Source organism: Lagopus leucura, unplaced genomic scaffold (genome assembly GCF_019238085.1).
Source record: "Lagopus leucura isolate 7727_CA_CO unplaced genomic scaffold, USGS_WTPT01 Super-Scaffold_100029, whole genome shotgun sequence".
NCBI classification, from domain to species: domain Eukaryota; kingdom Metazoa; phylum Chordata; class Aves; order Galliformes; family Phasianidae; genus Lagopus; species Lagopus leucura.
In genome coordinates this window covers 3267393-3331843 of record NW_024962280.1, presented here as the reverse complement: position 1 = coordinate 3331843, position 64451 = coordinate 3267393, and the positions used below count along the sequence as shown (strand labels likewise).

The window sequence follows — 64451 nt, the reverse complement described above, 5'->3', positions numbered from 1 at the left end:
CCAGGTTTTTAGACTTCAGCAAAGCTAAATCTGTTGCTGATCAAAAGGAGAGCTACGACAGTACCAGTAAAGTACTTTACATCAATAAATTTCCCAGCCACGGAGCTGCTTGGCCACTGAACTGATCTCAAACATAAACTAAGCTCACCTTTCAGCTGCTCCACTTCATTTTGCACTGCTACTTCTATGCTATATTCCAGCAGATGAGTAATATCAAATTTCTTTTCTCCTTGGCTTGCACTGGGGGAGAGTTCTGTCTTCAGCAGGAAGCATTATATGGTGCTGTTGCATCTTCAGGCAAACATCTTATTGCGCTTTCTTTTTCTACTTTGAAACCTTTTCAGACCCCTGAGTTTTTGCAGTCACATTGTGGAAGATCAGCAGTTGAGCTTCAACAGTATTCTTCCTTACTTTGCATGCTGCCTTCCTGTTGTGTAGATCTACTGAATGCAAAACAAAGCAGTAAGACTGTGCTTGCTCTACAGCTAGCAATACATGAAGCATTTCTTTCTACATCCAGAATATTCATAATGGTGCCACAAAAGATACAATTCAGTGTGTGACATTTAGTGTGTTATTGTGTGACACCAGATGATTAATGCTCACAGCAAAACACTGGATGGCTTAAGCAAACAAAATTAAATATTTCTTTATGATTATGTAAATTGTTAGATTGCTCAGGGAAAAAATCAGCTGCTACTCTCAAATGCTTCACATTTGTTGCCTTGTTTTTTAAATGCTTTGATTGTTCACTGGGTTTTCCTACCCACACACCCACTGACACTTTGGCCCAGAGAAGTGATTCAGTGAGTTGACTGATAGCTCTGGGCACAGCAGATAGCTGCATATTGGTCTCCTCCTTGCTTTATTGTCTGCAATTTACAGCATCATATCACTCCCATTTTCAGCCTCAGAAAGGTACAGTGAGAGTTAAAAAGGGCAAAGATCCTAACCCACATGCCAAACTAGCAGATTGCTCTTTCCCAGGCCCTAGGGCACTGGACCAACATCACTTGATGGTCATTTAGCATGGGGTTTATACTGTACTTCAGCAACATTATTTTCTGTGGAATAAGTCACTTAGGCTACAGTCAAGCAGAAGGGCCAAAGAATTGTTCTGAGTCCCATGTGTTCCCCAGCAGAGGACTGGAGCATCCAGTTATGCATTGCAGCAAAACTAAGTAATGCAAATCACACTGTATTTCCTTCCCCTGGAGGGCAGGGAAAAGGGCAGTCTAGTTCTTTGCATGCTTTCATCACATTCAAATCAGGTCCCCAGCCAAAAGGAGGAGGGGTCACAGGCACTACTTCTGCATCTTGGATCTTATCTGTAAAAGTGTTTTCCTGCACAACAGTCATGGGAAGCAAGTACATAACCCACAAAATTCTAGATAAATTCTGAGATGGGGAAAGGAGTGAAGAACGTGATCTTATGCTCCTCTACCATCAGTGTTAGGAAAAACTGAGTTCACAAACGTGCACAGTTAGGGTAACAGTTAGGATAACTCACCAGCAACACTTCTATCATATTTGCAACAGCACCACACACAAAAGCCTAACACTCATCAATTCTTCCCCTCTCTATTAGCATATGCTGTCTTCCATACATTTCCGTCAAATGTGAACACATGCAAAATGCATAACCTCCATGTTTCATTTTAAAAAAGTTTTGAAAAGCTAATTTAAATAAGCTCAGCTTCACAGCACTCAAGGAGGTACAGGAAGTAAAACATGCCCCCACTTGAAAACCTTTGTTTATTGAATCATCAGGACACATTACATGGAAGTAGCAGACTCTGATCTGTCTTTTCTTCAAATGCTTTTCAATTATGCCTGCAATGAAGGAGGGTGGAAAATGAGCTGCCAGATGGTTAATGGTCTTACTGAAAAATAGCCTTCTCTGCTGCTTTTTGAAGCCACTTGTCAGGGAACTGTCATAATGTAATCTCTATTCTTCCCATTCATGGAAGGAAGCATATTTCAATCAGGTGTTATCAAGGCTAAGAGAGCCCAAATTAACTTGTCTTAAAGTAGCTTCTCAGGGCACTACAAATAAATCCACTAACAAATTGATGTATCTAGAAAATGCAAGCCAAGTAATATTAAAGCATCATATGAAGGAGCTCCTCAGATGAAGGTTGTGACTCCTCTTCAGGGCTCCCTGTATTGACAGGACTAGGTGGCTGGTGAGTTTTGCTACTGCCCAAAATGCTGAACGCCAGTATCCCTTTACTTCCCAAGGACTCTCTGCTTTCATCTGTCTACTTAAATTTCAATTTTGAATCTACACAATGGCTCTTGGAAGAAGAATATAATGCCAAGAATCCCAAGACTAGAAACAATGGACTAAATCCAACAGTTATTAAAGAAGAAGGGAAGAGTTCAGAATAGTTGTTATACCTCCAATTATTAATCTCAGACACCTGTGTCCAATTATGTCCCCAAACATACAAACAATTCATGGTGTTTTTTTTTTTTTTTTTTTTTTTTTTTTTTTTTTTCCAAAACCTACATACAGCCAGCTCTTACTCAGGACACTCAGCTTCCCAATATTCCTCTAGGGTTACTGCCCTACAAGGAAGTACTTCGTGGCTTCTTAGGATAGAGTGACATCTTGTGGTTTCTTCCGTCCATCATTGAGGAATTAGCCATAAGAACGTTGACTAACTTTTTCTGGTATAGAACACTAAGATCTTGAGGAATATCATACTTCATCCAGTCCCATGAAAGACCAGTTTCACACCTGTGTATTTCTGTAACACTGCAGTAGGGTGAATCACATTCAAAATGCAAAACTTGGCTCTTACTGTAACAAAGTCTGCAGCTGAAAAGCACTTGCATCTAATAGAAAAAGATCACAGCTAGGAGCTGACTGCATCCAGTAAGTAGTACATGCATGAATGTCCTATGCAACAAGTTTGCCACTTTCAATAACATTCCAGTTTCTTCTGTGAACTGTAGTGGGTGGGTGCATTTTGGTTAACTACTTAAAAGCAAGCAAGTGCTCCAAATCAAGATTCTGAATAGACAGTGAAAATTTGCTCTTGGAAGAACACTGACATTCTATTGTGTAGAACACGTCAAGCTTTTGTTTGAATGAAGTTCTAATCCAGAAAAAACGTTTGCAGCTCAAGATCTTACACTTAAATAACCTTACCACTTTAGTTAACCAGCTTCAAGTCCCAGCATAGCTACAAAAATGATCGGCAAGGCAGTACTTTCTCCCATTGAAGCTCCCAAGAGCATTTCCAGCAGCACTCCAGGAGATGAATGCAAGACAGAGAGATGACAGCATCAGGGAACTTCATCTTGTGCTTGAACTGTCTGCATGACAGGGTTGCAGCAGACACTCACATCATGGGTCACTTACACAGCACAACCATAGACTTTAAGAATGTATTTTGATACAGCCCCAACACAAAATATATTTTTTTTTTAAAGACTACACACCTAAACTCACATACAGGACACTAACAAATCCCCCTTACCATAAAAACACTAAGACATAAAGAATCATTGATAGTTTTGTCTCAGAAGCAATAGTATCTCTGAAAAGAACATACAAAAATCTATCTAGACTAAATCTAGACTAAAAACACAATGGAAGATTATATGTCTCAAAGTGGTAACAACACTTAAGGTACCAATGAAAATCAGCATTGTTTGAGAGCTGTATTCTTTGTGCTATACAGCAAACAATTTGGTAATAAACCCATTCATATACCAGAAAACATTCATTTATCTTAAAAAAAAAAAAAAAAGGAAATAACTACTTTGTTAGAACTAGGCAAATATGAAATGAAATAGCTAGTGTTTGCACTTCTGTTACTGCCTGCTTTCTAATTTGCCCATTGAGGCAATTTGCAGACTCAGACTTGGCATAGGAGACTGCCTCATTCCAATTAGTACCTACATTCAGACTAACTGCTAGGGCTCTATGTGCACTTGCCTGATATCCTTCTGACTGGCAGTTGTCCTTCCATAATTCTACAGCTTTAGTTCAAGTCTATCTTCAAAGTCTTTTCCTCAGTAAGGAGCATCTACACTGCAAGAAACTGGTGTAAAGACAATGAAATTGGCCAGCAAGCACTTTCAGTGAACTAGGAATAAGCCCAACTGAGAGATACCTGCTTTTCTCTCATCTTTCTATAATAAATGCCTCTACAATAACAAGGTGCTTCAATAAGCATCTCAAAAACTGGCTAGAAAGTGTTTAACAGCATGAAACTTGGGTTCCTGAGAAGGTCAAAAACGTATCCTTGGCATAACAGTTACTTTTCAATGCATTAAATGGCTTTCTGTAAATCACCTTAACATGTACAACCAGCCCTCCTGCAACTGCATCAAAGGAGCTGCATTTACTTACTCTGAGGCCAGTCCTCCACTTTGCTAAAATCAGTCCTGCTCCTACTCCGGAGGCAAAAGGAATGCCAAACAAAAAATATATTTTTCTACCGTACAATATTAAGATCACAATTTAAATTTCAATACAAAACATCTCAGAACTAAGACTAATATATACTATGGGTAATAGGAATCAACGAAGTACCTGAAATACTGTTAAGGAGCTTCATTTCTCCTCTATGCTATAGCTCTAAACAGGTCAAGGAGGCAAGGCTTGATATGTGCTCAAATGCCCTTTCTCTGTGGCAGTTTAACCAGCCTCCATGGAGATCATTCATCACTTTGTAGCCTGTCCTGTAAGATTTGCACCAGCAGGATAAAAGAGTGAACAATGTGTCAAATCTGGCAAGTTCTCCTTGCATGAATAGCTTTGTTAGCAGTATCTAGTCTGTTTTGAACTGAATACAAACCAGAGAGCCCCTTTAGTAAGTTATGATTAGCCAATATATAAACTCCCATGATATGTAAAAGACAACACTGCTATTGACCAAAGTCCCACTTATCTAGAAGTCTGTATTTATGATCTGTTTCAAAAGAGCTCCTTTCACCCTTTTTTCCCCTATTCTCTTACCTTTTTAATAACTTCTGTTCATCTCATGGTTTGCACAGTGAGGGACAAAATTATATGCCTGCCTGGTGATAACTTGAAAATGGAAATCACAATTAGTTCACAAGGTAACATTTACTTGTGATGTAAGTCATTCTCCTGTCTGTCAACACTCAGTGAAAACTTAGGGAACAAAAGGATTATGTTGGTCCTTCAGACACTTATGAACTAAACATCTTCAGACACTTAAATTAGGAAAATAAACATTTTCTGTATTTTAAGATCATTCTAAATCACTGAAGTGAGATACTGTAAAGCCCAGGTTAAAGTATAACAACTGCTTTTGGGGAGAAAAATGTTCACACAGTGTGACTGTTCAACTATTTTAATTTGGACATACACAGCTGTTCTACACTGACTAGCTTGAAATATTCATGCGATCAAATTTTATTGGTATCAACACTTACGGAAGGTGAATCGCGGCGCTGCATGCAGGAGCATTCATGAAAGCAGCATTTTAAAGCCACATGTTGGAGTTTACACAGTCTATCACAGTTCTCAGATAGAATCCATTAGGTTTAGATTCTTCCATTAACTTTGAGACAGCACGCTGCAGTCTGTTTACTATTACAAGATTACATTTTCCAGATGTAGTTCAACTATAAATCAAGACGGTTTGCCATTTGATTACTCAGAGCTGAACACATTGTGCTCCTGTCTCATCGATCCACTGAGTCTTTGCACTGTAAACAATTCAGGAATTATGGATTTGCAAGACTTTTTGTTTTTACTTTACAATTCACTAAACAAGAAACAGTTGTTGACATATACACAATTTTATTTCAAGGACACAGCAATCACAATAACAAAAACAGAACCATTATTTTAATACTGTGAACTTCTCTGGAAACTGACTTGCACATAGATCTGAAAGCATTTTAAACAATATCTTGGGGGGGACACAGCAAACCTTAAATATATTAACTTCAAACTTGATGTGCTTTTTTTCCCTCATTTTATAGCTGGCAGTAGTTAAAGCTCTTCAAAGTCGTGGCCACTTGTATTCATTGCTTCAGGGTGCATCACCCTCCCCATGAATAACACAGTACCTGTGACAAAAGGGAGGAAGGGAAGATGTCAGCACAAAAAGCTGAAGTTAAATGATGATGAATACTGAGTTCTTGACCATGTGGTCAAGAATTTTGATAGGAATTTGTGTTAGAATTTGGTACCCATGAAACTGTATGGATCAATAACACTAGAGAATAAGGACTTCTTTGTATTCAGAAGTGATACAATACACAGACAAGAACAGCAGACACTGTCTGCATTTCAGTACCCTTCAGTTTATTCTAAAGCCTTGATTCAAAACCCACCACAAATCAAAACAGGTTCACTTTAAATTCCAACAGTTCTGATGAAGGCTCATGGAAATATTTCCACCGATGTAGTCAGAGCTCCCTAGACTGGAGGGGGTTCTAAGCATGCAGCTAACCTAGCTACAAGCAGACATTAAATGAACCAGACTTTCTCAACCACTTCACTCCCTCTCCAGCCTGAAATGGTGAATAACATTCCTCACAGAATTAAAAGTGAGCAAAAGCCACCATACTAAGACTTTTACTAGACATGGTTCATTATTTATTCCACATTGTGCAACTCACAATAAGAATTCTCTATACAAATACTTCTCAGCTATTTAATCACCACTTATAGCTTTCATGCTTATATATCTCTAAACCAGTTTAGAAGTAGTCACCAAGCACAAGCACTTCAGATATTCTGGTGAATAAGGGTAACCATTACAGTTTTCTTGCACTGTAGAACAGTTAAGATGCTCAAGCACAGACACATCTGACAGTTTGTGGCTGTATGTTTTGCATCCCCGCCACATCCACATCATTAAGATAAATATAAAACTAAGGAATTACTTAATCATTGCCCATTTTGCAAGTGCAGTTCTCATCTCTTGCCTGCCACAGAACACTTCAAGAGTGCAACAGAATTATAACTAATATCTGTCCATTATGCAAATCACTTGGTACTGGGAACACAGCTTATTGGTCTCAAACAAGTGCCAAGTGCTCATGGAGTACAATAATTGCAGTCATTCAGGGAGAACACTACAATTTGATGAAAAAGATTAGGTTTTCCTTCATAGTCTTTAATCACAGAATGAGTACTATTCAGGATTACATCAGATTTTGGTGTCTTCCTTGAAGAAACACTAGGGGGACACAGAAGAAGCCAGCCTTTCAATTTTTATTTCAAGACAAATCAAGGAAAGTTTATAAGCAAGAGCATTCATTAGAAATAGGCAATTTTCTTTCATACCCAACAAGGCACTGTGCAAAGTGTGGAGGAGTGAAAGTCTCACCTGTTCTTCTGTTTCTGACCAGGAAGAAAAAAGGATGATCAACTATAACTTGGGGATACAGTACTGCCATTCTGCTAATGGCAATCATACCTGAAGGATAAAGAACAAGAAACTTAAGAATTATTACACATTCTCTTCTGCTCTTAATGAAACATCATTGCAGCTCACGAACAGTGAAGTTCTGCACTCCAGCACTTAACATAACCAAGAAATAGCACAAATAATTTAACCAAAAATAAAGGAGACCTTCAGAGTAATGGCATGTTTATTTATCCTTTAAGAATAATTAAAAATAGAACTGAATTAGAAATGGAGTGATACAATTTCCCAGGCTGAGGAAGCAACTTCTAAAATGAAGAGACTTAAAAGGAATGATGAACTGTGCCTCCCTGTAAGAATAAGATGTACTGTGTTGGACAGTGCTACTGGCCTCTTTTAACAGCTTCAAGCTGATAATTGATAGAAAAGGTAACTTAACAGATACAGAGAATGCAACAATTAAATAGGCTGATGTAGCAGCTTTCAGCTTCGCTTCAATCTTCAAAAAAGCAGAGGGAAAGGGTGAAATTAAATAGGAGTCAGGGGGGGATTTGGCTTTTCATTATTTTTATTTGGCAAGACATGATTTCTCCAGGGCATTATTTCCCAGAGTTTCATTTAGTTTTACAGTTTCACTGCACTGACAATAAAAACTCATGCATGCAACAATCCCTGTCCATGTTAATGTTACAACCCAAGCTAGTTACAGGTATTTATGATCAAGGAAGTCATCTATCTTTTCCCCCAGCACAAACAGAAATCAGCTGATGATAGAAAACAACTTGATTTCAGGAAAAGCATGTGATAACCAGGTAAATAAACTACCCAGCCTCCTAACATCAGTACTGGCAACTTAGGTTTTCCCATTTATCACTTCCAATTTTGTTTCTTTAAATGAGCTTATTAAAATGCAACTGCAGCAACTCTGTCTTAACTGTTCTGGATCAAATGCTTTTGACCATTTTTAATTAGTACATCAAAATGAGAAGTGCTTAAGTTGTATGAAGAGCAAACAGTTCACACCTGCCTGACATTCAGAAGCAAAATATGGACGACTTTCCATAGGACCCTCTAAACCATGAAACACACCATATGTAAGTATTACAAAAAAGTTTTCCCTAATTCTGTTCTGAAAACCAGTGTAGTCGTGTTGCCTTGACACTACATACTGGTTAGCTTTCTGGTATTTCAGCAAAACAGTTAAAATACTAATTAACATAGAACAACATTTGATTTCATTCTGCTTTTCAGTCAGGTACCTGAGGCAGCAGCAGCTTCTGATCCTTCCTCGTTAACTTCTAGGAAAGCCTTATGAAATGCCTTTGCAAGGTAGAGTTCTTTATTATCTGGAGAGGAAAGAAAAAAAAATACCTATTTCAAGCAGTTCTACAGTAAGAGTGAAAAATTTACGAAAACAGCCAAACACCTTAGCACTATTAGCCACCTTCTATATCAAGCCAGAAAAATTAAGAGCTTTGTGCATAGCACTGGCACAAAGCATGTTCAGCCAATGCCTCTAACAGCAGTTACCACTTCAAGATTGTACTGCTCTTCTATATATACGCACACTATATGCATTAGAATGCCATGGCACTATCTAGAGCATCAGTACAGTAGCCGTTATCTACCTTCAGTTTCTTTTAAGTGCATTTACTTCAATAAAAATCACCACAGAACCGAGTTATTTTCAGTCTTGTTTTCCATTTTTCTTCCCCCGTTTTCTAATTTAGCTGCAATCCTACGCTTGTTTAAGTGAGCAAATGCTCCACTATTTTTCTTCATCATCTAAACGATCAGACCTTGATCAGACCTACTGGAGTAGTCAGCACCTTGCAGGAAGCAATACATAACATCACTTCATCAGTTGGACTAAGTTTCATCAGTAAGACGTAATGAGGATTAGACATACATTTATTGTACCTGCATAAAATCCACAGTAATGGCAGAGCACAACAGTTAGAGAGGAAGAAAAGCTCTCAACAGAAACTTACCCATGAAAATCTAATCTAACCACCCCACTGAGACAGCTATGCTTTTTTGCATTTCTGAACCTTAACAAACTGTTCAAAGCCAAATCTCCAGCTGAAGGCTGAGTAAGGAAGGAAAGCTTAGGATTTTTTTTTTTTTTTAAATTGTTATCCACAAGTGCAGCCAGCATTCTAACACTAACAAACCAAATCCACAAGAGACAGTAGTTTAAGATGCCTCTCCCCAGACCTCATTACTGCTACATGCACTCAGAACCAAACTAGATCTGTTAGTTCAAACTAGTTCCTCTGTTGACCTTAAATCTCACCAAAAGCCCTAAATGATCACCTTTGGAACCAACCAAAACAGACCGCTAAATACTAGAAATCCTAGGCATCAGAACCAAGCTTTCAGCAATGCTACTTTGAGAGCTAAGACAAAATTTCCACTGCTGCCTTTGAATGTGGGACACGCAGAATCCATCTTGAAAACTAAGCACAATTCCCCCCTCAGCTTTTGCATCCCTTGCAAAAATTAACAAAATGCCACCAGAAAACACAACAACATTAACAGCACTTTTAAACCTTGAGTGTTGTCTATTAAAAATAGCTGGATAAACAATAAGTGCTAAATGGTCATCCTGCAAAGCTCTCATTCTTACAAACACATTAAGGCTCATGTTTCCAAAAAGTGTTTTGCTACAAACCTAGGACATACCAGATCATTTACAGAAGTGATAGTGTACAGAAGATAACAGCAGCCAGAAAAGCTAATCCCAATTGCGTGCCTAGCATCACATGTGCTGACTTTGTAAACATGTCAGGTTACCAGGGTTCCTGGTAAGTTTATTGGTCAATTCAGCACATTTCTTTATTCTAGGGTAGCTGTGTTTTACTATTTTTGCTTGATAACATTTCAAAGCTCTACTGAGCACTTAAGTTAAATATGACATAACAGGAAAAAAAACAAGAACTCTGCAACCTTCACAGAAAAATGCTGTTTCAGAGCTTCTTTTCTTAAACACAATATTTAATAATAAAACTTTCCACTTACCCTAATCAGGCCCTTGAATCATGATTTTTTTTTAATCACAGTACTTCACCCTGTTCCTGTGACCTGTAATACTCACAGCAATATTCCCTATTTTAATCCTGTATGTTTGATTCTGCATAGCGTGGCATTATGTTACTCCAAAGTATATTTCTAACCAGAAGACTCAGCACTTTAACAGATCAGTCTCCATCTAATGAGCTTACTGACTATTATGAAATTGAGCCCTAACTCAGCCAACACAAATATTACTAACATTTACCATCAGCTATAAAAATGAGATAGGTTGTAAATGTACTCTGGTTCTAAGTATAGAAAATACATTGTTGACAAGAATGCAAGTAGTACATGGCTAGGGAACAGATGAAAAACCTCCAGTTACATTAATAGCGTTTATTCAGTACAAAATAAGTCTCACAGATGAAAACTACAGTGTAACTTACTCCCATGAGTAAAACATCCTCTCATTCAGCACATACCTTATGTCCTAAAACAAGTTTCTGATCCACAGAAGGTATAAGTAGTCTTCAGTCAATGTAGTGTGGACAGTTCATTGTGCTGAAGCCATTTTTTTCAATCTCAATCTCATAACCCCAAACCATATCCAAATATCTGTGGTTAAGTTTTCCATAAGAGTACCTTTATTTGGGTTCAATTCCTTGCCTTTCACTCTGATGGATATATTTGTCCTTGGATGGTGAAAATAGCAATTTCATATACCAGTTTCCTTCTTCTAGACTATTTGTCTCATACTGCTGCTATTACAGCCCTCCTCGAGTTCATTTCCACATGGGGAGCAGGGACAACACTAGGTGAAAACCTCTTTGCTGTGTTTTGCCATTGTCAAGTGGCTGAATAAGTTCAGTATCATACACAACACATCTTTCCCTTCACAAGAGGAAGAGATGAAACTTACCTGAGTATTTCCTATCACATTTTTTTTTTTATTAGCTTCTCTGAAACAAGACTTCCTAGGGAGCGAGTGTGCTCTGTTAACTATTACTCATACAATCCCCAGGAAGATTTGGCATCGCAGAGTTTAGGCTTTCTGCAAGCCCCTTGCCTAGATAGCCATTAATACATAGGTGTGATCTGGGGCTTATTTCTAATGTACATGACTGTTAGCATCACATTTCATTTGTCACTACACTCCATATGCTTGTGAACTCCTACTCAAAGCTGCCAAACGGTTGCTCTGCAAGTCTCATTTTAAAGAAAAGCATGCAGGTTTATTGGCTTTCCTAGCTCAGGATGCCCCAGAAAAATTACATCTACCTCAGTCACGACTGTGAAGATGAGAGCACCACTGAGATGGTGCTCTTCCTATTATTAAATATTGTGAAATCAGTCATTAAGAACACTTCATAGCTCCCTGAAACATAGGTCATCTTGAGCCTACAAGCAGTTGCCAGTTAAGGCATTCTACAACAGCAAAAAATATTACAATCATTTGAAAGAGAAGTTGACCTTTAGCACAGCAGTCTGAAACTTGCTGAAATTCTTAGTTTCAAGATACTCAAAACTGCAAGTCTGGGTAAGTTATAACATCCCAAACATTGGAAGTTCTTTCAAAGTTTGTTTTTTACTACGTTTCAACTCTGAATATTATGACCACAAGATAGAATCAGAGATGGAAATAATGTCTGTTCAAGTTTGTTTTTTTCTGAAAGTGAGTCAAATACTCACAACCAGGTAGTCAAACAGGAACATCCTCCTACTCACCTGCACAAATTGACAAGTTCTGCAAGAAATCTACATCTAAAGCAAGCATCTAGATGAGTACTTAATCTGTGGTTGCTCACAATCCAGATATCCTGAGAGGTAAACCTGACTCATCCAGATCCATTTTTCCATTTGAGTGTAAAAAGTAAAAAACTAAACATGGAAAATTCTGCAATCCTCCAATTTCATTTGTATCGACTGAACTCACAGAATTTCACTGAAGTCAACAGTCTGTGCCTTGATCTGATTACAGGATTAGGGCTGTTGAAATCACAGACGCCTTGACAACAATCCAAAGGCAACAGCAACAGAAGAAGGGGAAAAGTTATTTTAAACAACAGAATTTCTCGTAAGTCTCCTTATTTTCTCCCTAAAATTAGTGGAGTTCTCATTCAAATACCTGCATTTAGGCTTTCCAAAGCACTAACACTGACCTGCATGTAAACTAACAGCCTCAGCTTCCTTGTTACCTGACACGCTATTCAGCTATTTGCAAAAGCAAGTTCTTAACATCCCTTTGTTTTTTGTTCCTTCTTCTCCCCTCATTTTTAGAAGGAGAAAAAGACTGTGTTTCAATTACCTGAAACATCATCTCCATAGCATCAATAGTGTTTTTCAGTGAAGATAGTACTTCAATAATATTTTCTTACTCTTAATTTATGAAATACCTGCTTCCTGGCAACACATGCTCTCTTAAAAGTAAACAGAATGCTACAGTAAGACTATTGAGTTTTCTATATACACCACTTCATTTTAAAAACAATCTCTTCTTTAAATGGCAGAGTTAATTCACTCATGCAAAACATGACATTTTGATTTTATACAGTGCAATTGTCAACAATATGAAACTTCAGTCACATGGATTAAAACAAGTTCCAATCTTCCTGTTAATCTCAACTACAGAATTATTCACCAATGTTTAGGCATACTTCAGATACAACAAAATAAGAACCAAACGCTGCCTTGGAGTTCAACCTGCTCTGTGCATTTTCCATTCTCCCTGGTATTTCTCCTCAAGCAAATATTTTACTGTACATAGAGAAGCTATTGTGAAGCTCATTTTTCTTTGGAACAGTAGAGAAATTGGAAATATTTTTCTTCAGAAAATTGACTTAGGAAGCACTATTCATTTATGCAAATTCTTTTCACATTAGCTAATTCCAGCTTTCTTTACAATTTCACAGGAAAAGGAAAAGCAGCAAAATAGCAGAATAGGCTACATATAATCTATGAACGATGTTTCTAACTTGCAAAAATGAAAGGCATGTAATTCCAAATGCTTCAACTGCACATTTCATACTTCATTACTACTACCTTGAACAAGATACACCAGCATGATTGCTTCCACAAACAGACAATTAGGAATTACTTCCCATCAGCTATGCAAATCTCTGGCTGCTTAGACAGTAACCCACAGAGCAGAAACGTACAGAGCATATATAAGCATAAGTTACATGAACATCAGTCATCCCACGCTGGTAATGTGTTTTTAGATAGAGAACATCCTGGTCTGTCACACCACAGGTCTAGACACACCATGCTAAATATACTGCTCATAAGAAGGCTTTTCTTACACACAAGAACTTGAGCAACAGCAGCACAGCTACCTTTTGTGACACTCCTATATGTTTCATTAAAGTATTCAGTAAGTATTAAAAAACTTGAATATCTGCTTTCCACCTGAAGTATTTGATATTTCAATGAAACTGTTCATAGTGCACTGAAATAGACAAGCAGCATGCATACTTCCCTCTCAGAACTCTTTCCTGTTACACTTACATACAGAAGGTACTTGTGGGGATAACCAATCATACAAGTATTTAAAGCCCTTGATTCCACGAAGAAATAGCCTCTGGAGAAAGATGACAACTACCATGGTGCATAGAACTCATTGCTATTAAGGCACTGAAGCCACACATTGCTCTAACGTGGATCTGCATCTTGCACATTTTTAAGATTCAGTTTGATATCTCAGAATGACTTCTCCCAGATCAAAAACACTCCCTCCCACTCCAATGCTCACCCACTTCAGACGTTCCTATAGAGAACAACCCTGCATCACACAAAACATCCCAGAAGATCAGAAGTTTGCTAGCAGGTTTTTGTTTTTTTTTTTTTTTTAAATGAAAACACACTGGAGATCTCACTGGTTATCCTGAAATGGATGATTTCAGCACTCACATCTCCTCTTACCAGACATCGCAGTGAGGTCGGCATTATGGCTGAACACTTCCGTAATTCCAAGACCTTTCAATACATCTTTCAGATCAATTTCTTGCTCTACTGTGAACCTGAAAAATGAAAGAAAAATGTAAAAAACTAATAAGAACTGCTTACATTGGTTAGAGTATTAAAATTTCTAGGCAATGACAACTGAAATACTGAGACAACATGAAATAAGAGCTTCAGTAATAGTCATATAGCATAGCAATGCTTCCTGTAAAAATGCTTACACTAATTAGTTTATTTTCACAGCTGAAATGTTTTCTTACACAGAAGAAATTAAAGGCTGCTAGTATGATGTACAATCCCTGACCATAACTCTGCACATACAAACCTCAGCAGCTTGAAAAAGGGTAATCTGAACATCAAAAGACAACTGGATTGTCTTATACAAACCACATTCCTGATGACATATCTATTCCATCGCAAATCATTTCCCAGAGAAGAATTTTTTGTAAGTTAAAATAAGATCTGGAGAGAGCTAGAGACTGACAAATCACTGGCAGCATCAGAATCGGTCACGTACCCTGTCCAGATGGATTCTGGCCTATGCCTGGAGTAAAGCAGGAGAACTGATTCTTGCCATTTTACTGTCTAGGCAGTTCTCAAAAGTATCTAAAGATGTTAAAGAGTCACACACTCAAGGAAGTTTCTCACATTCTGGTATGAAATGCATCAGCATTCTTAGAAACATAGGCTTTAGAGAATCCTAGCTTTCTCACAGTTGGAAGAAACATTTCAAGGCCATCTCACCCAACTCCCCTGCAATGAACAGAGGCATCCACAGCTAGATCAGGTTGCTCAGAGCCCCATCCAACCTGGCCTTGAAAGCCTCCAGCAACTGAGCATCCACATTTCTGGGCAACCAGTTACAGCTGCTCACCATCATTACTGCGTAAGACCTTTCCCTTGCATTCAACCTAAATCTATCCTGTTATCCTTTACCTTAATGATTGTTCACAATTACAACAGTCCAGAACTTTAGGTTTTGTGTAAAGCTTCAAGTGTATTAAGTCATCTTCTAGCTAGACTTTTAAGACAAGAAAAATAAAGATGGCTTCATCCTGCATGAGGCCATGCAACTCTTCTGAAATGCTGAGTTTTCAGTAGAGTCCCTAGGTGCTCAGGATCTACAAAAGAGGATTTGAGCACACTTTCCAGCTATGCAGTAGAAGTATAACTACAGCCTAGTGTGACTCATCCCAAAGGCTATAATTTCAAGGCTTGCTAGAAGTCCTGAGAAAAAGCAAAGCAGTTTGGTTCTAATATATTAGATTCTGCAGAACAAGAAGTAAAGCAATGGCTCCATTTGACAAACCAACAATTTCTTGCTTAGAAGACAGGCCTTAAGGATCTGAATTGCAATTTCAGCCCAATAAGCAACTTTGTATTATAATACCAAGCTGCCAGCTGACATCAATTCCAACTTTTCAGATGGAATTTCAGCAAGGTTGTCCCGAGGTGCTAGAACTAGCTTGCATAATTCAATAGCCTGAAAATAAAACAAGAAAATGCCACAGTACTGTTGTTCTGACCAGGCAGAACAAGGCAGGTTATGGTTCTCTCTGGCAAGGTCCTTCTGTGAAGGCTAAATATAGGCTGCAGATGTTGGCTACATGTACTGCAACAGCACACAGCTTTGTTTCTCTTCTGTGACCATCTCAAGAACCATGAGATCTGACCTCATCAGAACAGGACTCAAAAGAATGTAAAAAAAAAAAAAAAAAAAAGGTTTGTTTTCTTGAGAGAAAGAAAAAACTTTCAGATAAACAAGGATCTTTCAAAGTTATGTGAAGTGGGAAGGTCAGTGAAGAAAGCCAAGCATACTGGGACAGACTTCAAGGAATGATCTGGTGCAATGTCATTAGGTAGTAGCTCTTCCTGTGTTCTTCAAATAAATTACTAGAGTTCTGAATATTAGATTCATGGTCTGTTTCCATTCCATGAATAAATAGGATTAGACTGCTGATCGTTTTTGTCTGAGTTAAACTGCAAACAGATTTGAAAATGAAAAAGTAGTATAACTTAACACTTCTGTTCAAATTCCTCCTTCGCTATTAAGAAGAGTAATTTGCACACAGATAATGCAAACAGAAATTATAATGTTGTGATTAACTGTGCTTTCAGCTAGTGTTCAGGCCCTAGGACAGCTTGGAAATTTTCACTGTATAATTTGATAGCATCTTCCAGGATATAAAAAATTAATTTTATTCCACTGCTGTTTTCAGTTTCTCAGTGGACAGAGCCTGCAGGCCACATTTCATAACAGGCCTTCCTGAGTCAGAGCATAAAATATTTATGAAGTTTTTATTCTGAGCATTGATAAAATCCTGCAGATCCCCTCTGAATCCTCTAATGGAAATCCAACACCTTGGGAGTGTGCAATTAATCTAATTTTTATAGGAAATTGCACTGTTACTGTGTGGTATTTCAAGTTCATGAGTTCTCTCATAACTGGAAAACGCTGAAGGTAATCAGAACCCAGTTGTATCTGTTTTGCCTTTACTTAACCTTAATTCAAAAAGCATTTAACAATTTTCTGGAGGCTCTTAGATGAGAGTGACGGGCATGAAGACTAGCCTAAGGTTAGAATTGTTGGGTACAGAATAAATAGGTTACACGACCACACAAAAACACAGCCTCAACTCAGGCATAAACGTGTCTGAAGTTCTGGCTACAGAGAACCCTGAACTCTCTGCTTTAGGTTAAGAAGAAATAAGCAAAAACTAAAACTGCCAACAAAAAAAACTTAAGGCCAGGATCATTAACACAATTTAAACAGTGCTTATGTATTTACTTGGGATACCTCAAATTCCTAAATTCAGAAGCTTAGTTTTCATAGACCTCTGGATTCTATGCATCTCATACATGGGAAAAACATATCAAGCATCAGCACCTGATACAGAGGCAGCAAAATACTTCAGTTATAAAAAAGAAGCTTAAAGGATGGAAGACTCCCTATTTAATTTGTTGGTAACATCATGTACCATTTCATTGGGAAAGGATAAATAGCTTAGCAAAAGTAGTTTCCCCACCCTTTAAAGGATTTTGCCCTGTTCCTTGCATGTGCAGTATAACCCCAATTTCCAAGTCACATGAAAACAAGAATCATTTCTGTGACAAGGCTTCACTATGGTTTATTTTTTTCTGCTGCCTTGAGCTGTAGCAGCAAAGCTCAATAAGTCCAAAAGCATGTACCATATTGTTATATAGACAGTTTAATACAATTAATGAAATCATTATGAATCCTTTGAAGACCGTTATGATGGAAGCACACATTGACTTTCAGTAACAAACAAGTATGAGGTACACAAACATTTAGAGGCAGATGAAAATTCTTGGAAAGGTAGTAGTGCATTTGAGTAAATACATCTCTGAGCATATACAGGTTATGTCCACAAACAAACCAATTTCACTGGTCCTCTAATGAAAATGAGTTCAACCCCTCTAACATCTAAGGAAGACATTGATTGAAATTACCTCTCAATACTCAACTATTTGTATCTACATATACCATTAAAACTTCTTGAATTAGCAGCAAATAGTAATCTAATTAGCACCCAAATGAAACATTTGTTAATTCAAGCTTGAAATATTTGTATGGCTCCTATCTTAAATGGAACTTAACCATAATGAGTTCTGCAATAAAAAGAGAGCCATCACTCTGAGTAGATATACTTAATGAAATTCTCCTTCCTGGAGCTTATACCTGGAAGGGACACAAATGCAGCATTGGGCTGTTGCTCAAACAACTACTGTTAAGCACTGCACACCCCCAGATCTTCTTGTCACAGCCACCTTTGTGTGGGTGCTCCATAACTACAGTTTTGGTCAAGAGCCCCGTTTTTACCTACACTGCTATTCCAACCCAACTGAACACAGCAGCCTCCCCCCTTTTACTGACACAGCAGCATATTCTCACCTTGGTAAATATACTTCAACTTTTTGCTTTTTTACTGAGTTAGCCCACTCGTTAATCAATGAGGCTTTGACAAGTGGCTCCAACGTGACCAGTGGAACTTCTTGTCTGGTAAGAACAATCATCATACTAATTTCATCTCCTTCATATGGTATTTCTAGAACTTGGTAGATACCACCTGCTTCATTAGAGCCATCACTGAACTCTCCTACAAGAGAAACAGGGAAATTCCATTAGAAGTACATTCTTTCATTTTTAGTGGAGATATGAGAAAGATAAGAGGTAGGTAATGCTGACTAGGTACAGGAGTTAATTGACCCTTTACTCAGTAAAAAGAAGTTGTAGTTCTTTCATTGTATGATTTAAGTCTTATACCTCCTTTTCTAAGGAAGGTAATCTTACACAATCAGTCTGTAGGTAACCATACTTCCAAACATGTTACCTAATTTCCACCTAACTTCCATTCAGTGAGTAAAGTCTAGAAGTTGTTAAAGCTAAGATCTTCGTGGAAGCAGGCAGAGTTTTTCTTTCAGAAAGACAGCTTATTAACAAAGAGACAGTAAAGTATTGCCAACAGTAGACACCATAGAATCCATTAGGAGTTCAAGCTCAAAGGAAAAACCACTATTAGCTCTGTTTGAAGAATTCATTTCATCTAGGACTACTAGGGCAGTAATGGATAAGTGTCCTTATATTAAGCATTGTTTGGAATAGTTAGAAGGGATCTAGAAAAAAAAAAATCAGAGCAAAACTACCCAGGTTACCAATTGGAAATTATCACAGAGGACATTATGCAAATACCTCTTGAACACTGAGGGGCATGGGAGCAACCATTTCTCTAGCAAGTCTGCTCCAGTGTTTAGCCACCCTCCCAATAAGGAAATCCTCCCTAATATCCAGCCTATTAATTTCAGTACTTAACATAGTACAAGAATAATATTTCACCAAAAAGCAGATATAGCTCTATAATTGTAAAAAAAATTTAGAAAATAGTGAACAAACATTCCAAAATTCATCATATGGCACTAAAACATACCTAAACAGGAATCATGAATCATTACATATATTGCTGCTGGTATAATACACAAGCACATACTATAAAAACACATCAAATAAGCATCCCTCCACTAGATTTAAACTGTTGCATTTTCAACTCACCATAATAAAACTCTCCCTGCTGGTACATCATTGGAATCTGCACTTCAGTTTCATCATCCTTAGTAAAAGAAAAAGTTCTTGTATTTTCAGGTCTGAACTGTGACTTCCAATTGCCTTTAAAGTAGATTGCGTTGATGAGAACCAAATGAGTTAGAGCACCAAAGTCTCTTGATGACACAAAATCTTTGATCATATCTAAGAAGAAAAACAACTGTCAGTCTTCATGTCAAATGGAGCATTAAATCAAATCTCAAGGCAGCTCAAAAAAAAAGGCAACAAAATAAAAAGCTACACTAACATGTAATTTCCAATTCAAATGTTTCATTAAATCTCAGATTAAACTCCAGTGGTTTGTAAACCAAAAGTCACAGTGTAGGTGCACAAATCTTCCTATCACACGTTAGCTGTTACTGTATCGCTACTTACATATACCCCATAATTAAATCAAGGGAGAAACAAAGTCAAACCATTTACACTGGTGCTGTAATACATTTCAGCATTTTTCTCTTCATGTCAGATCTACACATTCTGGTTCTGATCCAAAGAAGAATTAAAAGTGGATGTTTGAAACATATGCATATCCATTGAAACTTCACCTGGGCTAGTGTTTAAGTGCTCAGTTTCTAATCAAGTAGTGTCTCACTGATTAGTAAAGGCTAATTTATATAGATTCTCAGCATTTGTTCCACTCACATTAGCACTTGAAAAGCACAAGTGAAAGACAGTGTCTGCTCTACACAAGGGAGGTATGTCAGCTAAGCATGGCAGCTGCTTCACTCCTATTCCTAAATCATTCACATGAGAATACAGTCTAACCTGCTTTAGCTCATCTTAAACAGCTGCCTTTCCAACAAAACAATTTTGAGATCACTAAATGTGACAGGCTGACCACATTAGTGGTGTTCTTGACAAATTTCAGCCTACTTCAGATGGCTTTCTTATTCACTTATTTTAGCTGACACCACGTACAAAGTGTTAAACACATTCCTCAGTCTGGTTATGACTCCCTTAATGCCCTGTTTATAATACAAATTATGCTCTCTGGAGCATATGACACCTACCAACTGGTGTGAAATTTGTCTATTATACAGTAAAATTTGTTATGGGTCACTGTTCATACCTCATCCCAACTAGAACTTCTTCAGAAATGAGATGTGACCCATACTTACTCTATAGTAGGAAAAAAGAAAAACTAAGGAATATGCTTGTCTTTTATTACTTAGTACATCATTTTCTCTTGAGCTTTTCAGTCACATCTGAATACACTGATATACATTAAGAATCACCTCTGGCCAGAGAAACCTTGACAGTTATGTTTTCTACTCTGAGCTTCCCATCATTTTCAACATGCTGGAACTGGAAAGCTGTCTTGTACTCCTTAACTAATGGGAAAATGAGCCCTCTGTCAGAACTGGCAGGCAGGAGGGAATGAGATCGAGTGCTTGGAGATTAGGCTGAGGGACTGTTACTATCACAACCCGATGCTAAGAGACCAACAGCTGCCTTTGTTAGCTCAACAGTTCTTTCCAAGGTGATGGGTACAAACTTGGTCAGCAGATGTGGCAGGCATTAAGCATGAGATCTGGGTGCCCCTTTGAAAAAGAAACAATTTGGCTTTTCCCTCAGAGATGATGTGTTCCTAGAACACTGCGCTAGCTGCTGCATTACTTCCATTGCCTCTATTTCTGCAGATGAGATAAAGGGCAGAATTCACCACAGTAGGTTCCATTTTCCCACAGAAAAAGCTAGATGCTTTTTAAAAATGAACTAAACACATTATGCAAGATGTCTTTCAGCTTTAGTGCTGCAAGCTTCCTGTAAAGCATTATGATTCTTAAATGCATGTACAACACAGCAATCTACTAATTCCTTAAAAGAATCCTAAAGTCTGCATCAACCAGATCTAAACAGGCATATTTATACCAGTCATTCTGTGCTTACTCCTTTCCTTCCACTGCATTTTGTTAGTATTTCTATGTCAGAGCTCTACAACCAAATACTCTCTAAACATGTTATCTCATAGCCACACATTGTAAAGATTAGATCACAGGGTCTCATTTTGTGCTTGAAGTAACCTCCAGTATTTACTAGCATTCCATTTCTCCATAACTTGTACCTATCAGTTCCTCAGTCCTCCACACAGACAAAGCACAGGCCAATAATCCCTCTGTAGATAAGAGTTTAGCATTTAACAATAGCACTTATCTACACTTGTTTGTAACTTAATATAGAAATCAGTATTAAAAATTTAAAGAGACTTTAAATGAAAACTTGCTCCTTCGGTAGATGTTACAAGTATTTCACTGGAAAACATTCAGACAGATCCCACCATATGATTTAATGGTTAATGCTACTTAGAATATTACTTCTCTTCAGACAGCTACATATTTTTTCTGTGGCAGGATTCACGCTACAATTCTCTTTATGAGTGGAGAAACAAAAGAGATGAAAAGGTAAAAATTCAGTGTCCTAACTCCAGAAATAAAGACACTTACTGCAGGAAATAGAAACCATGTAAACTTACTGTTGGTATGATTCTCTACCCACTTATTGATGTGGGTAGCTACAGCTGCACTCTGGCTGAAATCTATATTCTCTACTTGAGCTTTAAAGTATTTTTTCACCAACTGCAAAAATTTTTCACTAACATGGAATCCATTTTGAACATAGAGAGAGTTAGCCATATTCAAAACGTAATGACTTTCTTCTGTAGTTGCCATATCAGACAGGTCCTTCAGAAAGGCAAACTCTTCACCTGAGGGAAGAAATACAAGTTCAGTGAGAGCACTTCAGAAAAAAAATCCATCGTTTTGCACTAGAAATACAGTCATTTTATGAAGTCCAATTTGTGTTCTTACGTCCAGCAGTTAAACACATGCAGTCTGACTGAAACCTGAACACCTTCAGATCTGAGAAAACAATCTGCAAAGCAGAACACATTTAGAGCTTATTCTTTCAACTCCTTACAATTATCATTAACAAGCCATTTGAACCCCATCAGACACTGTGATAATCAGTGATAATCCTCTCTACATCAAGGAACTAAAAATTCTTATGAGTCATACTTCCATGCTTTGCCACCACAAGCCAACAGATTTCCCTTATGTTCTAAAAAACAGTTATTCAGGAGCTTGGCAAAGAAAAAAATCAACGCTCAGTTCTGATTGTTAGGGCCCACACGGAGTTTCCCTCACTAAGACAGGCCTAGAATTTCCCAGGATATTGCATGGATCATTTGCTTGGGTAATGAGGAGTTCTGGCAGTGACAGCATCAGATTAAAAGCCACAGAATCCTAACTGCCCTCACAGCCAAAAGGATTCCAAAAAGCCTGCCTGAAGACAGAAAGCTCACACTGCTGCACTGCCTGCCTGAAGCTGAACATTCCGATTCTCTTCACGATGTAACTTAAAAATTGAACACAAATATTTCAAGCTCAAGTTGTCAGAATGCTTTCAACTCGCACTGTGTCAAGAACAGTGAATGGCCCAGCTCAAATGTGCTGCATTAACTTCTTAAGTTACAGATAATGGGTTAATTTATCGACCATCAGAAATCTGAGTTAAATGTGCACCGTAATCTCTACAGAAAGCTATTGACTGCATACAGGTACAGCACACAAAGCTTGACAAACTTTTTTCTGAACTGTATTCAGAACTCCTTCCTCAACACCCATTCACAGAGGACTTAGCATCCAATGAGTTCTATGAACAAGGAATTCCATTCAAGTTTTCATTATTCCAACAACAAAATTAGTAAAAATTCACTTCAAAATATTTTCCCCCATCCATTGATCTTCTCCATTTGGAGACAAATCAGAATGGTTGGCACTGAATATGTGTTCTGTGGCACTACATCCAGATGCATGACTTTTTTGCTTATCCCACACTATAGCAATACCATTGCTCTGTTAAATAATGCCTCTTGTTTCTCAGCAAGAATGACAGGAACACATGAATCACAAAAACACTTGGAAGGGACCTTGAAGATCACCTAGTTCCAACCCTTGGAGTACATTAAGTATCATGCAGAAACAACCAAGACATTGCTATTTCCTAAACTAGCTCGCACGCTATATTGTGTAGTGCAAACAGAACACAGCAGACATGTTAGGCTAAAACCTGCATGTCCTATCTACAAGAACAAGTTCCATCAAAGTAAGAGATGATGCTTCTGGTCTTACTACTGAGTTCTCCTACTTCTAAGCAATATTGCCTAAAACAATCCTTTCCTTTTCAGGTTTCATTATAAGCCATCTTGCAACTCCAGAGGCAAGAGCATCCTTAACTTCACAGAGAGAAACCAAGATCAACAGTATGCTGCAATCACTTGGGATTCAGCTGCCCAAGCCAGGATTGTCCATTAGCATTGCTGCTCACACAGAATCCACTCAAGCATGCTCCAGCACGCTCAGGCCATCACACAGAATGTCAAGAAGCCCCCTGATTAATAACCTCTGGACATCATCAGGCCATTTCCACGGTTGCTGAAGCATTGCCAGCTGTTTCTTTAAGTCTAAAAATCTGTTGTAAAGCACGATTATAAAAGTCCTTACCATTTTTTAAGCTGTCAAAACCCAACGTATGTCGAATTTCTTTCAAGGTGGATCCATGGGCTCCAAGCTCTATCATTCCCATGGCTATTGCAATGCTCAGGGGACAGAAAAGAATATTCTCATCTTCTCTTGCAGCTCGTAGCTGATTGTAAACATTCACAGAAAGCTCAGCAATAGTTTCATCAGGAAAATTTGTCTTGAAGGCTTTACTTGGCAGAACAAGCAAAGATAATAATCCAAGGAAATACATGTCGTGAGATATTAAGACCTGCAAGACAATTTTAGAGGAAATAAGTAACTCCACATAACAACAGATTAAACTCAAACACAGTGGTAAGCTCAGCAAATTTCAAATTTTAGTGGGAAAAAATCTAGGCAAGGAGTTAAGGGCATACTTGAGTTTCCTGGAGGAGGCACATACACCCTTCAAAACGAAGCAATGAACCATTTCCCCCCTGAAAATTAGGTATTGAATGACTTTATGCTTCTGTAAACTTTCAATGAAATAATAAAATTCGACTCCTACAGAAAATATCAAACACAGCCATACCTTTCCTACTTCTCCTTGTCAAGTTTGGTATCGTTAAGCAATGCTGGTGTAGAAATGATATATATTTCTGCACTTTTTTCCACCAAGGAGACTTACAAACATGTTTCTTTCATTTGATCTTCCAAGTAAGAAATAACTTATTCATCTAAGTCACACTACTCCAGGAACTGGTAAGACTACTTCAGGCACAGAAAAAGCTTGCTGACACCAGTGACAAAGGAAATGTACCACGATGTTGCTTGGTTGCAAAACTCACAGCAAGCAGCCAAGATGTCTGTTAGTAAACAGCAATAAGTTGACTAGCTTTGACTAGTTACATTTGCTAACAGACAATAACTTTCCTATGCAGGCCCCTGGAGCAGGTTAAATTACTTTATGTAACAGCAGGAAAGATTCAGCAGTGGAAACAGGAAACTAGAGAGAAATCAAGAGGATTAATAACCTAACTTACCCCCAGGCTTTGCTAAAAGGCGTCAAACAACAGTTCTCCCTCTACCCCAGTTTGGCTTGTCACACAACTACTAGCTTAATTAAAACTGCACATTCTGGGGCTGCATACACATCTCCATTTCATTTCTCCCTTTCACTTCACACTACATTGGCACTTGACCAACTGGTCAGTCACGGGAGCCAACACAGCTTGTGCTTAGCTGCTTCTCCTGGACGCTTACAGCTTTAAATACCATGAAGCAAACAGATTTAGTCCAGAAGAAGCATTTGTATGTTTCTGTGCCAGGTTGCAGGGCTTGTCAGCATGGGATAAATTCATGTGAATGCGCTACCCTGCTGTTCAACTGAAGTCAATTTACATGCTGCTAAAGTGCCTCTGCCTCATGCTTCCCAGCTGTGTGCCTGCAGTTACTGTGGGCCTCTATACCTGACAGAGACCCTCGATAAGCTTTGTACGCCATTTGTATCACACATTTCATCTTCAAAGGACTACGTATCTGTTATACAATTACCTTGCAAAACACTGAATGATACATAATATAAACATCACTCACATTTCACAGATGAGAAAAAATATGAAAAACAACAAGGTACACGCTTTGGCAGCAAGCAACGTGGTCACTGTTTAAGATTCTGTTTCCTGGCCACAGCTCAGCCTTCTGTTTATTTTTCATTGAGGAAATGAAGCAGATGAATTAACACAGCAAACACACGTTTCAGGGAAAAATGGCAGGTTCTTAGAGAGATGAACCACAGCCCTGCTTCTCCCCCTCCCTACCTCCCTTCTATGGTCTGCTTACATGTATGAAATATGCTCTGTTTATCCACGTCTAATGATCCCTCCCCATGTCAACAGTTCATCTTTCTGGATGAACTCATACATTTTTCTGATTCTCTGCAAGATATCAGAAATCCCCCCCCATAGTTTCCTATTCTACTTAACAGCACACATAAAAAAGTTACATGAGCCCACATCAGCAGCTTCATATTGTGCAAACACTCAGCACTGCACTGCCTTTCCAATGGAAATCATTTCAGTCCGAGGCATAACCATCATTTCATGAACACAAATTTCATGGACCAAAAAGGTATCAATATAGCACAAATTTCTCCAACCCTCTTATTAATAGCACTGTTTTTAAACCTGTTTATTAGTTACTTAAAGATATTACAATTCCTATCGTAGTGAAACAAATGAATTTTGGGGGGGGCAGAGGGGAGAGGGTGGGGTGTACTGATCTCAACTTGAAAGCCATACAAGGTAAGAAATGCTAATAAACTTGCCATGGAGGCCATCCATAGCAGTAGCAAAAAGCACACCAAGATCAGCTCAGCTAAGCACAAGGCAGTATTGGGGCTTTTTAATAGGCCTGTAAGCAAGTTTGCAGAGTTCAACAGGATTTTAATTTTGCAGACAACTTGATACAACTGTTGTATCAAGACCACGGTATTGATTTGCTCAAACACAGACAAATGAATTCTCAGTTTTAAAAAAGGAAAATGCCCCAGCTTTCTCATTGCAGAGGGAGCTATTCAGCACTCCATCACTGATCTCTGCCATACGCCTGACTGTGAGAAACTCTTCAATAATTGCAGGAGGTGGGTATGGGTAGAAGATGCAGCGCAGCCCTGCAGTGGCAGCGCTCTCAGGCTGTTTGTGAGGACTGGGCTCTTTCAACATACAAGTATAAAACAAGGGATGATGTTTTAATGCAAGCAAGGTCTGTGGGAGAAGCCTGCAGAACAGAACAGACACTTGGTCAAGCTGCTTGTCTCTGTGAAAATCATTTCCTAGTTATGCTTTCCTCTCAGTCTAATCCAAGGCATTGGGGATAAATACCCCAGATCCCTTTTCCTTGTACTGACAGCACATGTATGCACTTCTAACAATGGGAATCTAGCTCAATTATCATTCTAGTCATAACAGTTACTGCCTCCAATTCCACCTTGCTGTAGGCAGTATTACACTTGATTTCATACTTTCACATGCCTCTTCAAGCAGCAGGTCTTGGTCCAACAAACAGCTGAGCACTTAAAGTACAGCACATTCTCAGCATCTTTCTTCAGTAAGTTAAGGGCAATCGTTTCCACAACAACACAGAATCAGAGAGCATTTTTAAAATACCTGTACTCTACCTTAAGTGAAGGGAACAATGCTGAACATTGTGCAATTTCTGCTTGGGAAGCTGAACAAGCCCTGAATACCATCAGAATTTTGACAGTCTTTTCAGACTCAGTCATGAACAACACTGTCGCAGCCTTTCTTATCAGTGAAAGCTAGTTAAATACTGCACCAGCTAAACAGCAATTCTTTTAACTACTGTTCTATGTGGACTTAGTCATTAATTTCAAAAGTTACAGGACACATTTTGCACTGGGTGACACAAACAAAAAACCTGTTGAAGCTGCTTTCAGCCCTTACGTAAACAAATATTAAGGGCTGAGACATGAATTTCATTTGAGCTCCAATCAGTGATAGAAACTAAAGCAGCAAGACTTAGATCAACTGATACACAAATCACATTCCAGGCAAAGAAGCAGCAGCCCCAACTCCTCAAGCAGTAGCACCTTCTTGAAAAAAGAAGCGTGCATCACAAATCATCTACAGACACAGAGGTCTGTAAGCATGTTTTACCCTTGCTTGCATCAGTCCCCATTAAAAAAAAGCAGCAGCAAACTAAAGAATGCAGCACTACTCCAAAACAAACATTTGTTACTGCACAGAATATATTATAACAGCTAAAGGGGTTATTTAGCAACTTTAACCTCCTGGCATTTGTTTTCACAGAATCACAGAATTGTAGGGGGTGGAAGGGACCTCCAGAGATCATCGAGTCCGACCCCCCTGCCAAAGCAGGTTCCCTGCAGTAGGTCGCACAGGTAGGCATCCATTTCAGTAGAGAAATGCCCATCTCACACCCCAGGCCTTCTTTAGGTTTTGGACACTGCTCTGTAGAGGGTTTAAGAGTTTATAGAAATGGTCTTAATGAACAATATTACTCATTTTCGTCACTTCTCACAACAAAAACAGTGAAAAAGCTTTGGGATCTACATCATCCAGCAAGTCTAGTTTAATTCCTTGGAAGTTTCTTCTGTTCAAAATTGCTGAAACCTTTCATAAAGCTTTTACCACTCCCAGAATTCTGTTTGATGCTTTCCCACAGCAGGTCCCAAACAGCTCAGTGGGCAGCACTTTTCCTTTCTGCTTTAGCCAGCACAGATGTACCCCTATACACGAGCAGAAAGAAAACCCATTTCATAATGTGTGAAGAAAAAAGATGCATAGGCTAGAATACTGGGCTGATTAACTATAGCTCTTGCCTTCCTCCAAGCATAAGGCTGCAGTGACTAAGAGGAAGTAGAACAACATCACCCCCTCACACCCACAAACTGTGAACTATTCAGATCACTGCATATGCTTTCAGAAAAGAAAATGGAAGGGGGCAAGCATCCTCTGTAAGCCAAGATATTTTAAGACATACCAACAAACTCAAATGGTTCACAGAAATTAAGTACTTTGAATTTTGAAACAGCACGAATTGAACTCACAGTAGGAAGGTGCCAAAAAATTCAATTAAGGATTGAATTCTAGTGCCTTGTGCATGCCAGACAGGTTGGAAAGAAAAAAGGTTATCATTTGCTTGTCTCTTACACCTTCAGACTGTGGATTTTTATAAAGAAACTCCTTTACAGCTTTAGAAGCCTAGCAACTTCACAAAATAGAACTGTGATACATTGCCTTAATTCCTCAGCAGAGACTGAACTAAGATTAGTTGCCTTGAAGATTACTCTTGGCTACATGCAAGCTAAACACTAAAAGTGTGGGAAGTATATATGAAAAAAACTGCTGGTTCCTTCCAAGCAGTGTACGAAGAAAAGCTTGGGGAGAAAAGAACACCACCATTTCCACCAGCATACTTGCTTTGCTGTAGGGAGGAATATCCATGGTGCAGATGAGTCCAGCAAAACAGTCCCACAGAGCAAGAGAAGAGACTGCTACCAAGCCAACTGCCTTAAGAGCATGCTTACCCACTCTATTAGGTCATGTTTGCGCCTGGAACTGAAACAAGAGCCTTCCTGAAAGCCACAGAGGGTAACAAATGTATCAGTGCTTATGATCTGTTGTTCTGAGGTCCTACTGCCTAGAGTCAGGATGATACAAGGAAACAAGAGAATAAGGAGGTGTCTGAAAGATGCTTCAACAAACAGCCATGGTGGACAGCACAAGCAATACCTGACAAAGTATTTCTGTTATTACAAGTAGTTTGGTTGTTAGAATTAGTGATCATCTGCCTAGCATCTGGAGACATTGGGTAAATTGACATCTGCGCTACCTCCAGCAGGCTTTACCTGCAGCTAGAATATTAACTCCTTCATATGAGGACACACATTGTCATGAAGAAGTCTGATTTTTATTCAGAAGACGTTTATCTTAGACTTGTGTGAGCATACGACCTTGTCAAATGGAGATTCTAGACAGATGTGGCATCATTAAGCTTGTTTGACTCTGTTTCAGAGATGTGCAATTACATTCATATTTCAATCTGCACAAACATTGGTAATAAAGTCGTGGGATTTTGTCACCATCTGTTAGTTACAGAGTCATTGCCTTCTGGAGAAAGAAACCTGGAAATCAGTCTCATTAGAAAGCAGCATAATAGTTACGTATCAAAAACCTCTCCTACCTAAACCAGAATTATATAAGTGCTAAAAAAAAGTGTCTGGGCAGTACTAAAACCTTCTTCTCCAAACCACAGCTAGGCAAGCTCTGCTGGACCTATTTTGTAAAGCCCCATAACATCAACAGCTTCTGGAAAACCTCTGAGAACATACACTGAACGCTTTCATATTGAAAATTTCTACCATTAAATCCCAAATGTTTTTAAACTTCCATGGAGCTTGGCACCAAGTCATTAACCTGCTAGGACAATTATGCAAGCCAAAGATGTCTTAATTGAGCTTCCTCAGGCGAAATCCCTCAGCTCCAATTGAAAAATAGTGGAATAGATTAAGAAACTGCCCAAAATACTTACTTTTGAATAGCCTAAATCAAACATATATATCCACATCTAGACAATCGAGGTGATCTTTTTTCCCCAATAACTGCAAGGCCTACAATTCTGAGGACCCATTTTCAACTTCTATATTTGTTTTGTCTAAGAGAAAAACATTTGAGAAATTCTTGGGTAACAGTGTGTGTTTGTAATCTGCAACAGATACAACATCACCCACAAAGAATGACCTATAAATAAGAAAGAATTAAGAACTCTGATGTAGATAATTTTGTGCAGTACAGCATTTGGGCACTTTGAAGGTTCAGGACTGGAGGTCTGAGGAAGACAAAGACTGAGGGTGAAAGCTACAAGGCTACAGGCTCAACTCACCTTTACTTTCAACAGATCAAAACTGTCTACCATTCAAGCCCCATAGAAACACCTTAATCAGACACAGATTTTTAATAGATAATGCATCTCGCAGTGAGGGCTGTCAGTACTGAGCACCAGTCAGGATGAGACCAATGTGCTTGGCAGCGGTCTCTCAGCAAACATTTTGATCTCAACCCACTGACTGAGGAGTAGAAAGAACCAGTAACTCATTTCTGAAGCATCAGTTATACCTTAGGCAATTTTCTGCATGTAACTTTCTTCGTATAGAATTTAACTAACAGACGTGGGGCACTACATGAATTCTAACACAACCATCTAGGAAAGATAACCCAGATTAGATCAACTTTTCCTTCCTCAGATTTCCTTTGTGTAGCTTGGGAAAGAAAGGAAGAAAGGTTCTGACCTAATTCCATAGGAACTTCCTATCAGAAACAGCAGACAGCGCAATAATGAGGTATTTTAGATACAGGAACAACTTCTTGTCTGCTCTTGCATGTACTGCAAATTCTTTTACAGTAAGTCACATCTCTGCTATTTCACAATGAAATCCAGTTGATCAGCAAGCTCCCAGAAGCAAGCTCCCAACCACAATTTAATTAGAAGGGCAGTAGCTGAGTCCCCCCATATGCAACTGCCAGGTGCAATCTCTGCAGTTTAAGTCTACAGGCGACGTTGCTGCATGTACTGGAGCATAGTCTTATATGTGATGAAAGCTGTCACTTATGTCAAAGACATTCCTGTAATGCATTATGATATTAGTTTCAGCAGAATGAAAAATTACGCTTTGTGAAAGCATTTACAGCCTGCATGTCTGCAAACACAATGTTTCCAGTGCCAGACACTTGCTTGAAACTCTGTATTTTCACACAAAGCAATTAAGAGATGCGACATTAAAGAACATACTGAGTCCAGCATGGTAGGAACTCTTGTAGCCACTACTGGACTCGGAGAACGAAGGACTAAAGAACACAGGAGTAAAAGACACAACAGTAAGACATTCACTGCCCACAATGATGAATACCATGTTAATACTACATTAAAATTGTTTCTCCTTTAAAATGCATCAAAACATCGCCAAAACTTACCAAGGAAAAACTCTTAGAAGTCTCCAATAAAATGCAGTCAAGAACTAAAGATAGCCTTTAATTCACCTTAAAATCTCTAAATAGACAAGCCATGCACTAGCTGTGAGCTTGTTTTGAAAGTTCAGTGTACTGAAGGATCCATTTCTACTTTGTTCAGCTTCCTTCAACTGGAATTCAGAAAAAGATTATCAGACTATGGATACAGTGATAATGAGAACAAAGTTAATTAAAACATCACAATTTCAGAAAAGGAGTCTCATTTCATTAACTGAATGAAAACATGACATACCAAACAGCTTTTTAATCTACAATACAGTATTGGCTTCAAACTCGTAAATGGAACCCAGTGTAGATCGCATTTGTGTAACATCACTACTGCAAAGAGTGGTTATTCACACATTAACAGCACTTAGATCAGAATTAGTTTCTCATCACAAAGGAATAAGACACACAGATGGCCTCAGGAAAGAACGGCATTTAACACTAGCACTGGAAGTAGACATTATGCCCCAATTACAAAATGGAAATTATCATTAGAAATATTATTTGATGCACTCGCATTGCTTCTTCAGCACTTTGCCACTCCAGGGTCTGTTCCTACACCCAAGGCAAGCTCCCAGCCATGGGTGAGATTCCAGTCAGCTATAGTTGCTCCAGTACAAAAATGCATACATCAGACCCATCAGGACAGCCAAGACCTGACAGGCAGCACAACTCGATTAACCATTGTACCATGATAACTCAAGCACAGCAGTGTGCCAGCCAGCCTCCCTGGGCCACCAGCAGCTCTGGCACCTCCTGTGCTGGCAGCTGCTCTGCACGCAGTCAGGGAGCTGGGCTGGCAGAGCTGGCCAAGCCATTGCCACCCACTAACAGAGCTGTGCTGGCAGAGCTGCTGCAGCCATACAGGACATATGAAGGACTGCTTTTGAAACCAGTAGAGTTGTTCTGGCAAGCATGATGAGACTGACAGAGCCATCATCAGTACAGAATTCAAATGAAAGCAGCTGTAAAGCTGATCCTGTGCAGAAACTTGAGAGAAAAAAAAACACAAGCAAACTATTAATGAAAGGTAGCTTAGTTCTGAACCAGCAAAACAGAAGCGATGAAGAGCACATTTAACAAAAGACAGCAATCATTAAAATTTAATACTGTTACTATGAAACATTCACAGCTTCATGTATTTCTTTAAGATACCATCACAAAATCCATTAAAAAATTGACTTTGTAAACAACTAAATAATCCGGATGCAAAACTCAGGTAGCAGGAGCATGCCTTACTACTTGGCATGAGGGGAAGCTCCAAGCAAGGCACACCACAGTACTTCTGATTTAAAAGTTAGAGATGCTGATGACTAATCATCCTAAAGCTATGAGAAACCTGAAAAGTGCACCTGTAAATCAAAGTTCAAGTTACCCTTCTGCCTAAGGTCAGTTCCAATTCTTAACTCTAAGGCTTCAGCATTACTGTTACTTGCAATGCTAGTGCTCATCCACATGCACATACTCACTTTTGAGTTATTTCCATGATTTCTTTGACTGAAAGCGACCAAGCTGATATCCCCCCTACTTGAGACCAGTTTTGCAAGCATGTAGAAAGGGAGCAAACAGGACACCAGTACAGACAATTTTTCAACTTATGGTACATGGTCAAGGAGAAAAAAAACAGCTAGCTTGAGATAGTGGATGGAATTGCCACTGAAATGCTCACTTCTTTCTCCACAATAGTCAGTTCCTCCATCCCTCTCACTTCTCTGCAGCCATGCATTTACCACATTAAAACAAGACCCGATAATAACCTCATACTGTTCAAACTGGATAGTTGAGCAAGATATGAAGAAAATTCAACATCCCACATCTCTAGAATTGTTTGGGGAATACCTGAAACATCAAGGGATCAGTGAGGAAATGGAAAGGAAAAGGCAAAGGAAAACCCCTCCTTTGCAGGTATCCTATCCACAGGAGACAAGATGCCCTAACCAAAGAAAAAAGCTTCAGTTAAAAGCAAAAAAAAAAAAAAAAAAAAAAACACACTTAAGTACAGAGAAAATATCCACATTCTCATTCTAACAGTGCTGTTTATCCTGGCCTTTGAGACCTATAGCTGATGATAGATCACTCCTGGCTCACCATGGACCAAACAGCTCAGCTTAGAGTCCAGTATTCAAGCTGTCCCTAGAAGGTGGAATTTGGCTGCGAAGATCACTATTCAAGCCTCAGTGATTCGTGTTTATGAGAACTGATGCTGTTCCAAGTACCCTCTCTATGATGGGCCATTTAAACAAAACACAAAGAGCTGAATTGGATTTAATCTTGCTCCCTCAGAGCTTGCCACACAGAAGCCTGGCTCACATTAGATCCAAATACAAATGCTGAAGCCATTCACAAGACTAAAAGCAAACATGAAGCACCCAAGAATTCACTGGTTCACATCTGTATGATCTCCCCAGGGCAGTATGAACTTTTGTTACAGAAAGATTTCTGTACTTTGACAAATCCAGTCCCTTACAAAGTTATCAACATGTTCCCAACACACACAGTGAAAAGTGAGGGTTGATATCTTACACTCTACTCTGCTAGAAACAACTACTCAATTTTCAGGAAGTCATAAGTATTCCATCCCAGACATCCTATGGCAAGTTAATATTCAGTTCTGGCCTGCTATGAAGTATAATAGCAGTCTATAATAGAAAACACGGGGCTATGATTCATGTGTATCTACTTTTTTTTTTTCCCATAGGTGGGTAAAAGCACAAAACCCTCATGAAAAAAATCAGGTTCATCATAATTAGCTTGGCTTTGAAAAATTAACAGGCTATCCAAAGTTCTTGTGCCTGGCGGTATCTCAGTTTTCAAGCCCTCCTCAGTTTAGGTCTAAATTAAGGTGTTAAATAGCTGAGGTGGGCAGCAGCACCTCCAAACAGGGGATTTTGACCCATTTGTGCCATCAGTTCCATTAACAGACACAGAAGATAGTAATCTTCAATCAATATATTTTCAGCAAACTCATTAGCCAACAATCAGCTAGAACACATTGCCTCGTACAGACCTCCTGCAGTCAGTGCAGCTGTTGCAAAGCATCGCTGGAAACAGATTTTAGTTACTCACTGCAGAACAGCCATTCTACGGGTTCCCAATACATCCCACAGTGTGAATGGTCTCATCCCTACCCACACGAAGTCTCTTAACACTTTAAGAAACAAATCGTTGCACATAGAGCTGTAGTAGTTCCATACTTGCTGTACCTACTTAATACAACATTAATGATACAGGTGTGAGCACACATTTGTCAAGGTAAGACTGGCATCCCCATCCAGAAATTAACAGCTTAAAAACTTGCCATGATTCACTGAGTTTTGGCAATTGTTACCATTATTATTGTGTACTAAGAAGGGCAAGAAAGGCCTAGTAAGGTAATGGATTAAGAAAAATACTTTTTGTTTCTAGAAGACATATCACTGAAACACAGCATAAAGACTTCATTTGATGGCTAAATTTCGGACCACTATTTTTTAATATTAAACGCCATTAAATGCTGCTTGTCTCTGAAATGTCTTCCATCAGCTTAAACGAACTCATTGTTTATGAAACTAATCTTTACCAAGATTTACAAAAGAAAAAGGTATAAATACCATTAGGAGAACACATACACGAAACACTAAGTTCTTAAGATTACTCCTTTCATCACAAAAACAGGCTATTTGAAGTGAAATTCAAGCATTTTGTACCAACAATAATGCAACAGTTCAAAGAAAGAGTCTAACCATCCTTGGTTGCTGAAGCAGGAGAAAACTAAGATCTGAAATGGATATTTTCAAATATAAGAGACCAGCAAGTGAAAGAAATACTGAAACAAACTGCCTTATCTGTAATAATATAAAAAGCCTGCTTGCAGCTTGATGCTTGTACCTCACCAACACAGTGCCTTTATGTGCTACTGAGGTTGTTCTTCTGAACTGTTACTGAAACACCACTAAGTTACTTCTACTGAAATACTGACAGTCTCACCTTCCTTGTTCTGAAGGTGAAAAAAACCATCATAAACTGGGACAAAGTCGTAGACTGGTAAATCATAGAGATGGTAAAATCCTAGCATTTCATTTATAGGAAGAAATTCCACAGAAACTCCATACCTCCCTTGACATATAACAGTTATACATAGGTTGCTCCAAAAGTAATGACTCCTATTGATTTCATGGGAACTTCAGATGCAAGTCTTCCAGTAAAATAAACACACAGCCTTTGACATGCTTTTATCAGTGCAGCAGTTAATCACAGGTGAACCTGATTCAGGGGCTACAGCACAGCACTGCTCAGGCCAGAAAACACACTGAACCAAATTAAAAATGTACCATGAAGAAAAATAAGTGATTTCCCTAAGTATTTTCATAGCTTGTATTAAGACATCAATTACCATAGCTTGTCTTTTAAATTAATGATTCATAGTGATGGATTATTCATGCAAGTCAGCTAGCTGAACATTATACTTTGACTCCAGGGAGAAGGTATAGCATGTCTTAATTAACTTTCTTTTGAGTAAGTTAGAAAACAGTCAAACTTTTTATTTCTGTAGTCAACCAACTAAAATGGAAGAATACAAAAGCAGCACAGCAGCTGAACATTCTCAGTAGTCTTAACAATTCACATATGAAGCAAACTATAGAGCTCAGAGGCAAGGTGCTTGTAAGGTAGTTATACAGGGCTGTCTAGTTGAAAGAACTGACTTCAGATCTACCCTATTTAAGCACAGAGATGATGGACATCTCATGTCACTGTCTCCTGTCATAGGCACAGCCCTGCAAGACTTCAAGGATGGAACAATTTATTCCAGAAGATTAAAGTATTTCCACTATTGACTGGAATGGTTCTCAACACTGGATTTTTCCTAACGAATGATAATACAGTGTTCTCTTAAGCTGATAATCTAACTACCTCCTTGAACATAACCAATATCATTATAGACTTGAACAATGCATCAATACATAGCAAAACAACTCTACTTCAAGCAATCTCTTGGGCTTCCAATTTGTACATTTCAGACAGTGTTATTCAACCTCTGTACCAAAAGACTTGCAAATTAAAAGTGGAAAACAGAGGACACCATTTGCCCCTAAAGTAACATGAATCACCTAATACCTCAAGATCTACAGCAAGATGCTCCAGAATGGTAAAAATAGTCATACTTGATGAATATCAAGGCCACTTAGTTGCTCACACAGCTTACAGATAACAGTGTTGTCTGAAGTATTAAATCCATTCAAATATACCTTTAAAAAGTTAATACTTAATGCCTGACAGTAAGTACTTATTTTGTTAGGAAGTGCCTGTTTTCATTTTATACTGGAGAAATACACATTGTTAGACTGAATGACCTGTTTTCAAATCCCTTTGTTATGGGCAAGGAAAGTTTTTATTTCTTTAGAACTAGGTTATCTATTGATAAGTAATTGAGTAGTAACTCACGGGTGAGATAAACACAGGATTATTCCCATTAAAAAGAAACTCCTTTAGAAAACAAGGAGTAAATATCAGTCCATTTCTACCAATCCTGAAGCAAAAAAACCAGCAACGGATACAACACAACTTCCTCTTCAGGGCTTTCACTACAGGTAGAGATGAATCCATATAAAATAGACACAGCTCCAAGTAACCACTGCTATATACAGGTTTGAATTTATGTTGGTTGATTCTCCTTGCAAATATGAATATTTTCTTGTTGAAAAATATCCATCACAGAATGACCTCAGTTGGAAAGGACCTTGAAAATCCACTAGATCAGGTTCCCAGAAAAAGTCAAATGAAACTACCACCACATGGGCTGAGGAATCAAGGGGGGCATAGAGAGTACTCAGCATAACTATGAAGTGTTGGACATCTGCTTGCCAGTCTGATACATACCTATCACTTCAATAACTTATTTCCTATGACCCAGGGCTTGTCTTCTCAAAACAAAATGGTATTTCACACTCTATGAAAATGCAAACTCAGAAGCACATCATGTATTGATATTATACATACATTTTGCTCCTTCACACATGAAAAAACAACGACATTGATTCCTGCATGTAAGTGCCCCAAATATACTTACAGCCACCTTGTTCCTGACTCACTCCCATGGATAACCTTTCTACCTGCCCTAATTAGACACATGCTTGCTTGTTTTCCCTTAGCATCTCCTCATAAAACTAATATTCTGCTTTCTTCAGTATTTCAGTGCATGCACTACAGGGAGAGCAGACTGAAATTGCCAGCTACAGATGATGTTAAGTAGCTTCTGTGCAAGCAGAGACCCAAAAGGTTCCAAATCCACATGCTTATTTGTGCTACTATTACATTTTCTTTGCCTCAGAGATACTGGGGAGGACTAATGAAAGGCTCTCCTATGGGAAGAGGAGAACAAGCATAGTTGCAGCATGCAGTGAACTGAGGAGCTGCTTTCAGACATTAGTGACATGTGCCTGTCCCCAGGACAAACAGGAACACCCACAGCCCCGAAGCACCACAATGGCTCCATGCTGCTCACTCCTTCAGACATGCTTTTATTAGCAATGTTTCCTCACGCCCTGCTGAATTTCAAGCAGCCATTTAAGGATGCTCTTCACATACCTGTCCCAAACCCTGGGAGCTGCGGAGCAGAGGAAGTTAGATATCAGCCATTCTCTCATTCCTGAGATTTTAAACACTTTTTCAGGGGAAGCTCATCAGGCGGTATATTTCAGAAACTATTTCCTGTTTATGCCAGTAGCAACAAAATCCTTCCTATTAACTCTAGAAGTGAATTTCATTACATTAGTATGAAAACTAAATCATAGCAACAGAAGACCAAAACTGTTCATTTAAGACCTCAGATCTGACTCTCCTACAATTACATTACAATTGATAGATGTATGCTCTTTTAACACTGCCTTATCCAATTCTCATACACTACAATTTCTGTATTCTCAAATCCTTAATTACGTGGCCTTCAGGGATAACTTCTCTCAGGGCAGATGGAAATGGTAGAACATGGAATACGTGTTCATGACTTCTGACTGGGAGAATCACTGCTGGCATCACATGACAAGAAGCTAAAGAGGTACAGAAGCACGCATGGTGTTCAAACAAAGTCCTCTTCCACATTAAGCTGCAAGCATGAGAGGTTTATAAAGCGTTAAACTAAAAGGCTATTCTGCGATCTTCAATTCAAATGTCACTTTTGTCAAATATTATCTGAGGCTATTTTAGAGGCACTGAGTCAGCTTTGTTTCATTATAAAACCAGTTGCTGCCTGTAAAGTTATTGTGAACAAACAATGCTACTTAATAAAGAGGTTCTCAGTTACCATATGCATGTACACATGCTTTACAAAACAATTACTACACTACAGTGTCTTAGAATTTAGTTAGAGAAGTTTATTTCTCTTGAGTTCTTGTAAGAATCATTAGACACCTTTTGGTTCCCACTAATAACTTGCGCTTTTGCAGACATCAGCATTTCCTCCTCCTGCTTTCTGAGTAAACTGAAATTAACAAGTCAACAAGCTGACATATCTACAGCAAAAGTGACTTGGCTTTCCTGTCTCCTCCCCACTTCTCATTCCCCTTGGCTGATACAGATATCACTCACCTGTGGGCTTCACCACTACTCACAACACTGAGACCTACTCCTCTTTCCTTCATACCAAAGGATCTCCAGTTGAAAACCTAGTATTACAACAAGCTCACTGTCTCTGGGCATAGGCTTTGATTAATATTTTTAAATAGTTTAGAAACCAGATCAAATACTTTTTGGAAAGAAGTGAGAAAGAAAACATGAGTTGGTTCAGCAAGTTCAAATTGCGATGTGAAATACCCGATCATTAAATGCTCAAAGAGCTGCTTTGGATTTAGAAGTGGAAAGAAAAGTATTCCAAAAAGGCAGTTTTAGTTTGCCAATTAAAAAAAAAAATCTTAAATCTTTAAACCTATTTTCTTTGTAGCTGTAACTTATATAACCAAGATGCACCCAGGGAAAACTGGGGCAGCGAGCATTACCTTAGACAGGAATGGCTGTTACTGAAAAACAGCATTTTGCTCTATTATCAAGGCAGGAGGCAGTCTCCAGTGCCTCAGTGATCACAAGGAATTCAGACAGGCTGACTTCAGTAAAGTACCCATGCTTCCAACATTACTCTGACATGCCAAGATCAGTTAAAAGATAACATTATGAAGCGGATGTCCAAGCTCTCTAGCTTACTCTAAAGTTCCTTAGCAAGCCAAGGGCTGCAGTGGTATCTCTGCTCAAGCAGCTCACTAGATAGAGTTCACATCTGGTACAAGCTTTTGAGCACATTTTATTGTGAAGCTAATTAGTGCTTTTAAAATCTGAGCAAAATTCAGTCAATTCCAGAATTAAAACAAAATCTTAAATATGTTGTCACAACAAGTTGGAAAGCAGGTGATGAGAAGGTGCCCTTCTCATGCAAGGGAAATGCCAAGCCCACTCCACAGACAAATGCTCAGATAATAAAATACATGAAAACAAATGAGCTCAGGAACTGAAGGACTTGGGAGATCACTCTTAGCTAAGAAGCATTTCTGTTTGTATAAGCAAGAAACCTCACTGAGCACATTTTCTATCTGGATAGAAGTGATTTTTCTAGAAGCCTGCAGCCCACCAGTCTCAAGCCATCATGAGGTCAAACTTATCCTCAGACACACACAGCAGATTAGATATCCTTCACATTATTAAGCAATTATTAGTTTAGCAGTAACAGTAATGATGAAAAACTGCAAGGCTGGAGAACAACCAAATCAACAGGAAGGTATCTCTGATTAATAGGCAGCTATTTGGTTAAAACTGAGCACAACCACACTGCTCAAATTCCTTCCAGCAGGAATACACATGTAACTATCAGTTGTCCCTCCCAAAAAAACAACAGTCTTAAGATCTGAGAAAATATTCTTGAAGAATTACCATATTTAAACACTCGACAAAACCAAAAACTCTTCACAATACAGAAGGTCAAATCTTATTAACCAAAAGCAAGGTGCATATTTAACTAATTAGCTTATATCAACAAAACATTCTCTTTTCCCATCTCATAGCTAGAGCTGCTTTGCAATGACTCTAGAAGACCAAGAAGAACGTGGATAACTCACACAGCTTTTATCACATTAGCCACACTCTGCTGTTCTCATAATCATTAGCTTTGAAGTGTATTAAACAAAGCAAAATGTGACCTTAGAGTTGATATTTTTATCACACCACATAAGAGCAATTTCTTATCAGACATTTCAGGTCACCAGAGGAGATGCAGCTCAGAATTACCCACAACACAAACAGACAAAAGAACACCAATGCTGCCCTGCGAAACAATGCCAGGCAGTGAGCACCCTACCAGGGAGCGCTGGCTGCTGTTAAAGGCTGCGCTACTGACACCCAACATTGGCTTGGCTGAAGGAGCAACAAGAAGTGGATTGCGTGTATGAGATGAATAGGAAAAATGGAGGCTCATTAACAGGATGCACAGGTTATCTTACCTACACTTACATTTAGTTCTACCCAATCGCTAACAAAATCCACAAGCCTTCTGACATGCACATGCCTAAAAACACTCAAAAGAAATTGAACCCAACTATTTTGAAGATGCTTCCAAATTTAACTCAACTAGTCTGGTCTTTAAAGGTACAAAGTTACCACTTCATAGTGGTCCTACCCCTAATATCTGCCCATCACTTTAAGTATTAATGGTTACCTCCTATGTCAAAGAGAAGCAACTGTATAAAACAAAGAAAACCAGGCAATTTTAAACCCATGTTCCTATGTCAGTTTTAAAAATATTTTTAACCACAGAGAATCACAGAGTCCTGAAGTCCTGAACACAGGACTTAAGACTGTTAATTCATGTTCAAACAGTGACTTTACAAAGACAGAATAAAGTACTGCCTGCACAGAACATGGACTGTCAAGTTATTTTAAAAGATACTCAAGCACATCAGAGATGTGTCTTCATAGACGAAGAGCAGCACAAACTCCAGTTGGAGAAACCAGTAAGACAGTGTGTATGGGAACTGCTGAGTCACGGCCTGAACCTCTGATTGATCACCTGAGGTGAGCCATGAGTCAGCCAGAGGAGCACAGGTGAAGGCAATTCACCTGTGCTGCAGGAAGGGATGGAGCCAGGCTCCACCCCTCCTGGACCTATTTAAGAGCTGGCTACCAGAGGGGAAGGATCTCTTCTGGAGATCCTCCTCTTTGATATCTTCTAGTGAGCTCAACCCAAGGGTAAGCTCTTCTACTTATTCTCTTTGTGATCCTTGTTTGCCTTACTCTTTTGATTATATTGCAATTATAACATCTTGGTTATACAGCTTTGCCTTACTCTTTTGATTATATTGCAATTATAACATCTTGGTTATACACAGTGCAACAATCAGAAAGGTCAACACAGTGGAACAGCAGTATAGGAACACAGTAGCAAAGGGACTAATGCAAATGAACGGCGTTACAAAGGAAGAGCGCTCACCCATCTCTAAAGGCTTAGGTTCACAGGGAAAACTCCACAAGGGAGGAATCTCCAAACTGAGATCCTCCCCCAGTGGCACGCAGCCCTTCAATGAAGTCTAGAAGAGGGGCAGTCAGACTTGACTCCCTGTGGTCACACAGCTGAACTGCCTTCACCTGTGCACCAAGGGCTGACCAGGTCCTTTCTCTAGGTGCTCAGTGCTTCAGGCCATGACTCAACAGATACCATGCAGATACATTGGTTGGACAACATTCTGAAGACCTTGGAATAGCAAGAGCTTGATGCAAAGAATCCTATCAGCACTAGCTCCTCTCCACTGCTACATTTAGTCATGCAAGAGAAGCTGAATTAAGAGACAGGTAAACATATGACATTTACACCTACAGAATAAGTGGGGGGAGATTACAATGACAGAATGCTTAGACACTCCTGGAGCTCTGCTGGACGGTCTGAACATGTTCTTTTATGACTGGAAGAGGAGGTAACAGAAGACCTACATCTTAAGAAGCACACCATAGCCATAGGTTCCAACAGAATCAAAGACACTTAACAGGTGCATTAATTGCAGGCCATTTTCAGAATCAACTTAAGTCAGCAGCACAGTAACTCAGGATTTCAATAGACCAACACATATACAAGATAGCTCATAGTTTCAGAAAAATGTGAGTAGACAAATAGCAGCTTTGTAAATGCTTTTGTATACACACGATGAAACTACTTACCAAAAATAATGAATGAGGTGAGCGAGTCAAAACAAATTTTAAAACCTAAGCCAGATTAACCTCACCACATGACATCATGTTTTGTTACCTCATAGCTGCTCCGTGCAATTCCATAGACAAAATACATCTCAAAGTAAAAGCCTTTCCTCCTTACTCTCACCTCCTGAACAGCCATTCCTCACCACACTCAACCAAGCTACCACTCTGAAAAATAAAAAAGCTGAAAAAAATAATGAAGTGGGAAATAGCTTATTGCTAAAATAAAATCTAGAAAAGCATTATAAAGTATTATTAACTCTATGATTTCAAATAAAATATTAGCACCAGCAGGACTGCAGCTTTGTAGCTTGGCTTTAAAGCCACCAAGAAGTGAAAAATACCATAGGCATATACACCTCAACCCACACTATGACATTTTGGTGTCTCTCACCTAAACTAACCAGCAAGGCTTGCTGTTGGACTGAAGCACTGATCGCATCAGAAACAGAAAGAAAATAATTGAGGAATCCAAACAAACACTCCACACACATAATAAAGCACTGCAAATCCAGCACTCGTTTTCCAGCATCCTTCCTTACCTTCGTGCAGATGGTGGGCACTGGTACCATGCACGGGCAGCGCACACAAGGCTCTGCTCCCACACACAGATGTCAGTGCCTTCCACTTCAACACCTCGGTGCTGCAAGGAGATGCAGCCGGCATTCGGGAGCACCGTGATTTACCCATTTATCACCTGCTCGCACTAAAACCCACGCGCCTCGTTAAAGTCAAACGGAATGTGGAAAAGTTGCACACCGATACACCAGGAATAGAGAAGCAAACCCAGAACCGAGCTGCGTTTTGACCAGAACTCATTTTCAGAGCTTCCCAATAGCGCAGTTAACAGAAAGCACAGAAAGTAAGGCGACCGCTCTCAAACAGCCCACATCGGGGACGCGTGCAGAGCAGCACCGAGCCAAGCACCTCAGCACAGGGCTGGGGCAGCAGCCACGTTCCATTACGCTCACCCTACAGCCGGGACAGAGCGTCAGGATACCGCAGCGTGGCGGATAGCACACGCAGGTGGACAGGCAGCAGGTGCGGGAACAGTGGGAGGCTGCGTTACCGCTCCTCTCTCCCACCTCCATTCGCTCCCCACACAGCCCCGCACCGCCCGCCGCCTCCCCTCAGGCGCTAACGGTCAGCGCGGCGCGAGCGTTCCTGTCCTCCCCTCGCAACCCAGAGACCCTAAGCGCCTCACACAGCTTCACGCTACGCAAACAACGAACCGCAACCCCCCCCCCCCCCACAGCACCAACCGCAATGCCGGTACCGACAACAACAGGCTAACAGCACTTACCCAGCTCAGCAAAGAAGCTCAGCACCACCCCCCTCCACGCTCCACCGTGAGAAGTGCTGCCACCGCCGCTGCCTGCGCCGGGATATGCCCGCCGCGCCCCGCCCCGCCCCGCCGAGGCCCCGCCCACTCATCCAGATCTGAGCTCTGATTGGATACCCTCTGCTCCTCCTCTTTCCTTCTCCACCCGCCCATTTTGCTGCTGCGTTGCATTGTGGGCTTTGTAGTTGAGGGGAGCGGACTACGAATCCCAGGGGCCTGTGGGGCTGCCGGTTAGTTCCGGACAACGCCTGGTGTGTGGTAACACGGCGGACGCTTCCTTCTCGTAGGGCTTCCGGTACAGTGGAGAAGCCCCTCGGAGCTCTGTGGGCTTTGCGGGGCGGAGGGGAGCTGAGGTAAGGGGGTGAGGTGAGCTCTTCATCTTCTCTCTTGGACTGGGTGTTGCGAGGATAAGGGCACGTAGAAGAAGGGAGAGGACGAGGGTCACTGGCGTGTTTGCGTAGGGCCCGGCTTTTCCTTTGGGGCTGTGCTACGTTAGAAGCGTAAAAATTTTGGGTATGGGGCCGGGTAGAGGCATAAGAAGCGCCCGCCGCAGGTGAGCGTGGTGTGGGCCTCGGCCTTTTCCTCTCTATTGCGGGAGCGGCCCATCAGCGGCGTGACCCAGGCCGACGGCTCGTCCTTGTCCCCGTCCTTCCTGCTCGGGGCCCTCCTGGAAGGGCAGGGCGGCAATCCCCGCCTGCAGCCCCTCGGCCGTTCCTGGCAGCGCTAGGCCCGCCGTGTGTTTGTAGCCCGGCCTCGTATTGCTGAACGGTGCTGATAGGGCCGGGCCCGGCTCGCTCTAGGTGGGGCCTTCCGCCGACCCTGAAGGCAGAGGGAGGAGAGAAAGTGCCTGTGAGCACCGAGCTTTGGGCTGGTGTTGGTGCTATTATGTGATGAATGAGCGATGAGTGTCCGGCCTTCCTGAGGCTTGCCCATGTAGGGGGCACGAGTATGCTGCTGAAGCCTTGGGGCAGGTGGATGTGTGCTTGTTATCAGACGGACTGATTGCTGAGCGCTGGTTGTTTACCCATGGCGATGTGTTATTGTGTTTGGAACTGTTTGTGGCTTATCTGTCAGTGGTTGATAGGGCAATAGCAACTGAATGGTTTTACTTTCAACTTCCCAAGGAGAAGAAAAAGAGCTTGAAAGAGAAGCGAGGATGTGTTGTCTTATTCTGTGTTGTATTGGAGAAGAGAAGGCTTAGGGAAATCTCTTTGTAGCCTCCTAGTACTTAAGGAGAGCATATTAATAGGAGAGAAACCACCTTTGTATGTGGGTCAGTAGTGATAGGACTAGGGGGAAGGGCTTTTAAAACATAAAAGAGAGATTTTGGTTAGGACTTAGGGGGAAATTCTTGGCTCAGAGTGGTGGGGCCCTGGCACTGCTGTCTGCAGTTGTGAGTGCCCCATCCCTGGAGGTGCCCAAGGCCGTGGATGGGCCCTGGGCAGCCTGAGCTGGTGGCCCACATCGGGGCTTAGGACTGAGTGGGCTTTAAGGTCTCTTCCAACCTAAGCCATTCTATGAAAGCCAAATATTATTCGTTGGGCTGACAAATGAAATTAGGGCCTGGTCTGGGCAGCTGTGGTTTCTCATGCAATAGGCAGACTCAAAAACAAAGTATTTATATTAGAGCATATTAAACAACTTCCATTCTGAATTTCAGACTGCGAATGTACTGTAAGCCTGATTTCAGAATAGGTTTGGATTTTTTTAAAGTAACTGTCTAAAAATAGGCATTTTGGGTTTGAGTTTGTGCAACTTGAATTAGTCACACAAATTGGCCTCACAATAACAAAATGCACAAGCAGTTATGCTTTGTCAGAGTGCATTCACCTGGAAGTGGCTGCAATAAATGTGCATGCAGGTATTTGAGAAGTGAATGTTTGCTCTTGGCAAATTGAAGATGCTTATTAAACTTCAGTGCTATTTTCTGATAATACTCATTTTGCATCTCTTTAGTGAAGCTGCTGAATATAAGAGTCAGCAGAACACAGAACCTGTACAGTAGGCAGCCTGTTTTAAGTTTCTTGTTGTCTTCACTGGTTTTAGAATGCGCAGGTTGTTATCATCACAGCTGCTCTAGATGCCAATTTCAGTGAATTCAACCACCCTGTCCACAAGTCACCCAGGCTCTAAAAAAGATAAGTAGCTCATTATCTGAGGCACAAAGGCTTCAAGCTTTGTACTGTACAGTCAAAGTTGTACAGGGGGAGTGATTATGATCTATAATTGGAAATACTGTGCAGGTAACTTCTCTCCTGACAGGGAAAACTTGTGTGTTGGTTTTTTTTTTTAGTTACTTTTAAATAACCGTTAATAAGAGAAACTTGAAGGTACCAAGCTATACACCAGGTACATACATTGTTAGAACAGCATATTGGCCATGCACAGTGGTTTTACAAGTGGAGGCGAAGATCTTTGCCTCTGAATTTGGGACAGACCTCAAGTGAAGTGTTTGTTTTTACCTCCATATTTCTTACTGAGCTTAAGTAAGTTTTTCTGATAACTCAAATCTTGGAGGATTTTTTTCTTAACACAACCTTCTTGAATCCTCATTACAAGAAGTGGAGCAGAACTTCTTGGTAATGGGGATAATCTGTTTCTATAGGAGCAGAGCAGTGACTTCTGGTTCTGTCCTAAAAGCCAGCCATTGAATTAATCATGCAGGTAGATCAGTGCCTCAGGCCTTCTTCCTCTTAGTAGTTGGCTTAAAAACAAATAACATGAATACTTTAAGATTTTCTACATCTGAGACAAATGGAGCCTTGAGAATGGAATAGAGACAGCACCAGTGGTGTGGGTGGGTGACATAGCTGAGGAGTGAATACAGTTTCTCTTCAATTCTGCTACTTGATTTTCAGTGCCTGTCAGAAAACAGCATAGATGAGAGAAGCAAGCTTATATCTTGGGCACTGATAACAGTAGCTGTACATTTTTGGAAAATGTGGAGTTTCTTGCTTTTTGTCCTTTTTGCTTTACAGGAAGTTTATGTGAGTGTGGGGTGTTGTGTGGCTTTTTTCCTCGACGGTTCAATTGAATGATTGAAAACCTCATTGGGTGGATATGGAGGGATAAGTCTGTAACAGAATTCATTGAAATTTATCTAAAAATATGCTAGTTTTGTGACTACTGAATAGTTGGGATAGTCTTTTGGTGCTGAAACATTAAAGGTTATAACGTAAGTTTTGTATTGACAGTGAAATTAGATTCTGTATTAGTTATTCTCTGGGAATAGGGCTCGATGCGTTTGGCTTAATGCTGAACAGACAGGATTAGATTAGCTTGCATCTTAGCGTTGTTTTCAAATTTAAATTCTCTTGACACTCACTATATCCATCTTGTTCTTTCTCTCTGATGATTGATTTCATCTGATAGGGGTGAGGCATGGCTTGTAATTACACATGCTGGTGAACAGGCTACATTTGAATCTGTGGGATTGCTGCGTAAAGAAAAAAATCTTCTATGCAGATGATATTTAGCAGTCTGTCTTTTCCCATAGCTCTCACAGTGTATCCTAATTTCTCCTTGTCTTTTCCCTCAGACCAATTAACAGATTGGCCAGTTGAGTAACACCCTTTTTGCATCTAACAGCAATTTGCCAGGGCTCTCCATACCATGTGACAGCGTGGTGCTAGAATGGGTCACCTATTAATAGGATCTTATTCCAGCTTTTTTGAATGTCAGGAAAGCCCCAAACAGCAACAGCATTTGAGGGCTGCTGGTCTATCTAATAATTCAGCTGAATAATGGGGTTAATTACTGTTTTGATGGTCTAAATTGTATTTGAGACTTATTTCTGATGCTGCCAACAAAAGTCTTTGATTCTCTTGCCTGTTTTTTGTTTGCACGTGTATTTAAAAGCACCTCTTGTCTTCAGTCCCTTGAGTCCTCTGTGATAATGTGAATCCAGGGTTGATTTACCTTGTTTGAGGAATGTCTGTGTCTGCTAAAGAGGTAATGGATGGTGTATAATTGTTTTTATATGGGGTGTTTAATGGTACCATAGATTAGTAACAGTAGCTTATAGCTCTTCAGAAAATGAGTCTTTCATGGTAGTCCACAGTGCAATAGGTTTTCATTGTCGTAAAAATCTATCATTTCAGTTAGTCTTTTATTTTCTACCTGGATACTGCTATCCCATAAAAACACTGTAACTATGTCTAATGCTTGCTTTGTCCTTTTTTGCCCTTCTGCTTCTGATCAAAAATCTTTGGGTAATGTTCAGTGATGTTCAGATACCTGCTTGAAAAGCTTGCTCTGACAGCACAATACTTTAGATAAACACTTGCAGGCAATCTATGAATGCTGTCTTCTGTGATGCTCCTTTGTGTGCTGTCTTGCTTGAGCGTTTATCTTACTGAGCTTCCAGAGACACAGAATTAAAGAGGAAAGCAAACAGCTCTCCCTCCACCCTGCCCATGACATGGCAGAGTTGCTGGTGCCAGCAGTACGCATGTGTAAGAAATGGGACAGCTTGTACTTGCACTGGTGGAGGAAACTTGTTCAGACCAGTCCCCCCCCAACCCCCCCCTTATGGGCGTAGACTTGGCATCAATTTGTGTAACTTGGAAACAAATGGTTTAAAGATGTTCCCATTTGGGGGAAATGATGAATATTCACTTGTGTTCTTCCATGTTGTTGATAAATGCATGTAAAATAGCTGCTGGTAGGTAGTAAACAGAAAAATAAGTGAGTCTTGATCTGGAATACCATTCATGCCAACATAGCTGTACATTCCTTTATAAGGACCCAGTGAGTCTGCTTATGTGTCACACTGAAGGTTTGAATCAAGAAGAGGAAAGATAGGAGTTTTTGCAGTAGATAATCCATGTCACAGTTTGTATGAAGAACTGTCACTTGTTTCTATATTTACATTTAATTTCTTCTTCTTAACGTGCTTGCCCAGCTGCTGGCTATTCCTGTAATGTGACCTGCTCCTGAGTGTGATCACACTGGGCTGTATCCATACCCAGTCACATGCACACGTGAGGCATGCGTGGCATTTGTAGCCATCCGTGTTCCTTATGTGCTTACTTGGATCAATAACAAATTTCACTTCTATGTACTTGCCCTGGGCAAAAAGATTAAATGTTTTGTTATTTAAATAGTTGTGTAGGGGAGATTTCTAGCCAGTGCAGAGCAGAATGGGGAATACAGCTTGAAGTGTCTTAGCGTGTTTTGTCCCGTTCGAAATATTGCCAAGTCATACTGATTATTGCTGTAGTTTTTACTGTTGCTTAAAAATGTCACCCTATTCACTTGCTAAAATATCAGTAAAATCTGGTACTTGGGCATACAGATGCTGGATGTCTGAAGGTTCCTGGGAGAGAAAAACCTCCCATAGCACATTAAATACAGAGAAAATCAAAGAAATAAAAGCATTAGCATCTTTATTCCTAAATTGGACATTAGGTTCTTCAACTCAATTATGGTGTGTGAAATATTCTCGAAGTCTTAACTTGTTGAACACCAAATCTAGCTGTCTGTTACAAAGATTTCTTATGAACCATGGGGCAGCCATCTTCCTTTTTTGCCCCTCTTAATTTCTGTGTCTGAGCAATGATTGCACTATCTTGGGCACAATGAGCTGGACTGGGTGGAGAACTTCCAAAACCAAGGTTCAGTGACTGGAACAATAATTTTCCATTCAGTTAACATAACTGTTGACACACCCTGAGTGGAAAGATGACTTAAGACTTGTGCTTATATAAGAGCAAAGATACAGCATTCACAGTTTTTGTATTGTGCATTGAGTGAAATCACTTGTAGGGAAATGAACTACATAGGAACTTGCAGTGAAGATTTTGTGGCAGCATGTTCCTATAAAATACCTGCTTGTTTGATAAATTAGAATTGGGAGTTTAAAATGGCATGAAGCAGCCATTCTATACTTGCTTAAACTCATAATTCCCACACTCTGGGCAGGAACTGATGTTGTTCTGTGTTTGTTTTTTTTCTATTTGAGCACTAATCAGTCATTAGCATTTATAACTACTTGTTGGTTTTTTTCCTCTCAACACAAGGGCAACTTTTCTCAAGTTCTTCAAATATTCCTGCACGACGAGGAGAAAGAAGAAACATTTCAGTGAATGAGGAGTCTTTTGCTTCTATAGCATTTTTCTTGAGAAGTGGGACTTTGAATGAGGATGACAATGGAAGAGATGAAGAATGAAGCAGAGAGCACTTCTATGGTTTCCATGCCACTCTATGCTGTTATGTACCCTGTCTTTAATGAGGTAAGCTGTGTGCTTTTGCTTTAGAATCTAGTAATCCCTTCGTGTTAGGACATCTGATGGCAGTAACAGGCTGCTTACCTTGACAGAGAGAACTTCTTAGCACCACTTTATTTCTGTGCATTGTTTCACCCTTCTTTCAAATTCAGTTTCAAGCTTCTCAAAAGTTACTATGTATGTTGGCCCTGATATTGTTTTAATTAGGTTTTGCTGAGGATATTAGCAAAAATGCAGGTAAGAAAGACTTTACTTGACCATGCAGTTCCTTATGAAAGGATCGTTTTGGTGTTCTTTTTTCCCTTCATCCCTGTAAATGCACACCCATATTTTTGGGAGGCTGCTTTCAGAGCTGTTTCAGCTCTAATGTTCCCAGATCTGACGTAGCTTTATGTGACAAGAAGTGATGCACGGTGTAGCACGTAGCTGTGAACAGCCTGATACATTTATATTTCTACTGCTAATGGCTGTAATTGACTGGAATATTTCCATCTCTGCAAGTATCAGAGATGGACGAGATGTTCTCAGAAGTCTTCTGTCAGATTTCTGCTGCTAGCTGAATAAAAACAAAGATATCCAGTGCTGTTTGTTTGGATCATACTTCATATTGTTTATCTCTCAGATGAGATCAGTCTTTTTTCCTCTGTCAGTACCTTTCTTTCACTGGGACATATAAGGCAAAGCCTAAGTATTTTGCTTGATCTGTTCTGGTAACATTGAAATTGCTAATAATTCTAAACTTCTCTTGCAGCTAGAAAGAGTAAATCTATCTGCAGCTCAGACACTGAGAGCAGCTTTTATTAAGGTGAGAAGTAATTTGTATTGAAGAATGGGCATTTAAAAGTTAAACAACATATGTTGAAACTTTAAAGAACTTCCTTGTATTACCATGTTTGAGGGATGCATCCTTTATGATCAGTAATATTCAATAACAATGAGTGTACAATTGCATGGACTGCAAGTCTGGAACATGTGCACACGTTAGTGATCAGAATGATTGAAGTATGCTGAGCAATTTTAAACAATCTTGCTTTGTCTGCATTGCATGAAAGCTTTAAGGTGGCATAAATCAGTGAGGATGGAACAATAGAGGTAACAAATCCAGTGTTAATAGGACCAGATAATGTATGATAAGTGCTCAGAAGAACTAGGAATGTATCAGGCTTGGAAAACTTTATAAGATCAATAGGGGATGTTTTTTGTGGATGAAAGATAAGTTTGGTATTTGGTATTTCCATTTACTTAGATCTAGCAGGAAATTGAAGAAATGCTTCTTTTAATTTAATATATTCTTAAAGAATGAAGATTTAAGTATGATTCCATAATACATTTAGTAGCTATCTTTTGGGCTTTTGGCAAAAGCAACAATAAACATACATGCAAGATACACTGAGCTTTACAACCAAGCTGTGCTTTTCTGTTTCTCCACTTAGTGTGCCTGAGCAGTCTCAATTCTCAATTAGAGCTCTTCCAAGTTAAATGCTCTTTACAGATAGTGCTGAGGAGCTAAGCTGAATACAAATAACAGAGAAACTGAGATTGGTGGAAGTGGTAGTTCTACCTCAAAACACACACACTCTCATTCTTGTTCAGCATAGCATACTTCTGTGATAGCAAAACAGGTACTGTGAATACTGCTAATGTTACAGTACAGGAGTGCAACAGCATAAAGTAGTTTCTGTCAACTTGAGTAAGAAGAGTTTTGTAATGAGAAGAAGGGTTTATTGATAAAGTCATTCATATAAAACCACTGATGTAACCTAAGAAAAATATAGAAAATTTTCTAGCAAACTCTCTGGTGTATGAAGCAAGTTGCATTACAATCTGCTTTTGTGCTTGCAATGTTATGGTTGCATTTCCAGAGCATTTTTAAGAGTGTTTTCTTACAATGCAGGCTGAAAAAGAAAATCCGGGCCTCACACAGGACATTATTATGAAAATTCTGGAGAAAAAAAGTGTGGATGTGAACTTTACAGAGTCTCTCCTACGTATGGCAGCAGATGATGTAGAAGGTAATATCTTGTCTCATGTTGCATAAGGGGTTTCTTCATTGTACTCCAAACGAGAACATGCATTGCCCTGCCTCTTTTCAGAACAGGTTTACTTTGTCTTAGTAGATCTTTTTCAGCCATGCTGAAGAGTAGGAACAGCTATTTCTCTGAGCACCTGTTTTGGAGAGATTGAAGAAACAAAGTCCCACCACCTCAACTCCCCAGACATGTTCTTGACTAAGAGGAAAAAAAAAAAGTGTATGCTTTCAACTGTTTGTGTGGGAAGTTCACCTTTTGCAGCTCAATTCAAATTGAAAGCATCAGTTATGCTGACAGGGGAGCAACATACAATAGGCTTAAAGTTCTTTTAATACTGTTTGGTTATTGTAACGTTGTCAGCATTATTTGGAAATAAAAATGGGGCTCTGTTCTTTCTCCAGTTTTCAGTAAGAAAAGTTATTGTTCAGCTGCTTCTGTTGATACCTTGAAATCCATCATAGCAATGCCAGTGCATATTGTGAAGTGATGTCTTACTTAAGCTGTCAGTGGGAACTTTGGGGTGAAGAACTAATGGCATTTTTCATATATCTACCTTATTAGAGTATATGATTGAAAGACCAGAACCAGAATTCCAAGATCTGAATGAAAAGGCACGAGCACTTAAACAGATTCTTAGTAAGATTCCAGATGAGATCAATGACAGAGTGAGGTTTCTTCAGACAATCAAGTAAGTACAATATTTTACATCTTTATGGAGTTTGAGGCCTGACTTTGCATTGAGAACTGAAGGCTCAAATCCTGTGGGAGATGCTGGCAAAATTGTTCCCAGCGGAAGAGTTTCTCATACGTAGAAGTGAAAACAGAGCTGAACATTTATTAAAAGATCCTCATGTTAGTAGATGGTAGTTCAAATTACTAATTAGCAAGTTCAGTTCATGTCACTTTTTTTAGTGTTTGATTTCTCTACATCCTATCTGAAATTCCTTCTGTGCCACTGTTAAAAGAGGATTAAATTTCTCTGAGTTGAATAGCTTGTGGATATTACAATGCTTTTCATTGTCAAACAGGGACATCGCCAGTGCAATAAAGGAACTTCTTGACACAGTAAACAATGTCTTCAAGAAATACCAATACCAGAACCGGAGGGTATGTGGAATAACTTTGATACAATATTTCTAATAAGAGAAGAGGAAGTATATTGTTTTGATCAGAGGCTGAGTAGGAGAGCATAACTGGTCAGCGACAGTGGTAATTCTCTACAGTTTTGAAGGAAGATTAGTTGAAAAAAGAAAACACACAGAAAAAGAACAACCCATCACCACAGTAAACCTATTCCTTTCTCTACATAATACTCACATACTTCTCTTCAATAGAATGTACTCAGCAGCATCTCAGCTTAGACTTGTTGGTGTTTTTCTTTTCTTAGGCACTTGAGCACCAAAAGAAAGAGTTTGTAAAATACTCCAAAAGTTTCAGCGATACTCTGAAAACCTATTTTAAAGATGGAAAGTAAGTGTCTTTTTGTACTAAGCTTATACACAGTGGAAAGGTCTTGTTTGCCTAACTGGTGTGCCTGGGGGGAAAGTAGGACAAAATGGGGCAAGAATTGTGTTATGAATTTACCCATACATGCTGAGAAAGACCAGCTTTGTTCAGCCTGATGTGGAGCAAACGCTGTGCTGCGTGTGTTGGAGATGTAAGCTTTACAGTGCCTCAGGCCTTATCAGTATTGCAGAAAATCTCAGGTAATGTCTGTGTTCCTTGTGGAATAAAAAGTAATTTGCATCTGTTTGAACAATGTGTGGGCTAAGATTAAGATACCCTGTTCGTGTGAGGAAGGAAGAGCACTAAATAAAATAGTCACTATTACAAGTGTCATCGAGTTGGAATGCTCAGTGACCCCAAGTGTTTGAAATAAGTTGCTTCCATGTGTCTGCATGCTCAGTACTTGAGTAAAAAGTTTCTAATTCTGAAATTATCATGTTCACCTATGAAAAGATGTCATGATGTCTGCTCTGCACTTCCCTTGTTACTTAAAACCCTAGAACTATGTAATCAAGGACTGAAGTTTTTTCAAGTTCCTGCCAATAGACTTCTTAGAAATAGCTATGCACATAAGTGCTTGCCAGTTGTAAGCTTCAGGTACGTCATAGTATGCTAATACATCAAGATGCTTTCACTTTCCCTAGATGCTAATATGTTTAGTTATCCAGAATTAACTCTGTATTTATTATGGCATTCTTTGAGAAGTGACTAAAACACGATCTTTGTTTTTCTAACAGGGCAATAAATGTGTTCATTAGTGCCAACCGACTAATTCATCAAACCAACTTGATACTCCAGACCTTCAAAACTGTGGCCTGAAAACTGTATATGTTGAGAGTTGTACTTTTCAATGGTGGATAGGGTACCTTTATATGTAAATTTTAAAGTTTTGACTGTATAAATTATCAGCCTCTCTTGAGGGGCCTAATGCAGGATTTTGAATGGGATTATTGCCATCTTACACCATATTTTTGTAAAACATTGTAGCTTAATCATAATCTCACGATGAAGATTTTGCATCACTTTTTGCTATTATCATTCTTTTCAGAATTATAAGCCAAAAGAATTTACGCCTTAATGTGTCATTATGTAACATTCCTTATAAGAATTGTAAATATTTGGTGTTCTGTTTCTGACATTTTAACTTGAAAGCGGAAAACTGCGAGATGATGTATTTAACAATATTGGTGGCAAATATTCAATAAATAGTTTACATCTATTAGACTGTCTTTTTGTATGTGAACAGAAAAGCATAACTCATCTGAGAGCTGCAGAGTGTTCATTAAATTGAAAAATTGAAGCCAGTTGGCAGTCCAAATCAGTACAAAATAAGGGGTCTTCCTTACAAGGGAGGTTTTTGGCTGGGATCGGACACTAGATCAGAATACCAGAATAACTCTATTAAAATGTCTTTGACAAAGTAATAAAGAACCTCAGAAGTGAGGTGTGTTTTGTTTTTTCATAGAAACAAAATCCAAACTTAATCTTTTTGTTGATGGTAAGTTAACGCTATTCATTACTATTCTGTGGTTTCGAGGAGATTACTCTTAACTTCACCCATCACTGCATATATTTACATTTAAGTATTGACAGGTTTTTTTTTTTTATATTGGGTACCCTTTTGGGAAGGAGCAGGAGAAAAAAAGTCTTCCAAAAGTGATGTTATTCTTATGCCATAAGGCAGCTTTTGCCAGGGGCTTGAGTCATGTGGGGCCTGAATTGAAAAACGTTGCTGTATTGATGATAAAGAACTACTGATTGACAGAGTGAAATCTTGTCTGTGTGATTTCATGGGTGTGTTTGGCAATTTCTAACAGTATTGTGCATTTCCCTTTGAAGTGCATCTTCATTTTGTTTTGAAATACGTGAAGTCTTTATGGAGTGAATTCCTAGATGAAGCAATTTGTAAAGCTGCAGAAGCCTGTTGCAAGAGGATCGCTGGACACTGAAGGAGCACAATTACTGCAGGATTAATTTTTCATCTATGAAGAAATATGGTCAGGCTTTCTTCCACTGTAATTTGGTGCATTTTAGCTCATCTGGGGTAACTGCTTTAAGCAGAGTACATCAGGTGGGTCTTGGAAACTGTTTGCTTGTTTAAATGATCTAGAAAAGGAGAACATTAGATACCTGCTGTCCTTTAAAATAGCCCTGCATACTGGTATGTGGAAGTGTTCTTTGATTGAAGTACTGATTATAATGAAATAATACAAAAGCGTGAGGAAGAGTATTAAGTAAAAATGAATTCTGTGGAATGTATGTTAATTTCATGATTGCATAAAGCTGTAAGCAGGACAAGGTCCTTAATCCTGCTGTGCAGGATGGTTTTGTTTGAGACACTGTGTGCTTACTCGCAAGCTGAGCTCAGTAACATGATAAAACTGTTCTTTACAACTCATTTAACAAGTAACAAGAGTTTCTAACTATAGTGTGCTAAACTGGATGGCAGAAGAGAGCAGTGAGGAAGGAGGCAGCCTGCCTCACTGAATGTAGTGATTGGATTTGCATCTTGGAATTAAAATGAATGATGTAAGCTTAAGTCTTTGTTCCAAAGGGCATAATGAGAAATAATTAGATAAAAGGCAGGAAAAAGTCACAGCTTGTAGTGCTTGGTTTGAAAGTAGTGTTTGGTACTGGGGAAAACTGTACAGTGGCTGTAAGGAGAGACATATTAAGCTTGGTTTACTTTCTGTGAACTGGAACTAGTTAATAAAACTGAGGGTTTTTATTGTTTTGGAGTGAGGAACAGCTGGCAGTCTTATCAGCTAAATGATGACACTGTTTATGTACTTGTTCTGCAGGTACAGGTAAAAATATATGCATTTATTATGACTTGGATCCCAAACGTGTCCTGCTAACTGACACCTTGACATTAAAATCAAAGAAGCTGTGAAATGAGCATTTGTCTTCATCAGTTTGTCCTAAAACCTTTATTGGGTAACGATACCTGGTGTAGTGCTGCACTTCAGGTATTGCAGTCAAAGCTCTGTTTTATTTGTAAACTCTGTGTTGGTTTGGTTTTTATTTTAACCTTTAAAGTAGTGTGAAGTTATTCATTGTCATCCATGCCTGGTAGTGGGAAAACCTGGAAACCAGGTCACTCTTCTATCATGTGCAATGAATGCATATCTGGTAGTTGTAAGAACTCAGCTTTATCTTTCACCAGTTAGGGCGCATCTGTCAGAATTGCATTGTGGTTTTGCACTTTATCTTCAAGTTTCCCGAGCAGCTCAGATAAGTTGCTTTCCTTAGGATTTCCAATACAGCAGCTGGTGTTGCAGATTCCTGTCAGAAAATTTATAATGTGAACGTGGGTTATAATTGATACGATACTGTTAACGTGCAGAATAAAATTTTGTATATTAATGATGTAAAGAAGCATGTCTTAAGTGCTTGTTTAATCTATGCAGCAATGTTGAAAGGCCTGGATTGATTTATGTCTGCTTTAGAAGTCTGTAAGGCATGTCAGGTGCCTGGCTTCCGTATGAGCTTCACCTTGAGCTGGAGTACAGATGCGGGTGTGATATTCATGGAAGAACTGGTTGAGGCCTCATGTCAGAACATTGTCTGATGTAAGTAAGATGGTGGGATAGAATCAGCTTTGATTAACCACTATCTTTTCATACAACCTTAGCTAGGTTATCACCAAAGTGTTTTGTTTTCGTGTTCTTTTCAAATCTTTCGCTGTATGACAAAGGAAAACATGTCTTGTTTGTTCGGCGGGTGTTATCTGATCTTTGTGTTTTGCAAAGAGACTGCATATGATTCTCTGAGTTGGGTGGGGAGTGAAAAGGGTGTCTAGACAAGCTGGCCACAAATTTCTTTTCAGATGATTCCATTATTAAAAGAATGAGAGGGAGATAAATGTAAGTGAACGTGTGAGATAGCAACCCTCACATTTGGCACAGCAGTGATTATCACTTAGCTGGAGATGAGGCACTGGCTGTTCCATTTGAGAATACTGCTGTGCCATGCTCAGTCTGGCTGTCTGCAGGACTAAGTGCCTTCTGAAAACAGGTGCTGCAGGCAAATTCTGCTTGTGAGCTGTGGGAACTTTGGTAGCTTCATGTAATGATTCAGTGCATTTGTTCACTCTCGTCTTTTTTCACTCCAGGGTTTTGGTTTTCTCTCTTCTGGGCAGATTTTGCTTTCAAAAGAAACTAGTAGGAAGCACATTTTGGGAAACGAAACAGAAATGAGCTGTAACCTTGGTGCTACAGCTGAAAAGATGCTCCTGGGTCATGGCCTTGGCATCTCGTTACAGAAATTCAGAAGCAGCTACCGTATGATGTTGGTCATAAATCTATCAAGTTCTGTTCTAAAGCCATTTTCCTTGTCCTTATTCGTCTCATTAGATAGCATTTTGAAATAGTACGAAAGGGGTAGAGAGCCTTCAAAGATTGAAATTAAATACCTACTACAAATTTAATTTATGACGAATTCACTAATCTTGTTCACAACCAATTGTTCTCGTTCCCTTTGCTCGGCCTCTCAGTGTATGATGAGGCACCAGTTTTATGTCACCCTAGGCTTCACTGCTTAAAAATAGCCAGTCCCAAGGTGTTTTGGCCTTATCTAGGGAGAGCAGGGGTGCAGGGAATGCTAAACTGATCCCTTTGAGGCTGAGATGAAACAACTTTTCTTCATGCTGTAGCACAGACTTGAAGTTTACAACAGAGGAGCTGTTGCCTCCAAGGTGGAGAAGGAAGGCTTGGCTTATTTGAAGGGTTTCCATCAAAGTGCTGTCCCTCCTCAGTGTCTCTGTCTTGCTCTTCTTCCCTACAGCTTGCATGTGACCTTATACACCTAGTACTTAATTTCTGAGCCAGTGCAAAATGGTCCTCATGAGCTGTAATGCTCACCCAGCTATGGCTGAGGCACAGCATGTGTGCTGTGGGACCTACGGGTGGCCCCAAATCCCAGCAAGGGTTTGGGCAGTGTGGAGGGGGAGACTGCTTCACAACTACTGCCACCAGCTTTGGTTCCTGAATGCTTGTATGCGACTGGCTTGTCTCAGCACATATTGCACGTCTCCACAATAGTTTGCAAAATCTGTGCAAGCATATGGTTCTGCTTAATGCCTGTTGCAAGGATGAGGAGCGCAGTTTGCCAGCTTTCAAAGTGTGTGCCTGCATTGCACTCATAAAAAGCTCAGGCTGTGATAACGATACCTGGACACTATCAGAGTACACGATTACAGGATAAGGGGCATCATCTCTTTCCTTCTGCCACCTTGCAGTGCTTCTTACTGCAGCTCAGGTGGTGTTCAGATGAGTAAGATCTGACCTGGCAGCACACGTAGTGAGAATCTGCGATGTTAGGAATCTGCTGTTCCCAAAAATGTGTGTTGTGTGGTGATGATTAGGTTGGTCTAAAAACTCCAGTTTAAAATTTGTATTTGTTTAGACATCACCATTGGTATTCTTGTAGAATTTCTCAATGAAAGGTGGATTTTTCACCCAATAACTGAAGGTGGGCATGAAGGGAGGTTGGGGTGTTGGTGTGGGACCACCAGGAGCTGTGACACTTGTCCATCAGCCTCAGTGCTCACAAACTGACTGCCCTCTGGAGATGTTTAAATCTCGCCTGGACGCCTACCTGTGCAACCTGGTTTAGGAAACCTGCTTTGGCAGGGGGGTTGGTCTCAATGATCTCTAGAGTTCCTTTCCAACCCCTACAATTCTGTGATTCTCAAATGTTATGCTTTCTTTTTTTTTTACCCTAGAGACAGAAGTTTTCCTGCTTACAAAGTGTATTCAAAAAAGGGAATGGAACTGGAGCGCTAAGCAATGCATTATTGGTGACACAGTGAGCAAAATAGGTTATCAATTTCTAATGCACTCTCAGCAAGGCTGTAAGAAAGCTGTGCAAATTTGCTTTCTGTGCCGGCCAAAGGCATCGTTGTTCTGTGTGGGTGCAATGATGGGAGAGAATAGTTTGCAGTTCGCTAAACGAAGTTTAAACCACTATATCTAAATTAGGCGTTTTCCTTTGACATCTTATTATTTCATAATTGTAACTAGGAGGCTTTTCAGAGTGGGTAATTGCTTTTTTTTTTCCCCCCCCCAAAGCTGCATTAGTCTTCAAGGGCAAGTGATGGTAAAATAGAAGCCTGAATGCCTGAAGTTGTAAAATAAAGAGAATCAAGCACAAGCTAAGAGTATAACTCACATCGAAACTCCCCTTCAGCTGCTGGGTCCCTCGGAGCTGGTGGAAAATGCTGCAGAGGGATGGGATGGGTAGAACCCTGACAGAAATTCAGGACAGTTTCATGGTAAGTGAATTTTCTAATTAAAATGTTAATTGGAAAGATTTTGCATCGCTTATGGAGAAAATGTGGCAACCATTTTTCACTGCTGTTTGCATAACTGTGTGGTATTAATAATTCTGTGTGCTTTTCTGCATCTGCTTAATGAGAGTGACAAACTGCCCCTGCAGTGCTTTGTAATGGGAGATCAGGAATCCTAGTTAAGGATGTTATGCAGGGGAGATGCATTATCTTCTCAGAGGTGGTGATGGGCCGAAGTTGGAGCCGTGGATGCATGTGGAACTTCCCAAAGAGCTGTGTGGTTGCAGCACGACAATCCCATCTTTTCCCTTGTGGGATGCGGAGTTAAGGAAGCCATCCAAGTCAGAGCATCAGAAGCCAAAAAATAAGATATAAAAATGGGGTAGCACAATGCACCAGCTGGAGTTCCCACTCAGAGCTATTTAACATGCTCCTCTCATTCCAGCATAAGGAAAGCCCTTTCTATTGTAGGAACTACACACAGCAGCAACTGCTGATGATGCCAAAGTGAGGGAGGTTCAATCTGTTGACCTCTTAAAGTCTGGAGCTGTTTCTCATGGGCAGGCAATAATGCTTCTGTAATTCTCTGCCAATATATGGAAGCAACTTGCTTTAGCAAAATAATGTATAAGGCTAATACAGCTGAGGTGCCAAAAACCCAAAACACCTGTTTGTAATCATGTCTTTGCTAGATGCAAATAAAACTGCAAGGCTCACATGCCAGAATAATTAGAGATAAAAACTGTCATTTGTCCAGTTCGCATTTACTGAGGTGTCGGGGTGACGTGGGACCTTCCTCTGTGCTTCAGCCACAAGGGCACCGTGGGATGAGCTGTTCGTGTGCCCTCCTTATGAGGGAGGAAACCTGCAGCACCTGAGCTTACGTGGGTTTTGTTCACCCAACGCATGGGATGCTCAGAGGGAGCAGCCAGCACGTCTTCCTCTGCCAGCTTTATCTATACATGTTATTAAATATAAGTGCAACATACATCTCGCAATTTCAAAATGCAGGAGGGACCAGGTGCAAACCCTACTGACTTTTCCAGTCACTTCTGCAATGATTTGAGCACGAACCTCATTCTTTATTTCTACAGATCTGCCTCTCAGCACAGCTCATGGATTTAGGGCAGGCCTTGTAGCCTCTGGGTCTGCTGCAGAGGGGCATTCCCCTGCCCTCAGCCATGCTGTTACTCATTATTTATTTCCAGGCTCTTCTGCCCCTGTGGTCCTGGAGCTGCTTAAAATGGATGGGAGCTGATTTGCTGGAGGTGCTCCTGCACAGAGCCATTTGTTTTCATAGCAGCAATCATTTGGTTTCCCTTTGGGTGCTCAGCCTGCAAGCTCCAATTTCTGTTCTCCAGGCTATTAGCCACTGGTGTAGCTTTAAAACAACTGGAAATTTTCATCAAAAATGCCTAAAATAAATGGATTTTACCAGGGGAATGGTCCAGCTGCAAGCTGCTGTCATTTCTGCTCATCTTGAGACAGGCTGTCATTCTGATTCGAGTACACAGAATTACAGAGTTGGCAGCTTTGTGGGTTCTCCAATTTTTAAAAGCTGAATTTTAAACCTGTGCCACTTCCGTGCCTCACAGGCAGAGCTTGTGGTCACTGCTCTACTTTCAGAAAATTGTACAGAGAGCAGAGTGGTAGGAGCAAGCTTTTGAGTCATTTCTGACATTTGTTTCCTTGGCCTCAGGAAGTTAACCAGTGCTTAACGTTAGCCTCTTCTGCCATGATGGAGTCACAGCTGGGATGGAGACAGGAAAAACAGGGATGTGGGGCCACACGTGTCAAGTCCATACTGCTCTCTTACATGTGCTCATCTCTGCTTCTCCCATTTTTGCTGTATTTCTATTTCCTTAGACCAATTGCTGTGACTTTATTATTTCCGCATCTTTGCCATCTTGCAGAAGACCGGCAGGTAATGAGGATGGACACGATTCCAACTGTGGTCACACATCCAGTGAGATCACACTGTGTGACCTCAACCAACGTGCTTCATTTCTGCGTGCCTCAGTGCCCTGTTCATTATTTAAGGAGTACGCACAGTGGGGACCCTCATCTCTGCTGCCTTACTGTAATAATCATCAAGTTTCCCAAGCATAAAGGAAAGCTTTGCAAGCTGATGAATCTGTTGCAATTTAAAGTGCTGCATAGTCTTTAGAATGAGAAACATTTAAATGTGAGCAGAGGCAAATCACTTACGGTATGGGAGAATTCAAAAGCTAAATGGGACCTTCTAAATATTTTAGTATTGAGATAAAAAAAAAAAATAGATGTCTTTCTGGTAAAGATCATTTTCTGCATGGATTATGCTGCCAGAGCAAATACTGGAGGGGAATGGTCAGAGCTTGCAGAAAGTGGCGATGTGAAAGGTGAAAGTCTTTGCTACCTCATTAAAATGCCTATGCATGGTTATCTGAGAGCTTCAACAATGTCTTGAGCTGAAATTTTCTTAACATTTCCCTATTTCTTTGGTATCTTTTTTATTCTAAGAGTACAGTAGGAGCTTTCAATCTTGATGAAAAATTATTCCTAGGTGGTCTCTCTTCTAGACTGATTCTAAAAATACAGCATAATTGATTGTATTGTAATACTGAAAGTTGTCAGTTCAGAGTGAGGTCCTGCTACGCTTCGTTCTGTGCAGGGATACGAGACAAATGAGGGGTGAAAGAGCTTGGAGTTCAAAACAGGCTGACTCACAGAGTCAGAAAGAAAAGAGTTTTGCCAAGGATCGCTGATACAGTGTGTATAGAAACCATGTTTCCTTTGCCCCTGCCTTTTGTCCTAGCTATTGAATTAAGTCATTTCTTTATAGACTTGCCTCTCTAAGGGGAAGAAGTCCTATTGTTTGACTTCAGAAAGAAAGGCTGCTGCCAAGATGGAATGTCACAGAAAATCATGCAGAAGTAATATAATCTGTGATATATATAAAAAAGAAATACCTCTACACGATGCTGGTGGCAGGGAATGGACACATGGCAGACTGCAGGCTGCAGCCCAGTCATGCGCTCCATCATCCTTGATTGGCGTTGCCTGTTGATGACAAGGTGCAGATTGCAGAGTAGGACAAACTGGCTGTGTTAAAAAGATGTATCCAATCTTCTGCTTTGGAGCCTATTGGCAGGGGCTGGCAGTGGTTCTGCTGTGTGTATTCATTTTCAAAGCATTACAATTGAGCTGGTTGAGGGGAGAAAAGAAAAAAGGATGGGATCAAGAAAGGAGAAAGTGAGAGTGTCAGAAGGACCAGAAGGAAGTGATCTTAAGCATCCTTATAGGTTAGAACGGCCCCAAATATGAACACATTTAGCTTGTACAGTCTTTGTGGTAAATCATGTGCTAAGAAGACACCAAATTGTTTATGTGTGTTTTGACTTAAAAAGTCTCAGATAGTGAGTGAATGGAAATAAAAAGTGAAACTCTGGTGGAATCTTGTGGATTCATTGTCCTGACACCTCCTTCGTGCTGTTGTAACCAGCAGCTACTACAACGCTCTTGCCTACAGAGCAAGGTTTCTAAGCAGCCTGACTGTTTGTATTCAAGATGATGACATTTTTAGGGTCTCATGCTGAAAGAGAAGCAGATTATTTTCACGTTACAGTGAATCTAGGCCAAATTGCTCATGTGGAGTGAATGCAACCACCAGTGTGAGGAAGACCTGAGGAAGGGTCCTGTGGTGATCACCTTGGAGCAGAACAGTGAACCATCTCCTGCAGCTTCAGTCAGGGAGGCAGGCTCTAATCAAGATGAAAAATGAGAAAATGTGTGTATGGTTTTAGTGACCTGCGTTCAAGAAGATTGCCTTTGGTGGAGATGGAACCAGGGAGATGTGTTTTAGAAGTGTGAGGAAATTGGTTCAACTTCTGGAGAAGAGAGATTAAAGTTTGGTTTGTTCAAAGTGTTATCCACGTAAGAAGAAGGGTTAGCTTAAATATTTGTGATGAAGGAAAAACAAATTGCTGAAGCTAGAAGGTGATGCAGTTTCATGACAAAATTATTGTGGCTACTATGATATTAGCAGTTGCATTAGACACTAAAATTGGGGTTTCCCTGTTTATTTGAAGAATTTGTCTTCTTCCAAACACCTTGTAAGGAAAAAGAATCTAAATGGCTTTAAGGTGGAGTTTGGCCAATTCTTGGAAGAAATGTAACTGAGCAGGAGAGTTTGTGGAGACAGGAAATCAGATCTAAGCCTATAAAAATTGGAGGCTTATCTACAGAGGGTTAAAGGTTGTTGTGTGAGTGCTTTCCACAGAACGTGTGCCCTGCATTCATCATGTGCTTTTGCTGGTCACTGGCTGAGGCCAGGAATTCCTTTCTCCCCTTGCCTGAATGTTGTCACTGGCTTTTATTTTTGATGGGATATTTGGGCTCTTTC

General features: G+C 39.8%; 2 protein-coding genes across 3 annotated transcripts; one reads left to right on the top strand and one right to left on the bottom strand.

Moving 5' to 3' along the window:
• Nucleotides 1–5382: 5382 nt before the first annotated feature.
• Nucleotides 5383–44065, bottom strand: SERPINI1 (serpin family I member 1). The gene is made up of 9 exons (XM_042881186.1): nucleotides 43980–44065; nucleotides 23961–24228; nucleotides 21932–22162; nucleotides 19408–19602; nucleotides 18253–18457; nucleotides 14301–14398; nucleotides 8627–8713; nucleotides 7329–7418; nucleotides 5383–6060 (listed from the first exon to the last, which is right to left on the bottom strand). The coding sequence occupies exons 2-9, from the start codon at nucleotides 24208–24210 to the stop codon at nucleotides 5984–5986; spliced, it is 1233 nt and encodes a 410-aa protein (XP_042737120.1). The 5' UTR covers nucleotides 24211–24228; nucleotides 43980–44065; the 3' UTR covers nucleotides 5383–5983.
• A 146-nt stretch (nucleotides 44066–44211) lies between these two features.
• Nucleotides 44212–57156, top strand: PDCD10 (programmed cell death 10). 2 transcript variants are annotated; one of them, XM_042881237.1, is made up of 8 exons: nucleotides 44212–44371; nucleotides 50039–50251; nucleotides 50997–51050; nucleotides 52140–52257; nucleotides 52837–52963; nucleotides 53304–53382; nucleotides 53663–53745; nucleotides 54519–57156. In XM_042881237.1, the coding sequence occupies exons 2-8, from the start codon at nucleotides 50156–50158 to the stop codon at nucleotides 54598–54600; spliced, it is 639 nt and encodes a 212-aa protein (XP_042737171.1). In that variant the 5' UTR covers nucleotides 44212–44371; nucleotides 50039–50155; the 3' UTR covers nucleotides 54601–57156. The 2 variants fall into 2 exon arrangements, with proteins under 2 accessions (XP_042737171.1, XP_042737173.1); XM_042881239.1 differs by lacking the exon at nucleotides 44212–44371 and adding an exon at nucleotides 47889–47969.
• The last annotated feature ends 7295 nt before the right edge of the window (nucleotides 57157–64451 follow it).

Excerpts from the sequence above, each read along its gene's own strand:
- SERPINI1 (XM_042881186.1), bottom strand. The coding sequence starts at position 24,210 with ATGTATTTCCTTGGATTATTATCTTTGCTTGTTCTGCCAAGTAAAGCC. Across the intron at positions 22,163-23,960 it reads TTTTGACAGCTTAAAAAATG|GTGAAGAGTTTGCCTTTCTG; the intron begins GTAAGGACTTTT and ends TTCTTCCCTCAG. Across the intron at positions 14,399-18,252 it reads GTTGAAGTATATTTACCAAG|GTTCACAGTAGAGCAAGAAA; the intron begins GTGAGAATATGC and ends TTCATTTTTCAG.
- PDCD10 (XM_042881237.1), top strand. The coding sequence starts at position 50,156 with ATGAGGATGACAATGGAAGAGATGAAGAATGAAGCAGAGAGCACTTCT. Across the intron at positions 51,051-52,139 it reads TGAGAGCAGCTTTTATTAAG|GCTGAAAAAGAAAATCCGGG; the intron begins GTGAGAAGTAAT and ends CTTACAATGCAG. Across the intron at positions 53,383-53,662 it reads ACCAATACCAGAACCGGAGG|GCACTTGAGCACCAAAAGAA; the intron begins GTATGTGGAATA and ends TTCTTTTCTTAG.